Source organism: Blennius ocellaris (genome assembly GCF_963422515.1).
Source record: "Blennius ocellaris genome assembly, chromosome: 15".
Taxonomy (NCBI): domain Eukaryota; kingdom Metazoa; phylum Chordata; class Actinopteri; order Blenniiformes; family Blenniidae; genus Blennius; species Blennius ocellaris.
Window position 1 is genome coordinate 4831744 of NC_137664.1, and position 72089 is coordinate 4903832.

Genomic DNA, 72089 nt, shown 5'->3' on the forward strand with positions numbered 1-72089 from the left:
ATGATTTCAATCATTTTGGCATTTCCTTCACAGACCACAAGAGGACATTTTTATTTGATATATCAACATTTTCCAACATTGAAAATGACTATTTTCATTCTATCATAAAGGAATACATTTTTGCTGTTGTTGTTGTCGCTGGGTTTTCACACATTACATAAAGGCAATGATAGTGTTCCAACAGTGACGGGGTGCTGCAGGCTCTTCTGACCTGAGAAACCTAAAACTTCATTTCCTGTACGAAACAGTCGAATCTACATTTTATTCTTAGAATCAGTGGTTCACAAACCTTTTCCCCCCCTCAGAGTCACCCCCTGGATTGTCTCTGACAGACACTGCAGACCTCTTCTCCAATCCCTTATTTGAAAAGAAGAAAACCGTGAACCTGGAGAGAAAGCTACATCTCACACATACAAATTCAGTTTCTATACAATCTCCTGTAAATATCCTGTGTTTACAAGACCTCACATTGCAACTGGTATGAACAGCTTTAACGTGATACATTTATCATCCGCATTTTTTTTTAATGCCATTGTTGTTTTTTTGCCTCAGGTGTGTTCCAGGAATGAGCTTTAAAAATTTACTTCAACAAATATGACGGTCAAAACTAATTGTCAGGCATCTGAACGCAACAGATGACAACCAGTGCACTATAAATCTGCAAGAAGTGTTTTGTTTATTTGAAGACGTTAAGACAATATCAGCTGTCATAGTGCATCTACACCAACCACTGCCGGCTGACTTGACATATAAATACCAGTCTCCGCACAATAAAAGGAGCAAAAACGTGTTTTTAATTTCAAGGAAATAACATTTGATTATGGCCTCGCGGAGCAACCGACATCAATCATAAAAATGGCAGTGTGAACAACAAACACACACAATCGTGCCCTTCAGCTGAAGGGACGGAAAAGCAAATACTGAGAGAAGCTGTGATTTAAAAAGGCAATTGTTCTGTGACTGAAGTGCTCGGCTCTCGGCCCCCCAAGGCTATCAAATAAAGTCTGATCCCTCTTCCTCTATATCCTCCAAAATGTTTTAATGAGACCAAAGTCCTTTTAACTCGCGCCCCAACTGCCAAAGAGTTGTGGCTGTAACTATGTTTGTGCAAGCATTCGTGTTTGCAAAAGCTAGTTTTCCCTTCTTGTCATCTCCTCTTCAGGAGAAATCCCATCAAAGACATCAGAGACATGGAGAGTCAATACCAGGCCCAATAAATAGCATCTCACATGACTACCCAACAGTCTGCGAGCCATCGACCACCAAAACTCAAACGCCACTGCCTCCCAAGATTATTAAAACTGAACTGCATCTGAACTCCAAATGGTAAAAACCACTCAAAAAAACCTTTGTGTCCAACATATTGCATCTGGGAGATTTCGAGCTTTTATGTGTAAGACTCTCAAATGTGAAACTGTGACCAGCCTGTGACCAGGGTATAAAATCTAAATGAGTTTCTAATTTCAGACTTTATGAGTTTCCAGACCAGTAGACTTCATTAATAACAAGCTATTTAAGTTTCACTGCAACAATAAATTGAGCGCCAACAACTTAAGATAATTCATCCTTGGAGAAAGTCTCACCCCCCCCCCCCAAAAAAAAACCTTTTTAATGGGCGTCAGTTAACCAAAGCATGAGCGTATACACTGGAGGTACTGGTCTGTGCTTCGTTAATGAAACAAGTCTGGCTGCGCAACAAGGGAATGGTTCCCCTTTGCCACAGTCGGGGTGTGGGGTTACGTTTTCTGAGGAACTACGTCTGATTGTTGGTAATCACGCAGAGCAAGTACAAATTGAATGAGGACCTTGTAGTAACTTTTATTCTTTTATTTAACCTTGTCTTCCACCAGCAAGCAGTCCAAACTCTCAGGCGCTCCGGCTCAATACAACAGAAAAATCACTTTTAGAGCACTTAAAAGAATAGCAATTATATTCTTCTGTTGAAAAGCTCATGAAAGTAGTTTTGAATTTGCTCAGGGAGATAAAATACAGAAAAAAAAGCCTTTCTAACAAGTTTAGAGTGGATTTTGTGACCTCTGAAGATGCCTGGCGACATGAAGCAGCTCAGATAACGGGGGATTTTGCCCAACATGGCCCAGTCAATAAAATCCAAATCTACTTCTGTTGTCTCTTTAGTCTTAATCTTAAGCTATGACAGCAGAGCATAAAGTTCACAATGTTTGGTATTTAAGGCAGAGTTTTGAGATTTGATTAGCCTATATTTAGTCAGAAGAACCAAACCAAGTACGTCCTGGCAGCAGTACATAGAATAAATTTACAGTGTCAAAATAATACTCAAATGTTCTAAAATAAAAAAATAAAAAAGAGCAAAGAGACAAGCACATAAAAAACAGTAAAGAGTGATCACAGAGTAGGAGCATATGAAAGATAAAACTATAAAAGCGATCAAATAGTTAAAAATTAGTTAGTTCTAACTAATTGTATAACAACTAATTTGTATAAAAAGTGCTATATAAATAAAGATTGATTTGATTTGATCGTTAAAACAAGAACAATGTGGATTTTAATTGTATTTTTATAAAATGTAATGCACTGTGAAAGAGAGGATCCACACTGTGCAGGGAGGATGAAGCTGCATTCATGTAAATGATGTTCCCGTAATCCAGCACATTCAGAAGAGCTGTTTGTACAAGCTATATTCTCAGTCTTTAACCGTGGGTTGTTTTTTTTTTAAATGTAAAAAGGCTTTAAGTTGCAAGAACAAGCTTCTCAGATCTCCCATAATCTCTCCAGTAGTTTATAGTGTATTCATGTGTTACTGGGACAGAGGAAGATCTGACTTTGGAGTAGGAAATGCACACCTTAACGCTGTCTGACTCAGAACGTAACACTTTGTGCAGTGGGTTATTTCAGAGAGCTCCAAGAAGCGAAGGCGGTGTCGCTCAATAAAATGGCTTTTAGCTTCTTGTTTGCACTTTCACAACAAACAAATCTGTATGATTGGACGTAAATACTATTTAAAAAAATGATCCACCTGAGACGCAGACTGCTGACCCGTACACTCTGCAGTGGACAAGTTCTACTCTAATCTACTCTATTTCATCCTGGACACCGATGCTTTGCAGTGATGCTGAAAATGGAAGATATTGGCTTTGCATGCTTCATTTTATTTTGTATGTGAGACAAGCGATGACAATTTTGTCCTTTGTCTACGGAATGTGATGGTTGTTGTCGTGTGGACACTCCCAACTCAAAAATTACTGAACATTTCCTTGTTCCCAGCTCCATGTCATGTGAACTAAATGAAATTCTTCACAGGTACGTTTCCTTGTTCTGCTGAAAGTCAGTCAGCATGTACTAAATAGTTTCCAACAGCATTACTATGAGGTAGATTGGGAACTCGTTTTTAATATTAAATGAATTAAAATTTCCCAAATAATATTTAAATAAAAGTTCATTTAAACAAGGAATAACAATTTCGCAAAGGCAAAAAAAAAATAAAGTAAGAATTATTACCTGCAAACACATAAGGAATCATTTACTGCTCTTCTGGAGAAACACCAGGTCTGCATCATTAGATAAAACATGTTTTTTTTTTTTCCGGAAGTGATAAGAAAAGTAGCTGTAGGCTGTCCAGAAAATAACACGTTATTAAAGGATGCTGTCACCACATTTACATAATTTACCACGTGCATGGATTTGTACAAGACACTGTCGCTAATAATGTCTTGAATAATGAGACGATATTTACGTCATGCAGCTGATCAGCCAACAGCACCTTTGTTTATGAGCCAGTTATATGCAGTTTCCAACAACACCAGAAATAGCAGAATAGTCACTAAATACAAACACAGAAAACAAAATTGCTCATCTGGCATCGCTGAGGATGATTTCAGTCAATCTGTGTTGAATCGTGCTTGTCCTGAAGTGTTTGCACCTGAATACCACAACTACAAATGACGGCGATCCGAGACACTTTTCCAGAAATAGGAGACACGTTATCTCAACACTTTACCACTTTAGCATTCGATACAATTTATTAGAACTGTTTTGGTTCGAAATGAATCTTCCATTACTACGACGCTATAGGACAAACATTTATGGTTCCCAGAAGATGAGCGGCAGGAATTCGGTGTCAGAGCAGGACTTATGCTGGTGAGAATCCCCCCGCCTGCTTTGCTGCATGCTATAAAAAGTCAATCATCATTTATCAATTTCACAAGCGGATCGCCCGTGCCTCGGTATTTCATGAGGGAGAGAGATAGAAGTGTCATTTTACTAAACTCAACAGACTTTCTCGGAAATACAAACAACATACAAAACATCCGCTGGACACTGAACCTCTAACCTTACGTGACCAAATTATATTTAATTTTTTTTAATGTTTGCCTTGTTGCATCTACAAGATGAGGAAAACAGCAGTTTAATCTAACGGCTGGGAAGACGGGCCATTCTTAGTGTGGTTGTGCTGGCGTGATGTCCGGCATAGATAAAGAATAACAAACAAGTAAAAGTGCGGTCCTGTCGAGTGTCGCATGTGACCACAGCGCTGGATAAAAAGTCGTCAAGGTATGACGCGCATGATGATGCATTTCGGCTGCAGATGTCAGCAGCTGCTTAAAAGCCACCACACAGAGCATCAGCTCCGGCCTTCCTCTGCCCGGTCACAAAGGGGCGACGCACCGGTGACTAAGAGCAAATGACCCCTGAAAGCCAGAGTAATTGCCGGTTGCTCTGTGCGCACGGGTGGATCAAGGTGCGCGCTGACCTCGTTTTCACCCGCTTTAATGGCCGAGAGTTCATCTCGGAAGGACAAGCCCGCCGCCTGTTAAGTGCTGCCGCGAAGACGAGCATTATCAAAGAGGAGCAGAGTTAGAAAGGCCGCCGCCGAGGAGCTCATGCTCCAGTCAACAGGAGAGGAATTCTCCTTTCGGAGGAGGAAACAGGTGTTCAGATGAGCCCGAGTTGAACATTGGGACTTTTCTTACGCACGCCTTGAGGTATTACTAATGCATCGGGGAGCGGCAGCAGCACCAGTGGTCACATAATGACGGTGGTTTTAAAAACACACCCACGCATTAGACAAACTTAGTCACAATTAGAGATGGGTGCGACTAGTCCACTGAGCGATTAAAGGTCAGCTGTCTCGCTCAACAGCACCAGAAATAGTCATTAGTCCTTTATGTACAATACTTAACTGACCTCCACTAGTAGGAACTGCCGTATATAACTGTTAGCAATGTTGGAAATCGTAGGACTTTTAGGACAAACAATAGCTACTTTTCTCACTGTGGAGATGGCGAAACTTCAGTACAATGCGGGTTTTAATGATAGTGTGGCGGGAAGGTGGAGTCATGCCATCTCACAAGACCAACATGGTTTGACAGTGATTTCATTTTTGCAAAAAACATGAAAACAAAATATCATAAAGGATGTGTCTGAAAAGAAAAAGGCATGTAATCACTCCACTGGCGTTCACAGCTAGTACTTTAGTAGCGTTCAAAATCGACATGGTGGTCAAAAACTTTAAATGGCTCCTTGGACACACAAGTTTTGTGGGTAATGCTTGAAATGTTTAACTGGAAAACATGTAACCTTATGAGTGTTTTTTCTAAATGTGTTCCTTTTAATGCCAATCAACTCGTCTGATTTAAACTTTAATTTTGTCATCAAGGAACCTAATTACAAGGAACATCACACAAAACATTTAAACTTTGATAATTAATGCTTTTTAAGTCAATTAGTTGAATTTTAAATTTGATGAAAGTGAAAATATATATCATCATTTTTTGTGTCTTTCAAGAAAAAAAAAAGAATATATTAATTGTGGCTGCATCTCATTCTTGGGGAAAAAGACATCTCCTTACTTCTGTGACATTTTAAAAACCAAAAATATTCAGGAGTCAATCTACAATTAAAATAATTGTGTTGAGCTTTAAATGTCAGTTCACTCTGTTTCAGTCGCGCAATCACAACTAAACTGTACAAGGAAGACTGGTGACTAAGTGATCTCTCAATCCTTCAGCATTCAGCACAGAAATCACAGTATAGCTGTGTAATGAGGAAATCTTTAGATTGGCACATTGACAGTACATATATATGTATAAAATATTTAATATTGTTAAGAAATTTGCGCTAAATAGTTACATGGTGGTATTTTCTCAATACCTGACTTAGCAGAATCAAAAATCCAAGTGTCACATTTTCTGAACAGCCTCCTTCATAAAAGAAAAAATAAAATATATGCACTACCGTTGTGTAACTTCAGAAATGTCTTCCAGCGAGGAAGATACTGAGACCTGAAGCCAAGAATTGCCAACAAACAAGCCACTGACGACTGGATTGGAAAACATTTAACAATGATACAATGCAGAATCAATACGCCATCATCAAAACAAAGGCTGCAGTATTTAAGGGTATTGATATTTACATTACGCCTTTCAACAATGAGCTTTAACTTGTGTTTTAGATCTAATTAAGATGGTTGAAATTGTGTGTTTGTATTGTTCAAATCAGTCCCATTATTTACACAATTACCATTCAGCAATTGCACTTTGCTGCGCTGAGATATGAGCTGTAATGTGTTTTTTTATTGACTTGCAAATCTAATCTTGGCTATTTAATGTCGCGATCAGTCATGCGTTTATATTTCAAGACTTTCTCACACAAAAGTATGTGGTAACGTTCCCATCACTTATATTACGCCTCGATTACACCCTGTCTGCAACCGTTGAGTGACGACAGGTTAAGTTACATTTGGGGAATCGTTCAGGTTGCAACCCACAAAACGATCCTGCTCATCTACTGTCTGTTACCGGGTAATTCTGCGGCTTCTCGCACATGGACGTGTGTGTTCCCTATAATCTTCGAAGGACAAAGAGAGGAAAATGAGGGTCCTTTTTGAAAAGCGGGGCGGGTTGAACCTAATGAGCGAGGCAATTGTTGGGGGTGACCCCGCCGTCACGGTTACAGGATCACAGTGAACGGCTCATCTCACGAAGGAGCGTCACACGCTCATCAGCCAGCGCCCACAGGTACGCTGGGGCCCCTTCGCTGCGTATTAGTGCACTCAAGAGATCGTTTCACTTCCTCGCCGCGGCGCCAAACCACTGAGACGGCAATTAAAAGGAGGCATTTAAGAACATGTCACGATCATAAAGACAATCTCTCATTTTTTTTCCTCTTTTGCGATCGGTGTGGGCGGCAGACAGCCGATGCCCTCTGACCAAGCCACAAAAGCAGACTTCTGCTAAGCCAACACACACAAACACAAACACTTCTGCAATGCTGTTATGACAACACCATCACAGGAGCGACTGATGACGCCGATGACAGAGCGAGTGGGGCGGCGGCGACAGGACGGCGGGCGGCTGAATACACTTCTGGCGTTCGGGGTCAGAAAAGTTTCCAACAGGTGGCACAACATCCGTATCGCACTTATTTCGTCTCGTTCCTTCCGAGTCCAAAAAATATAAATAAATAAACACATATCGAAGAGCAAATCATGTGGCTTGTCACGAAAAAAATAAATCACTGCAGGTTAAAGGCGGGATGTTTCTGGCACAAAAGGGAGAAAAGTTTCATTTGATTGTGGTTTTGGAGGTGAATTTATGGGTTTGAGTTTTGTCTCTCCCCAACGTGTCTTGTTATCTTCTGTCAACTTTTAACTGTAACGGCGCCTCCCGGCTGAGACGTGGCATAAAATGGCCTCGTCAGTGTTTCTGTTCACTTGCCGAGTAAATCACAGCCACAGTCTATTTAGATCAGCAGATATCGAGTTTGTTTACCGAGACTTCAGGAGATGTGAAGAAATTGCTGATCTCACTTTTGTTCTTCTGTGGTGTGTCTTCTGTGGCTCGGTTTATGTTGTTGTTGTTGGGTTTTGCTGTAAATTTGATGTGAACCTGCTGCCTTGGTGGGTCACTCTTAAAGAAATACGATTTAATCACGGTTGGTTGGTTGGTTTGCTAAAAAGGAATATATTTAGTTAAACACGTAGCAGTGAACGCTGTTCAAAGTTTCAAAACTGTATGGAAAATGGTGACTCAACCCCCCAAAAAATATAGATGTATTATATAAATCCTAGTGGCTAAAGTTTCCCGAACAAATTATTTGGGAAGAACTGATGAATTTGCAATCTCAATAAAAGTGATACAGCCCCATTTTAGGTGGAAAAACAGAGCTACTACTGACTAAATACATAAGTAGGTTTTAATCAAAGTGCTTTATTACTCTTATGCAAAATCTCCTCTATATTTATTTTTTGAGTACTCTACCAAACTGCATAAAATATAAACTCTGCCAAGATTCAAACTGCTGGAAAACCCTTTAAAAAAAATCTATTTAAATTATAAACAGATTTACACATTCCCAAGTTAAACTGGTTCGCAAGAGTCTTTTAAGGCAGACTCGTCTGTGCGCGACACTAAACTCTCTGCAGTCTCATTTAGTCACTTCTTAGCAGGTGTCTTTTGAGGACCCATGAAAATGCTTAAAAAAAAAAAAAACCCATGTTCCACATTTATGGATATATTTTATATCCAACTATGAACATCTGCTTTGCCTGTCTATTAAAAAATCCTCTTGTTTTATATATTTATCCTTGATCTGTTTAATATCTGGGCTCAAAGTTAATTCTAACAGCATCTGCAGTCACAGTTCAAGGATAAAGAGCAGTCCTCTGTGTTGAAACCCGAGGTGCAGATTCTCACCTGCCCGCATCGTGCGGCCGTGACATCCAAGCCCTCTGATGTGCAAATGCTATAATCAGCTTTTATTTGTGGATAAATAGCGATGCGCTCCACGACCGTGACTTTAAAGAGACGTGACGAGTGAGAACGATTAAAAGTGGGGTCAAAAGCACAGATCAGAGGATGTGATTAATCTAACTAAATATAACCTGAAATATTTACATTTGACAAAACAGAAAGGGGGAAAAAAAAGCCAAGAGAAGAAATAAAAGTCCAACAAATATACATTAGGTTGTCATAGTCATAGAGTGTCCCCTCCAGGTATGCTTGTGAACAGTCTGTATATATATATATTGAGTCTGGCCTGTCACCGTATTTCACCCCAAGAGAAATCTAATAACCTGTATATATGCTGTATATTGTTCGGGTTTCTCATAAAAGCATCCCTCACTGGGATAAGCTTTAATGGCTGTTATTTATATTTGGGGCTGGGCAGGTTTATTCTGTGCGCCTACAGAAATCATTACACTTCCCCTTGGGAAAGGCTGTAGCAACGCGTGTCTCACCCTGGCAGATGACTCAGCGATAATACGCCCCCCGCCCCCCCTTTAGATCGTTTTTTTTTTTTTGTCCTTTGGTGTTATTGGTTACCTTCCAGAGGGGTCATCAAAACACAACTGGGGGGGGGGAGACAAGAGGCCACACACTGAGGTTTCTTTACAGCATAATGAGCAAAGCGCAACTTTTAATTATTGAACCCACACAGAGAAGCACTAAAAGGCCATTAACTATTTAACGCCATTTTAGTTGAAGAGCGTGCAAGGGTTTAGAGAAAGAAAATGCCACTTAAGGATGTCTCTCTTTTTGGCTTGGCAGACTTGCAGGTATATCTGACGCAGGTACTTTGGGCAGCCATGTCGGAGACAAAGTCAGCCGAGCTGGTAACAGCCAGATGGCCGATTGGCATTTATATGGCAGCAACAAGCGCCAACACCTGTCAAACACACAAAAAACAGACAGGTACGTACATATACAGGCACATCTCCACGACACGCGCACAGGAGCTTGCGGAGGGTTGAAATGCCGCCGTTTCTGTCGCGTCCCGTGGCTTTCCATCACGCTGAGGCAATTGCAGTGCAGCTTCCCTTCGGGGAGAGCTTCAAAAAACTGCAGAGGCACATAAAACATCTGGATTAAATGCATTTATGTATATGGTCCATAAAATGATTGGGGAGGGACGGGTAGGGGGTAGCCACCGCTCGCCGGAGCGTGCAAAGTGTTTCAAAACTGATTAGGGGGAAGATATTCTCCCACAAGCTCAAAATGAAGGTGATGAAAGTGAGTGTAATCTCCATTTTAACAGCACAGGTGATAAGTTTAATGGATCCTTGACAGGCCACCTGAAGTAGGAGTATGAAATATGGGTCTGAACACAACTGCGCACGCTTTCCATTACAAAAAGGTCAAAGAGAGAGAGAGAGAGAGAGAGAGAGAGAGAGAAGGGGGAGCAAGGCAGCACAAAGTGCTTATATAAGGAGCTGAAAGGCATTAAATCTGAATTTTCAAAAAGCACTGGATGGTTTGGACAAACACAAAGTTTGAACAGACCATTGGTCAAATTAATTACAGTCGCAGTGTGACTGGAATGCCAAAACAGGCCAAGATGTAGCAGAAATCCACTGTTTTAGAAGGAGTCAGATTTGGAGAATATCTCAGATTTCCTGGTAACTTGTTCCAGAGTCTGTAGTGTGAAGAAACTGAAGCCTGCTTCTCTCCCATCTTGCATCAAAACTTGGAGGGAAACAGTCTCGAGTGACCTGAAAGGCCTGGAGGGTCTGCAGCACCAGATAAATAAATAAAAAAAAGCAGCATTCTGGAGTTGTTTTTATTTATATATTTAGCACTCTGAAAAATCAATTCCTTAAAGTAAACAGTCAGGAGGAGTTGGTAGAGAAGTGAAGAGGGCAACAACTTGCTTGAAAGCACAACACAAAACGCAGTTTTACCACAGTTCAGTTGGCATAATAAAACCAAAACAGTACAGACCTGCACCCTTCATCTTGCTTGTGAGGAGCTTTTTTACTGCAACGTCCGCATTTCTCCGATTTATTGGACTGTGGCAATAAAACACCTGCTCTTCAAATTAAAAGCTGCAAACAAGAATGCACCGATATAGACGCTTTTTTTTGTTTTGTTTAAGATAAGCAGCTGTGTATTTTAGTAGACACATTAACTCAAACGACACCAGCCACAGTTGGGGAAGAATTGTGCTTGGTGCGCATGCGTGACTTTGACGCAATTTGGTGCAGCTGCGGATTTTAGCAGGTGAAACAATATAATAATAAAATTGCAGATGGTTCGATTTCGTTGTGAAATTATATCAAATGAATAGAGATGATTGTTTATCAGACTTCTAAAAACATTTCACGTCATTCTGCTAACAGCAGGAGCTGTGCAGGGGCGTTTCTAGACACTCTGGGAGCCACAGGCAAAGGACCCCCCCCCCCCCCCCCCCCCCCCCCCCCCATTCAGTAAACTTTCTTAAAATAACATTTCTTAAAAATGTAAATTAAAAAAAAGCCACCAAATATAAATATGAATCCCAAAAGCAGTTATTTCTTGACCCAGAACACTCAAAATAGCAGAATCAAAGAAACATAATATAGTATGAATGCAGAAATCTTTATAAAAATACTGATTTACTTCCCTTCAAGTTGGTGGAGCTGCTCCTTGTGTATATGTTTCTGTATGTGGCCCTCAGTGAAAAGGGTCATCGGCCCTCAATATAAATAACGGGAAACTCTATTCTACCATCAGAATTTGGTTCTTGGTGATAATGGTCTTCTTTTATTGAGATTTCCACTTATTGTGTAATATTTGAAAAGAGTGAGCAAAAGTAATGTTTGAATATAATTCAATAATTGTACTTTAATTCTCTTAAATGTACTTTTATTCCCTTAAACGTCTATCGATTCCCAAAAAATGATATGTAAATAGGTCAATACCCATTGTAGCATCATCCTGCACATTGTAGTCCTTTAATTGCTGCCGATGCAAAGTTTCTGACTATATGAAAGCAATGTTTCAGAATCAGTTCCATGCTTACTCTGTAATCCCATGATGTGATAAATGGGAAAAATATACTTAAAAAGTCCTTTATGTGGCCCAGTATTGTTATTTTGTAATTTAGCATTTTAATATATTCATCAACTGTGAAACATGTTATTTCCAGCTGTTGTATCTATTTTAAATTAGTTTTTCCTGTGTATTTCTGATTCTGCCATCCATACTTGATGTTGCTGAATTTCAATAAAAACAATCATTGATCTCGGTATTATTTTTTTTACTTTGATCGGATTTCTGCATCAGACGTTCTCAATTTCTGACATTTCTGACTTTGTAAACTTCTTAAAAAGTTAAGAATCTGCTCTATGTCTGTCTTACTGGACCGTATTCATAACATTGTACATAACAGTAAATGTATAGAGAATGGAGTAGCTCTCCAAAAATACATTTGTTACCAAGAACAGCTTGTCAACCTTGGCTTTCATTAACACTAACCTAATTAATTAGATTTGACATTGTGAGGGCCTGATTAAATAAAAATAAGGTCTAATCAAACACGACTTTAATTCTGAAACACACCAATTGAAATGGGTGATAAATAACACGATCGAGTTTCCTTTCCTAAAGTTTAAGCTCAGTAAAGCAGAAGTTGTATGAGGCAGAGAGAGAACTGGGAACTGGGGGAGGAATGGAGTGGGTGTTTATATGCGGCAGCGCGGTAAAATAATAAGGTGCATGCTGGGGGAAGAGCGCGGATCCTGTGTTGATCTCAGGCGTTTGCTGAAACCGAGACAAGCAGCAGGAACACAGGTGGAGCACGAGGAATATATTACCGCCGTCAGAGAAACACCTGACAGTCCCACTCCAGGCTTTTTAACTCCAACCATAAACAGATTTTAATTAACAGAAATCTTCTGTCCTCTTGTGTATTTTGAAGTTTTAAAAGGGAAAAGATGCCGCAGAGAATATCAAATCCAAGCAATACTGATGTGTATGTTGTTGTTGTTGTTGTTTTTCATACGAATGCTACTGAGAGGTGCAGTCAAGACAGGAAATCATTGACGTTCATAGACCTGGCCAGCCACCTGTCACTGAATGGGAAGCTCACTTCACACATCTGTTTGGAGAGACTGCAAACCAAGAACAGGAGGACGAAACACAGCTTTTGTATCCAGGTTCAACTTTATGTTTGTAGCATCGACCTTTTTCCACAACTCCCCAGTCAACGGCTGAAAAAAAAAAAAAAAAAAAAAAATGCAATCCACAGTTTGCTTTTTTTTTTTTTACACACAGACCTGAATATGTAAGAAAGCACGATCTCACAACAAGAAACACACACACGTTCATCTGTTTACCCAGTTACACTTCTATGTACAACACAACCCTTTTACAGTGCACGGAGAAACATCTTTTGTAATAAATAAATAAAAAGCACAAACATTATTTACATCGCACTGAAAACACATGAAAATACTGCCACTTCTTTAGTGTACTAACGGGAACCTACAACAGTAATTAAACCAGGTTGTTTTTTGGGTTTTTTTTTAATAGTGTTTGCAACCCGACCAGGAGACACACAAGAAGTTGGCACGTCGGGGAGTGTCTCTGCAGGAAAACAATGTAAACCTATAACATGAATATTCAAGTGTGAATAGTTCAGCTTTGAGCACAATAACATTAAGAAGGCAACTTCATTATGGTTATTTTCACCCTGTAAGGCCTGATGTGATTGCTTATGAAGCAAAAGGATTAGAATAAAACCTCCACAACCATTGTGGCCCGCTGATTTGAATGCTTTTTCCATTCAAATCAACTTTTTATAAAAAATATTAAAATAACAGTTCTAACACGTTAATATTTATCTTTTTTTCCCACTTTTTCTTCGCAGGTATTTGCTTTACTTATTCATCTGCGAAACCGCGGGGAGTCTCTCTCTGCCTTTTGAGAGGTTTTGTTCATAGATCAAAAGGCACTTGACAAATTAAATGACCTGAACAGGGAACGAGATGAAAAGTCAACAAAGATTGCCACACTAAAAGCACTTAATCTTTTTTTTCCTGAGCCGACTAATGATTTTTATTACCAAGCATCATGGCAATTGAGAACTTTGTGTTCAAAAACCATGACTGGTCTTTATATACTGTAAAAAATGTCACCACGAAATGTGAGTAAAATGCTTCAGGGTCTGTTTTCTTTTTTTCCCTGCAACTTCTCAGGTGCCCAAAAGATTTGGACTCTTCTGCTCACTTCTTTTATGAAGAAAAAAAAAATGCTCCTATATAAACGGAGATAAATTAGGACAATGCTACAATGTGTTTGACTTAAAAATAAACAACACCTGTCTGATAAATAAAAAAAAAGAAAAAAAAGAAAAGAAAAAACAGCAGTTAACTTCATGGCAACACGATCACCTGGTCGAATAATGCAGCCTGTTGTTTTACTGATAAAGGGTGTCTGCTTTTTACCCCCCCCCCCCCCCCCCCACCCTTCAGTGGCAGATTTAATACATTTGGAGCTCGAGGGACGAGATATGTGGGGCGGCGAGGGAGCGGCAGTAAGAAGGAGAGATTGGGGGAAAAGGTGAAAGTTGTCGCTGCAGGGGAGTATGCAGTCAACATGCGACCACACACACACACACACGATTCTGAAAAGTAAGAGACATTGAGCACCCGGCGGTGCCTCGAGCTTAAGGTGCACGGCAGCTTATGTGAGTCTGTTTTTTTTTTTTTATGTCTCTTTGTGATTCCAGTAATACGGAAAAAAAATAATAAATTAAAAAAAAAAAAAAAAAAAAAGGATGAAAGAAATTTAAAACAAGTGCTTTCTGAAGTCGATTCAGCTCCTTTCAAGCGCCTTATCTTCTACCCGAGTACCACTTCTTTCTTTTGTAGGTTTTCGACATTCAGAGGTACACGATGGTTTCCTCTCTGCCTTCCTCCTCTCTGCCTTCAGTCTCCAAGGAAACGAGCGCGCTGAGGTCCAGCTGACGGTCACCGGGATGCGGCGCAGGCGGGAACGGGTCAGAGCCGCTCGCTGTCGACGGCCACGTCTGACCATTGTAACTGTGATCTGGTGAAGAAAAAAAAAAAAAAAAGAGAGAGCCTGGTCAAATCCTGTGCAGTATAAATGGAAAAATCTTTATCAAGGCACGAAGAAGCATGTTGAAATGTTCCATATAACTTGGTGGTGACACACTGACACACACACACACACACACACACACACACACACACACACACACACACACACACACACACACACACACACACACACACACACACACACACACACACACACACACACACACACACACACACACACACACACACACACTTCTACTCCTCATTGACGAGATTGTTCTGTTAATTATCAAAATTAAGTTGTTGTTTTTCCCCTTCCTGTTTTTGTTTGTTTGTTTGTTTGTTTTAACATCCTTTTGTTTTTCCTTTTGTTATAATTGTTGTGATTACTTTGGTTTTTGCTCTGTTGTTGCTCAGGCTGGTTTAATCTCATGGCAGTTGGAAAATATTTAGATCACTGTGATTACTGTATTATTAAAAAGAAGAAAAGAAAAAAATGTATGTAGCACTAGCAAGGGTATTGTTTGTATCTCCCCACCTAGTCTTTCTCTGTCTTTCCTCCCCTCTCTTCTCTATCCTTTCACCCCAACCGGTCCGCAGAATGCCGCCACCTCTGAGTCTGGTTTCTGCAAAGGTTTCTCCCTGTTGGGGGGAGTTTTTCCTTTCCACAGTCGCAAACACACCTGCTTGCTCATGTGAATATGTTGGGCTTTTCTATTTTCTCTATAAAAGCAAATTGGAATGACTGTAATGTATTTAAAAATGTCTTTATTTCAATAAAAAAAAAAAACAACAACTTGGTGGTGAGACTGACCCACACGCTTCTAAATACGTCCGCTAATGTGTTGTAGCCACATCGTATATCATACTTCTCTTTAGAGAAGTAACTCGGAACTGTCATTGTGTAATCAAGCGCCAATTTTCCGTCATTTGTAAAATCCGGTTGAAAAACCCATTGACCGGGCAAGACTTCATCATTTAGTAACCAGCGATAAATAATCACACAGCCACATGTTCGGTGAGCTCAGTCTAATCGTCGAATCCGCGACGGCACACGGATCCACCCACAGCTGGCGCAGGCTCTTTGCGTCCGCTGCGTTCCTCCGGCGCCGGAGCGGCGCACATTTGTCACCGTCTCTCTACTTAAGGATGTCACTTCCACCGTTATCGCCGTCATCGCAATCAATTGTCGGGACTCGGTGGCACCTGCCTGCCTCCCCACACTTGACGGGGTGAGACGGAGAGGCATACGGGACCGGATGTGAAACAGCGGCCGTTAACGAGGATTCCAAGTCAAATGTCACACGTGTGCCAGCTTGTGACGCACCGTCGTCATTATCAGGGGTGTCCCCCCTGTCAAGGACCGTTGTTATTTAGACTAAAATAAGGTTGGAAAGAGGCCGTTCGTGTGGGTGGTACCCCGCCGAGTGCCTCCGAGCGCTTGTATTCTTACATTTGTGTGCACGGCGGGTGCCGTCTGGCATTAGTGCAGGTGTGCCGTCATGGCAACAGATGGCGCGAACTATAAATTGCCTCATTGTGTCCCTGTAGGAGAGTGTGTGCGTTTGATTAATTATACAAGAGTCTTAGAGTAGCTCTGTTAGCCGCCATATAGGCCCGCGCTCTGATAGATGACGCATCGATGTGCAGCCAGACGATACCAACGCTCGATCTCCGTCTCTGGGCTTTTAATGAAGTTTCCAGATTTTAAGCATTAAAAAATCATGTCACAGCCCACATCGAAAGAAAATACCAAAATATTAATGAGGCATAACAATTCAAGAGAACTACATTTCATAATTGCCGGAGCCCAGAGGATATAGTAATTTTAAATTGCTTAAAAAAAAAAAAAGAAAGCTGACGGTGCAGTTGTAGTTGTACTGTTTTCATAACACCGCTTTTTAGTCTCCTGGTATCTTTGTTGGAAGAATTATGTAAATCCAGCTCTATACTAGTCAATGCCAATAAAGCAGTTTTATGTGTTTATTTTTTTTTTTTACATCAGTTGTTTCATACAGAGGTTCCTCACACTGTAATCAGCCTGGAGTTATAAAAAGAGAATGCACACATATATATATATATACACACACACACACACAGTCACATGGCCTCAACACTGGTCGAAACGACATAAATTGTGGCAGAATCACAGTATTTGTCTCATTTAATAGCAGCCTTTTTTTAATTGCCTGTATAATCCACCAAGCAGCCTGGCAACCGATACTCTGCTAATACATACAGCTCGTAAAAGTGAATACGGCCTTCAGCTGTTTGCCTGGAGCACAAGTGCACCGTCAGCCGCTGAGGTTTGGAAAGTTCTCACCTTTTCGGTAGTAAAAACCTCCAAAGCCGTTAATCTCCAAAGCAGGGCTCTCTGGATCATTAAGCAATGTCACGTTTATCAGTCGTCAATGAATCACTCTAAGTATTCAAGAATACACACTGACGGTGCTCAGCCTTTTGCATATGTAAAGCAGTCTAAGTACAGGTAGAGAAACATTTTTGTATCTTACATTTATACAGTTTTCCATCATATTTAATAGGAAAGCATGATAACTTAGTAATTATACAGGTTGGGCGTGATTTTTTTGAGACTTTTTACTTGATAATTTGGCTGAACATTTATTACTGCAATTGAATTGTCATTTTTTTTTTTGAAACTGTGCAAAATGGCCACACCCGTGATGGCGGTGCCACGACTATGTTTGAGGTGGTGCATCATTGTGACATAATGTTTGCGCTAACATCTTGCAGCGGCAGAACAGAGCAAACAGACAGAGTGAAAATGAGCAAAAACAAGGCAATATATCAGTGGCAAAAGAAAATTCATCATCAAACTTGTCTGTGAGACGTCATTTTTCCCCATTATCAAGTCAATGATCATCAGTTCCAATAGTTATCCAATAGTTAAAATGGGAATCTGTTATCCAAAGGCTTGTCAATTTACATGAAAATGATATAAAATCATTTTACTACCGTATTAAAATGGCAACATAACAACATGTTTTGGTTTGAACTTAAATGAAAACATTTTCAGAAAAGTTTAACAACGTGAAAATGTGAAAAAATAAAGAGATTACAAATGCTTCGTGATGCAAAGCTGTAAAAAAACCCAAAAATAATTATCTTTATGTTGTTTTGCAGAATATTGCACCCATGTTTTCACAAATTCAAAGTATTGCTTTGGTGTTTATGGTTCTTTGATAGTTTCTAAGTTAAAACAAACAAACAAAACAACTTTTGCTGCTGCGCCATTGGCCGAGAACATCCATGTGAACAAGACTAGCAACTGTATAGAACTGTGTGGAACATGTGCAACAGTGATTGTCACAACTAATTATCATACCTGTCAAGGTAGCTGGATAAACACACTATGAGAAAATTACTGCCTCAGAAATGATGCGTCATACATAACTTCTACAAGGAAGAACTATGTTCGGCAAACATCTACGGTGTTTGACGTGACCTTCATCGCCTCCAACTTCTGCTTTTACAAATAAAGTTGTTAGGTTTACTATAGGAACTGGATTCTGTTTCGCTCTGTTTGTTTTATGAAAATCTCTCCACATCCTGCTTCTGTAAGTTTTTTTTCTGGCCAATTGTTTTTTGTTTTTTTTAAGTGTTGGTTAAGAAAACAGAATCCTGGCCAACGTGAGGCAACTCTACCGTCTTTTATCTCACAGTTTAGCAGCAACGCAGCTCCCATTGTGCATCACAAAGCCGGGCCGTGCATCACACTGCATATCACACAAGGTTGGAATTCATCTGCATACTTTAAAGTGCACCGGTTTCATCTCCCTTGTCTTCGTCGACCCACTCGCGACATTCTCGTGCTTTTGTATCTAAAAGGTGAGCAACAAAGGCCTCGACGCGACTCATCCGACGAGGCGTCACTTCAGGAAATTCCACCTCACTGGTTCACCCGAGATTATATTGTGCGGCAGCAAATTATGGGAGTTCAATGAATTAAAAAGGGTGTGTGAGAGAGAGTGTACATGAGAGAGCATTTTCACATGCTCAGGTGAGGATGTGAAGCCAAATCATATTTTGATCCTTGTGACTGGCAGCACAATGGAGAATTTGCATTTGAAAAGAGATTCCTTTTTTCCCTTCAAGAGAAAGGCCACCAGGTTCCTCCACATACCAGCCACTGTGTTATCAACTATAAGCTCACGCGGGAGAGTTGAAAAACCCCTCGACTGTACTATAAAGCACAGGAATGACTTCATATTAGACGCTCAAATCGAGGAAAAAAATAACGTGACGACGGTGACTTTTATTCACCGTCAAAGATTACGGCATCACGGGGGCATTTATGGGACCCGCTGAGGAGCGGTTAAATATGAGCCGGAGCGCACCCGGTGCAGCAGGCAAGCGGCGCGGCGGTGTCCGCCCCTGGCTTGTTAACAAGTGACTCGGGTTTCACTGGGGATTGTGCGCGCTCAATAATGAGAAAAGGTTAATAAGCTGATCAATGGGGAAGAGAGTGCGCTGCCTGCTGTGGCTGGTAAACAATACCAGGGACTCCGCATCAGCTGTGGTTAGCACTAACCTATTTTCACAAGGGGCTGAGGGGACAGGTCGAATGCGAGCTATAATTTTCCCTCGCCCATTGTGAATGTCAAGAGCCGGTGTGAATAGATTAGGGACGGGGTTGGGCTAACGTGGGAACGTGGCCGACACCTCCCCCGGGTGAAACGGATTAATTTGTGCCCGCGTCTCTCATTTCTCAGCCCCCCGCCCGCCTCCTCCGTTCAACCTGATGCGATGACAAGTCATGCTGTAATGAGTTTTGTAAAGATTTTTCGAGATCGATGTCCCAATCAGTCAACCATCGCCTGTGAACTGTGATTCACATGCTGTTGTCTGCCCTGCCAGTCGATAGATAGAGAAACCATTGATTTTTTTTTTTCCCTTTTTTTCCCCCCCTTCGGCCCCCGGATCGCTGCCGGTTGCAAGTGGAGGTGGTTTGAGAGGACACACAGAAGAGGCCACACCGGGCACACAGCCTTGAGAACACAAGAGTGTTTGTGTGTGTGTGTGTGTGTGTGTGTGTGTGTGTGTGTGTGTGTGTGTGTGTGTGTGTGTGTGTGTGTGTGTGTGTGTGTGTGTGTGTGTGTGTGTGTGTGTGTGTGTGTGTGTGTGTGTGTGTGTGTGTGTGTACAGTATGCTCTCGCTCACATACTTGGGTGAAACCAGTGCAAAGCACAAGGTTTGTTTACATTCTCACAGGTAGCGCATTTCTCGTTTGTGCTGACAGCTCGATAGCAGCACTGCTGTTGAAGTTGTGCAATGCTGCACCACTCACAAGGAAAGTTACACGCAAAACATTCAAATCAACTGGTGTGAGCAATCGACTAAACGCATACGGATTAGTGCTCAAATATCAAATTAAAGCAGGGTGAAAACACTGTTACATTGCAACTTGCACTGTATAGGTGAACTACGACCAAGTTCACATTGGTTTAAATGTGAAGCCACAGCCTGATGATTTCTAGTCAGAAATATTGGTGAGGAGTTGATCAGTCCACACAGGGCCAGTGTGGGACCATACAGGGGAAATGGTACTCAACAAAACTGAACTTTCATGGAGGTAAAAATAAGTGGTTTGGATCAGATTTCGATTTTTTTTTTAAATAATAATAAAAAATAAATAAATAAAGTAAAAAATAAATAAATAAATAAATAAAAAAAAAAAAAATTGTAATAACAATAACAATAATAATAAACTTTAAGAATCTCTATTGGTCATTTTTATTAAATGGTGATTTTAATGCAGTCTCAAATATATTAACATTAACAAAGATAACCAAACCACATCATCTTTGGTGCACCAGTGGAAGCGCCAGAGATTTGAACTGCTAAGATAACCAGGTAGATCACAACCTCACCTATGTCCACAGGAAGTGCTGCAAAAAGTCCAGAATAATAGTAAAAAGCTAGTCTTCACAGTCTAGATCACCCATACTATTGATGGGAGTATGTTTAAAAGTCATTAAAATGTTTTTTTTTTTTAGACTATCAAAGTCCTCATTACATGTTTTAAGGGATTTCAGTTTATCAATGGGTAATCTACATACTGACGCTTTCATAGATTATTCGATACATAAAATTATAATACAAGCACCTGTTCAAAAATCTGAAACTATGAAATGCACACTTTACACATGATAAATAAAAATTTCAGCTTCACTGCACCCAGTTAATGTCCAAACATACGGTATACTACAGTATAATGTGATGCATAAAACGTGCGAAACGCAAGATAGAGAACAGGCAAATATTAGGACGATGACAATGAATCCATACAAGACGTGAAGACGTAATACTAGTGGTAGTTGAAACCAAGTGTTTTCTTCATTGTATTTCTCCCTACTTCAGCTGAGGACAGAACTTTCTACAGTGTATGGACACCGGCAGCTCACAATTCCAAAAACACCTATTCTGGCAACCCGAGAATCCACCCTCCGTCTGATGTTGAGCACCTGAGGGCGTTTTGGTCGAGATATCGTCATTTTAGCAGCTGTCAGATCGGTTTTTCGGTGAAAACCAGGCTGGTGATATTCAGTTTTGAAAGTTCATTTGAGTATTGTAATGTGAACTGTAGCAGCAACTGACACAGATACTAAAGCGAATAATTCTGATGCGACGACTGAGACATCACGTTTGAGTACAAAGACAGCACAGGGGAGAGAGAGTCCATTAGCTTCAGGTGATAAAGTTTACGAGGGGGTTAAATAATGTATAAAGGTGAAATGCATCTGTTGGTGGTCATAGTTGCGAACAGCCTACGTAATGCTCGCCCCAAACACCCTTCCAGTTAAATCTCGGCTCTAGCATCTACGAAAAATGGTTTTTCTGTCTCATATCCTTCTGTCTTCTAAATATTGAGCGCTGCTGTCGCTTTGGGCCCGTTCAGACCTGGCGTCAACATGCGTTTCGGGTGATCTGATCACAAATGGCGATTCCTTAAGGCGAGTGTAAACAGGCGTTCAGTCAAAGCACCACAGGGGCTTTGTAGTGTGAACAGCAAAGTATCCCGGGACCAAAATATGTACAGATTTCATTTCAGAGAGTGCTCCGGTCTGAGTCTTTCCAATAAAACTGTGGAAAACAACATGGGCGTCCGTGCCTGAGGGTCTGTGGAAACCTGGTGCCTTGTAGCAGCCTGGCCAGAGGACACCCTGCAATCAAGAGAACACAATGCGATCTGAAGTGGTTCGCCCGAAAACGCACGATACGGACAAATGTAAACATTCTGCGTCGGTTCTCACCACATGTTATCAAATCACCCAAAGCGCGAGCTCTGAAGAGGTCCTTTGTGTGGTTTGTTGACGCCCTGATTTGTGTGGCTCACTGTAACTCTAGTTTACGTGCAGAAAAAGCAACCCAAACTGTAACTTTTGCCTTTTGCTGGACAAAATGAATGATTGAATCCAGTGAATCTCTTGTATTTTTCTGTCCTATCCTTTTTTCTCATTCTATCCCTTCAACCCCAGCCATAACAGTAGAAAGCCGCCACCCATGAACCCGGGTCTGCAAATGTTTCTTCCTATATAAACTGGAGGTTTTCCTTTCCACAGTCGCTTGTGCTTGCTCATGTGGAATTATTGAGTTTTTGTTCTGTAAAAGTGCCCTGAAATGTCTTTGTGGTATTTGGCGCTATAATAATAAAGTTGAATTCAAATTGAAACCATTGTGCTCCCCTCCTTGTATAAGTGATGCATATGTGCAGCTTTGTTTATTGTATGGATTCCACAGCAGGAAGGCACTGCTGATGGCTGCACTTTATGTTTTGTAGCTTGGAGATTATTTTTTTTAAAAATTTTAAATACAAGTATTCTGACCCAAAGTTCACCTTGAAAGTGCTTTACGACATATAGACACAAACGTGGGCGACTGGGTTCTCACCGCTGGTTGTGTGCTGCAGTCCAAACCTGCCTGCAGGGCTGTAGATGTATCCCGCCTCCTTCACCCATCCCTGGGTGTCCGAGTCCTGGCCGTGGGGGGTCTTCCCCGCAGGGGGCTGTCTGCTGCTGGATCTGGCCAGCAGAGTGTTGAGGCAATTGTGCGTGCTGGGGTCGTTTCTTTTTTGGTGGAAGTGTCGGTTGTTGATGTTGGTGCTGGTCAGCGCAGCCTCGTTCACAAACACGGAGCCGTTACCCTCGAGGTCCCTGGATTGACTGGATGTCGTGTCCTGAAGAAGGGGGGGGGGGGGGGGGGGGGGACAAAGTGTCAGTTCCATTCAGAGTGGGCCGAGATGTGTATCGGGATGAGTACAAACTGAAAAGCAAAGGAAGCTTATATTTATGCCCGTATATGAGCTTCTAAAATAAAATGTCATGTTGATGGTTGGATGAAGTCCACACCTGGGAAACTTTTCAACAATGCACCTTTCAATTGCACTCATGCATTTGCATGTGGGAACAGGAAACACATTCGACAACATAACAGACACAAAAACAATAGATGATATCTGTTATGATTCTGTCTTTAAAAAAAAAAAAAAAAGTGAACAGAACTACAAAAGTGATTCACCAAGAATCAATTATTCGATCTCTATGTCATAAATAACACTGGCTATATTCGTTCAGGTGTTGAGATATCGCTTTCCGGGACTTTAGCCTCCAGCCCAGTGTAATGGATGTGAATGAGATTTCATTTATATTGTTCACAGAACTGAAAAAAAAAACTACAGAGTGTGAATAATATGGAGACTTTACAGTGGCAAGTTTTTATAGAAACTATCACAGTGATGGAGAGCAGCTTCCATAAAAACTGAAAACTGTTCAGGGCTGTTCTCATGGATCACCCTCAGTAATGAAAAGGCCGTTTCTGAAAAGGAAATTTTGCACATGAATTTTTTAAAACTGGAAAATAATTCAAAGGTTCGACAATGAGGGGAGAAAAAAAAAATATGAATCACTGCACTGGAATAAAGGCTAAATTCTCACAGCTGCATATCTCAAAGCCCTGAATGAATGAGGAAAGTAGACAATCAGAGGAAATAAAGAAACAAGCTCAGAGTGAATTGGTTGAGTGTGATTTATGGTGAACGGTGTCAGTGCAGGTCGTTGAAGCCTCTGGCTCCTTCTGTCCTCTCCCACCACCCCACCACTCCCGTCCCATCTCCACAACAACACAGCCGTTCCTCTGCTGAGCAGAGGCAGCACTGCTAATTAGAACTGACCTGAAAACTGGTGTGTGTGTATGTGTATGTATGTGTGTGTGTGTGTGTTTGTGTGTGTGTGTCATTCGATCTGTCTCTGACCCTGTGAACTGCAGCCTCTGGCTAAAACATTAGCAAGGATACATTAGGACCTCCACTGCCTCCGCACGTCTTTGTCAGACCACCGCTATCACGTCTGACTCAAATAAATGAATGAATGGAAGGAAAGAAAAAAAAAAAAAAAAAAGGAGCCAAGAGAGCACCGCCGCTTCTTGCTGGGAAAAAAGCCCGGTGGTGGTGTGTAACTTAACGAGCGAGAGAATATCGCTTCCCAATTCCTTCTAGGTTGGAGCGTTTTCCGACTTGGTTACACCTGCTGAGCCGGGCAGCACCAACCCAGGGGAGGCTCACCTGATGTATGGCCTGCATTAGTCTTCACCATTGCTGCTTATTCGTTGAGTCGGGACTTAAAGGGCAGGGAGAACAGTGCACCCTTTATCCTCGGTGCCCTCCAGCTGCGGAGGACATTTCACTGTAATGCTCTCAAATAAAGTGCCAATAATTTAAGTCCTTTTGGACACGACTGATTGGTTTCTTGAGCCCTGCGCCTCTGGTTTTAATTATTTTGTCGGAGCTTTTATTTGCAATGGTTTAATTATCATCAATCATTGGGATGTTTATTGGTGAGTGGAGCTGCTGGAGCACTAAGACAAATGATGCTGAAATTGCTCTCATTATCGCAGGTCGTACATCAAGAGGGGATTGAGCCGCACCGTGTAAATGAGTGAACCAATGTAATTCAAGTTGATGGCAGTCTTAGAAAAGCTTATCATTTATGGTATTAGTTGAGAAATACTCCATGAGAACTGCATTATCTATATTTACACCCCTTATAGGATTAAGAGTTTGCCGAGCCGTGGGTTTTTGCCTTCAGAGTGATTTTAAAACCTACGACCACCCCAGCTTACCTGGTGCCCGTCCAGAGGGATGACCATGTGGGGAATCACGGCGGGCAGGCTGCTTTGCCGCCCGTGTTTCCAGGTCTGGAGCAGCTTCTGGTGGTTCTCCAGACGCTCACGCTCCTTCTCCACACTCCTCTGGCCTTCCCTGAGCCGCTCCAAGCTCTGCTGGTACTCCTCCAGGTGTTCGTCCAGCTCTTCCCTCTCCTGCCTCACCCTCTCCACTTCCAGCAGGCACTGCCGCTCCCTCTCCTCCAGCCGGCTCTCCAGCTCCCCCTGTTGGCTCTCCCTGGCCTGGCACTCCCGCTCCCAGCGCTCCCTGTCCTGGCGCAGTCGCTCCCGGAGCCGCACGGCCGCCGCCACCTCCTCCTTCTGCTTTTCCAGGTTGCGCTGTTTCTCCTGCTCCTGCAGCGTGTTGACCCGGACGCTGGGGAGGTGCAGGCGTTGGGCGCGAGGCAAAAGGCGCCCGCCCTCCTGGAGGAGAAGTCGCTGGACCTCGTAGCAGCTGTCCTGCATGGTCACCACCGCCTTGGAGCGACAGAGTGATGAAGTTCATGAAAATGCGTTTGGTTCAACCACTGTTTTCACCGAGCATACAAGCATCCTGGCAAGCAGGCAGTCGAGTGATTTGAAAGGCAAAATAAAGCATGACCAGGCTCAGCTGGTGGCCGGGGCTTTTTATGCGGGCACATACTCAAAGGATCCCTTTGTTCACTCCACACACACACACACACACACACACACACACACACACACACACACACACACACACACACACACACACGCACACACACACACACACACACACACACGCAAAACTTTGAATATGAAAATCACATTGTGATCAAAACCCTCGAAACCTGAGCAGCCGGGCGAGACGCGTGCCGTAGGTAAATTCATAAATATATTCTTTCCACACAAATTTACATTTTTCACCAAGGCACAGTATGTATACAAAAGAAGAGAAGACTCTCCTTTGTCCCCGAGAAGAAAAGGGATCAATGTGATGAGTTACTGTAGCTCGCTACCTTTGGCTTCAAACAGGCCTCTTCTGTTTATTGAAGCAGTCGTGCTGCAGGTATATTAAAGCCTGCCACTCATACAACGTGTACGTGCCCACACTGAGAGCAAAGGAAGCCTCATTGTTCGCAGAGGTTGACATATAGGATGGCTGAGAGATAGTTTTTTAAAACGCTTGCTGGTTGTTTTACTGAGTGACGCTCTTACCTGCAGACTGTACAGCAACTGAGTGAGGTTCTGGACACCTTGAACCACCTGTTGATGGAGAAAAATCACACGTGGAATGAACATCAATGTCTCCTATACATGATACATTCTCACTGCTGAATAATTAGCTGAAGAGGAAACTGCATTTCTTCCTGGCTTGGTAGGATGAAAAAGAAAAAGAAGAAGCAATTTCAAGTTGCATTCATGCAACATTTGTGCCCCCTTGAGGTGGCTTTTAGAGCTACAACCCTATTGAAGGTTAAACATCACAGAGAAATTGAAAAGAAAACGATCCTCACTCATTGTAGTAATTTACCTCACAGGTCACAGAGAGCTACAAACAGTGACATGGTAATTGGAATAAGTCTCCATATCCATATTTAATATCTTGAATACCTTTGGGAGGTAAATGGCCTCCCTTTATTATGAGCTTATCAATCATTCATTGCATTAAGACCGAAATGTAATCCTAATAGGCTCTGTTGAATTATTAAAACAGCTGTTGGCAATCCAGAGCCACACATCTGTAAAGACATGGAAAGAGGCAGACATGCAGCCTGTAAGAAGCTTTAATCATCCACAATACCACGAAAATACTACTGTACCTCCACCACCACAGCAACAGTAATGGAGAGAGCATTACACCATAAAGCACCATTAATATTTAACTCAAGACCAATTTCATTTACAATCACGATTTATAGCACAAATTCCAACATGAATCTTCTAGGAGCTGAACACATTTTAGACACTGGAATATTTACCTTGACCTCGATGTCACTCGTATCTGTGTTTGGTGAGCGTGTCAGGGACTGGAGGGCGAAGGCTTCGGGCCAGCTCCCCTCGCTGGCCTCAGGGTTTTCACAGTCTGGACTGACCGGACGCACAAGGTCCGTCTCCACATCCTGGCCGGGGCTCGCTGGAGAACAGGTCTTGGATGACAGCGTGGCTTTCAGCTTCTCAGCTGCGAAAAAACACAAATAACACAAGAAATAAGTTGAACTAAAATCATTGATAGAATTACCGCGTCAATCTGCCCCTGTTTCAAATGATTTAATCATGCTTTGCGCACGCTTTCGTACATACTTACATGAATTGTAAGAAAGCTGTGCACAATGATACACATTTACATTACAGTCATCAATTTCCTTGACATATATGCCTTTGGATCATTGAAATAAATTGTAGGGTTACAGTCCAGGTCAGGCCTTTCTATATGTAGTTTGTATGTTCTCCCTGTGCATGCATGGGCTTTTGAGACAAGCGAGGTTGATTCTTGACTTGAAATTATTTTACGAATTGTACGATTATGTGTACGAGTGTGTTTGATTGACTATCTGTTTTTCTTGTCCAGTGTGCATCCCGATATATGGATGGATGGATGGATATCCAAGTAAATGCATTCCATATTACTGGTAACATTTCTATTTTCATCACTGAGCTAATGTACTTTGTTTTTTAATAAAATGCTTGTTGAAATCGCTTGAAAAACACAGTTGTATTGAGCTGAAAAATATCTTCGGGGGGGTTAGAAAAGGCCGGCTAACGTTACATAACTATGCAAAGCAAAGTTTAAGTGCAATCGTTGCTTGGAGAAAAATGAAAACAGCCAAAACCTGAGCACAACAATATCTGTGTTTTCTGCAGGTTACAGTGTATGTAAAAGTCTTACCCTCTTGCAGAGCTGCCGCCAGCAGCTCGGCTGCCTGGGGCAGCTCCTCGGAGTGCGGCTGGGCCAGCAGTCGCCACTCAACCAGCGAAGTATCTGTCCTCCCACTCAGAACCGAGAGCTCTGCGTAGATCTGCAGCTTCTCCTCCAGGCTGGAGCAGACCTGCTGGTCCTGGCTCATCAAACTCTCTGAAACACGGGTTCGCCGGGTCAAGGATTGTACAGTGATGGCTCACGGGTAGTAAATAATACATTTATTCAGAGAATAAGTAAACAATGCCACAGTTCTCTGGGGGTAAAAAAAAAAAAAAAAAAAAAAGACCTTGTAACTTTTGGATCTTCTGGAAACGAGCCTCAGCAGCTCGCTTCTCCTCCTCAGATTCACTCGTGTACTCCTCTTCTTCCTCCGGACAGCTAATTGGTGGGGAGAGTAAAGTAGATGCATATCTGTGCACAATAGAATGTGAATTCCCAATCCTCTACACGGTGCAGTACACACACACACCTTTCCACGGCGTCTCGAATGAGCCTCATCCAAGTGTTTCGTTCCTCTTTGGACGAGGTGTGGACCTCGTACATTTCAGGCCCGGCTGCTGAGGCGCTGATCAAAAACATCCCTTTTTCTTCATTTGCGACCTCGCGAACAATCAGCTTCTGCAACGCAATGACTGGTGGCTTCTGGTCCTGAAAGACAGACAACATAGGCCACTGCAGGGAAAAGTCACCGAATTCTGTTTTGTTTTTTTTACTGACAAGTGACTCATATCTGACCTCTTTTGTGACCATGTGAAAGCGCCATTCTGATTTTTTCACACCAGACCCAGGTCTCGTTTATATCTGGTACCAAATTGTATATTTTTCTACATGCAGTTGCTTCGTCGTCGACATGCGACTGACGCTTTGGCAAAATGTTAACAGCTGTGCTCTCTTTTTCCCTCATTCGCCTTCTTATGTCATTCATCATGGTGTCTTGATATCGTCGGCACGTATTTAACAACCACCGGAAAATTAATCTACGGGTATCCCCCAATTGGGGAGCTAAACACTCTTACCTTCATTTATTTCGTGCATTTGTGTATTTATGGCGTGTTCTTTATTCCACATGCACTCATTTTACCGATTTAACATGATTTCTACGCAGGCTGAGATTTGGGCTGGTTTTTATTAAGTTGTGTGAGTTTTACGTTGTTTGGGCTGGAAACAGACAGTCGTATCTGGCAATCCTGGTGCTGACTGGCGTGCCATGTGTAAATAGCATGCTCAGTGCGATTTCACGTCGTCTTCTATGCGCTGGGGCCCGAAAACCTCACGTTCACACGGCAGGTCGGGTTTGAAATGATCAGGCAAAAAAAACAAAACGGAGGCCATCGGATGCCATATTGTCTTATTTGATGTGAGGGTCCTACATTGTGACGAGAAGTCAGCCACAAAAGAGCGTACAAGACAAGAACGCCTACCACAGTGGCAAATGTATACTTCTGGTCTTTCTCTTGCAGGAAGATGAGCGCGTCTGTGAGAAGCAGCGCCAGGACGTCTGTCAAGGTGAGAACAATTGTGATTAAACTTTGGCATTATTAACCTGTAAAAACATCACATTGCACGCATTACCGGGGTCTTACCCTTCAGTCGTCCGGTGGCGGTCTTCCACAGGAGCAGCCCCTGGTGTTTGAGCCTCTGTCCCGGGCCCATCATGTCCTGCTTGCGGAACGTGTGTCCGTTCTTCAGCTTGGCTGAGCTGCGGTTCTCCATGCGGTTCCACACTTCCTGCAGCCTCTGGTGACGCTCCTGTTCGCTCACCCTCAGGTCCACGGCTGCGATCACGTCTCGGATCTGGGCCAGGGCCTTGGAGAGGTCGGCATGCTCCTCCGTCCCCTCTGGTGGATGTGAAGAGAAAGACTTGAATAGTCTTAGTTTTGGCGTATTTCAACACAGTGAAGCAGCATTTTTAGCAGGAGAAGAGACGGCATGGAAGGACTTATTAAACAGGTCCCTAATTGCTGTCGTTAGAATTAGAGTTAAAAGTTAATTTAAAGAGCAAGCCTTCCATATATATTCATTGTAAAGACAATGAATTTAGAATTGTGCAATTTTTTAATAAGATCTTATTTGGATAATTTTCCAATTAGTATTGAGAAAATGTTTGGAACTTTTTAGTTCAGATGTTATGAGTGTAGAAAAGCCTTTTTTATTAGTTTTAAGAGATGCGTCTGTATTTGGTCTTCTATATGTATTTTGGTGAAGGCAGTTGTTTGTGTGTCCTGCAGGGGGCAGTAAATCCTGACCTTGCGTGTATTGCAGGATCCTCTCCAGCAGCACCGGGTACTTTGTAATCCTTTGGGTCACCAGCAAGATGCACCCTGGGATCTCCCTTCGTCGCACCAAGGAATTACTACCTTGTTGCTTCAAGACATAAAATCGAGACTTATGCTCCGGTTTTCTCAAAGTGAAATGATTTTAGAGGAGGATAAACAGTTAAAAGTACCTTCAGGAAGCTTTGAAATCTCTTGTTATGTTGCTGGAGTTCTTTGAAAAAGCTGACGGCTTCATTGTGATGGCTGCAGAATTCTCCATACACCTGCTTGGTTTTTTCACCGTTCTCATCTGAAAACTGCACGACACACCGTCAGTGAAAACCTCTCTCTCCCTCTCTCTCTCCCCCCTCCAGCCAACGGAGCTGACCTGCTGCAGGAGGACGTCCCCTATTCGCTGGATGAGGTAGTTCCTGTGCCCCGGGGGCTGGGCTGAGTTGTGCCGGCGCTCCTTCATGGCGGCGAAGAAGGCGTGATGAAAGAGCAGCAGCCGATCCAGGCAGGGGAAGACCCGCTCCACCGCCTCCGTGTCCAGCTGCACTTCCTCCTTCATGCCCCGCCTGAAGACCTCGGCCATGACGTGCAGAGTTTGCAGGTGGTGAAGCTCCGTCTGCATCAGCTCTGCAATCGGAGTCGTAACACGCATGCAAACGAAAAAGGATGAATCTATCACTATCTATCAATTACACCAATGTGGTTACAGTAAATATATAGATATATCATTTTTTTAGAAACTACTGGTGCTTAAAGACAATGACACGCGCTCACCATAGATGACATCCTGCCTCTTGACGGCTCGTTTGTCCTGCTTCTTGCAGAACTTGTGCTCCACCGTCAGACTCCACGACTCGGCCTCGTACTCCGCCGACTCAGCCGGGATGTTGCCGTGGATGAACGAGTCCACGCAGTCTGTGCAGGGGAAAGTCACATTTCACTCTTTATCTTGCCAGCGACTTTCTTCCAAATTTACACTGATGATTTTATGATTTGTATAGAATACCTGCAATAACTTCATGTTTCAAATTTCACCCTAATTCTGTCAGTACTCCTTGTAGCTAATGGAAAACAGATGCTGTACTGGGACTTGTCATACATTATCAGTATCGATCAGTCGGCTGCAGTAACATCATTTGGTTTTGGTTCTATAATAAGCAGGTTTTCTGCCCACCTAACAACCCTGCCAGTACAATACTTTACTTACTTTAGCTCCAAGGCTCATTATGGTTGCAAATACAATACAAGTGCAACTTAAAACATATGATATCATAAATAGTTATTTTTGAAAATCCATCAAAAACTTTACAACTGTATGTGCAGATGAATATCTAAATGTTTCTATTTTTTACAAATGAATCCACGTGGGTAAACCTAGTAATGCATCTTATTACACAAACATGAAATTTCTTACCTTTACAGTTAAAATGTCTTTTTTTATACATACACCTTCCCAATGTAAAATTTCCAATACTTTTGTGAGTTCAATTAAGCATTCTTATTATATTCATTCTATCCTTGCAGTAAATTACAATTGAAAAACCACACAAAGATCCCTGCAATTTTTCACTATAAACTGAACTGTTATATAATTTCTCTTGAATATTTAAAATCTCAACTCAAACTGACCTTTTTAAATGTGTATATTCACTTTAAAGCACATCTACTGCGAATGACTGAATGTTGTTCTACTGCTGCACCTTTTTTTTTTAAAACACTTGTTTTTAACATGTGTTTTGGTCATTCATTGAGTGTTTTGAAAGGTGCTGATAAATAAAATGTATTATTATTATGATTAATAATAAAAAAAAATGTAAAGACTCAACTTTATATGTTGACTGAGTTACATTCAAACCTATTTTTAGTAGTGGGGGGAACATTTGCGTTACCAATTTTCAGAGAAAGGAACCTTTTTATTTGCAATCTTTTTTTTATCCTGAATTTGTGATTAACAAATAAACAGATAAATATCAACATTAATCAAATTCACACAATATTTAAGTTTTGATAAGTTTTGTTTAACACTATAAATCGTCTTTAAGAATTATTAAACATTTTTGTCATTAATATGAAGACAAATTTCTCTTATTTTATGCAAATGCATCCACATTGAATCAAAATAAAAACTGTAGATTTTTATGACGTTTTGACTGTGGTGCACACTCAGCAGATTATTTTAGATATGATATTGTGGGTACTTTTTTTGTTTCATCTTTCACTTTCTATTCGTGGGAGAAAACAAATCCAAAGATGACCTAGTAAACTGTACTTATCAGCATTTACTCAGAGTGGAAAACCCAGACAATGCTCACGTGTACAGAGATAAAAAAACATTTTTAAATCCACGTAGAAATCAGATACTGATGTGGTTCTTTGGAGCCTTCATTCCTCTCTTACCCTCTCCGAAGGATGAGTCGGTGGAGGTGGAGGACACAGGGGTGGGCAGCAGCTCTTCTGATTGGCTCGTCGTTTTCAGGGAATCAGACTCGGTCTCTGAACTCTCACTCAGCCGCCTGCACCACAGGGAAAATCAAAAGATTGCTTGAAAAAAATAAATAATTAAATAAATATATATATATACATATATATCACCTTCAATCAAATGATTACGACATGATACATGATCCATACAACATGGAATTGGCAAAAGCGGATATTCCTGCTTAACCTGGGGACTGCATTTAATGCAAAAAAAAACACACACAAAAAAACAAAACACAACAAAACCACAAAAAACCTGTAATTATGAAAAAAAGGACTAAGTAGAAGTAATATATATATATATATATATATATATATATATATATATATATATATAGAGAGAGAGAGAGAGAGAGAGAAATTTCTAACTTATTTAAATAAAAACATTTTTTTACAATTAACTAATTCGATTATTTGCAGCAATTCTTAAATACACTTACAGTTATGCCCATTTTTTGAAACACACGGATTTCGTAAAAGACTAGAGTGAAGCCAAACTCTGCCGGTGATTAAACTCATTCTCACTAAAACACAAAAGCAGGAAATTTCAGTTTGCTTTAGATAATGAAGAATAAGTCTTACGAAGGTTTTTGTCCCAACATGGCATATAATATAAAATATTATACTTCATGATTACTATACATCATCAATGTGATAATACTGTAATTCTGATTATGAAACAACAAGCTTACATACGTATAGCATATAACAGTGTAATATGGATGAGGGGTAAGAAATTGCATATGCTCATATGGACGTGATATAAAATGCGTCTCGTTTTTGCCTCACTGACCCGTCACTGTTGGGAAAACTTCCAGAAAGCGGGCTGGACTGTATCCCGGCGTCCCTCCGCTCCTTTGGCGTCCCGACGGGAAGAGAGGTAGAGACGGGGACGACACAGTGAGGAGGACTGTCTCTCACCGTGAAGTCTGAGGGGATCGGAAACAACTGGAATTTAGCCGGCTGTTTCAAAACACAAGTTAAAAATCTGCTCAAATCTGCGTTCAGCTCACTCTGTGGGAGGGATGCTGTTCTGTTCTTCACCATGGCCACCGCGTATTTCTCCTGAAGTTTCTGAGCGACACAAAATGAGAGTGTGGTGAAGCAACGGACGAGAGTGCGACTCTCCCGCCGCGTTCCGAACGAGACTCACTTTGAAACATGGCGGGACGGACTCCTTGCAGCCCTTATGTACGATGGCGGTGCAGCCTGGGGAGGCAAGGGAAACGTCTTTAAAGTGCAAATCCGTCGCACCGACTTGTGTGCTTCCTTTCGGATGAGGGGAAACTCACCCGAGCAGTGCAGGAGGTCCTTCCCAGAAGCTGGTTTGTCGCAGACGACACAGACGGTGGGTCCCAAACAGGGGCCCGTGGAAAAGCGATGGCCATTCAGCTGCTTGTCCCTGGCTTCCCGGTCTTTCCCTTTCCCCTTTGAAAACCACGCCAGAGACATAAGTGTTAACGGAGGCAACCCCAAAAAAACAAAAAGGTAATCAAGAAGTAGTTCCTGGAAGATTTTTAACAGAGTTTCTGTTTGTGTAGTAATCTCTCCTGCATCTGGGCAAAAACGCGATTTTGGACGGAATCCCACCTCAAGTCACATGAAAAAAAAACAAAAAAACCCCCACTGACACGGAAATGAAGCTACTCTCGCAACCCGCAAACAACAAATGCCAGTCAGGGAGGGTTTTCCAGCCTCCGCGCTGACTCAGCGACTGGGGATTAATCATTAAAAGGAAGCGGCTGGACACCGTGTTTGGTCTGTCACGCCGACCTTGACACATTCCCAGAAACATTTCCTGCTTTTGTCTCCCGGCGTGTCACATGCTTCATACCTGGGAATCTCGACATGACAAAAAAAAAAGCTTCCTATGCCAGATCTCAACATAATAGGAAATCCTGCGTGTGTTTTTGAGTTTCAGAAGCAAAGTGTGTGAAGACAAAAGAGTTTTTACTTCAGTTCGGTGGCGTTAACGGCGACGGCAGCGTCCGGGTTTACCTTGCTCTTGTTGCGCGTGCTGGACATCCTGCTCTTGAGAAAGCTGAAAGTGCGGATGACTTTGTACTTCTCCGACTCCGCCTTGGTCGGGATGCTGTACTTATCCAAGTCCTCTTCTTCGATTCTGCGGGAAACGTGGAAACAAAAAAGCTTGAAATCGCCACGGAATTGGTCAGGTATTTTCTCCATGCATAAAAAAACAGGAGAGAGCGAAAAAAAAAAAAAAAGGGTTTGTTACAGTGCGGGTGGTTGGATCACACACACTCCCACACACACACATGCGCGTGTATTCTTAAACCAAACAGATTCATGTATCTTGAGGTTAGTCTGATCTTTCACTGAATGTTAAATTTAAATGATTCAAAGACATTAGGGATGTTAGACACATGCATATTGTTAAATCACATTAGAAACTTAAATATTTTTTTCTGCAGTTAGAAGGGGAAAGGTAACGCGTGGTTTTCTTGTCACTGTAAGTTTTAGTTAGTTAGTATTGATGAACCGGAGCTGAAAAACGAGGACAGCTTTCCCCCCCCACATACTCTTTGAGAAACTCAGACAGGGTGAGATGTTGGAGCGACTCGGCCAGCTCCATGCTGCCCTCGTCGTCTGCAGACTGGGCGCGCTTACGAAACCTAATGTCCCTGCAGAGAACAGCACACGGACACACACTGACGCTTTACTGCCGAGGAGCTACGATCACACAGAGGGCTGAGAGTCTGCGCAGCGACTCCACACGGAGTAAAGTAGACACTAATCTGTAGGACGGGATGAGAAAGAAAAAAAAAAAACTGTTTGGGGCTTTAGATCTTCAAGTCTTGACGTTGAACTTCAGAAAGCAGAAACTCTCATCATGAATAAATGTGCTCAAGAAATTTAATTCCATCTTAAGTTTCAGATTCTGTAACTGTTTCCCTCAATCGCACAGATTGAGGGAAACTTAAAACATTTGAACGAAGGCGAAAATCGGCATCTTCAGCTTGGCTTTAAATTTTTGTTTTAATTCTAAAATAAAAAAAAGGTCTTAAGAATTTTTTTTAATGTTTAATTTATTTTATCATTTCCTAATTTGGTTTTATTTTAACTTCTTATATATTCTATATTTCCCTCAGTGGATTTCATTGATTTATTATAATGAATAAAATATTTTTATATTTAATTTGAATATTTTATTTATGAAACTTCTAAACAAACAGTTCCCAATAAATATAATATAATATAATATAATATAATATAATATAATATAATATAATATAATATAACATAATATAATATAATGCCTATTTTTAAAACTTTAAAAAAATGTATGTTATATCTTTTGAAATCAAGAAAGCTTAATTATGCATCATGAATATTTTAAAATGTTTATTCGTGACTCAATTCTAACCACTACTCTTTGAATGGATCTTTTTCGTGTATTTGGGCGACTTGTTTCACAATGGTTTCAGGTTGGATTCTCTATCTGTCTGCATGTCGAAGTGTCCTTGAGCAAGACACTGGACCCCAAACTGCTCCTAATGGACGGACGGAGCGCCTTCAATGGCAGCCGCCTCCGTGTGTGTGAACGGGTGAATGTGATTAACATTGCAAAGGGCTTTGGGGGCTGCTCAAGCGGTGGAAAAGCGACACATCGAGGTAAAATCCATTTAGCATATTTTATCCTTGGCCTGGCATCCCCTTGTGGATCGACTGTGAAACACTTTGTAATGCAAACGAAGCATGATTGGTCGATCGTATGAGGGGATATTACTAGTTTTTATTTATGACATGATCCATTTTAGCACTCATCCATGAAAGACATGGTCATAGCTTCAAACAAGCAGTGTAAATATAAACTAAAATCATAAGAATGATAAATTATCGATAACTGGATGCTTTCTTTGTAGGAGACAAATGAAAGCATGAAAATACCTGAGAGAGCAACATTCATAAAACAAGCTCTGCATAACAAGGAGGAAAGAGTCTTCTAATAAACAACAGCAGACTGCAGAGAGGTCCACTGTCACCAAGCAACCAGGTCTTCATGGTAATCCACATATGTTGCTCCCAGCACTAATGATTACATATCTGATGGAACATACCTGGATTTTAATTAGGCACAAAAGCCCCACGGAGGCAGGCCGAGTCATTTACGGCAAGAAAATTAAGTAAATAAATAAAAAAGCTGGAAAGAAAATGGTCCTGAAAAACAACTGACGCAAATATAAAATGATGAATACCTTTTCTCGTGTGACTGATCAGAAATACTGGAGGTTCTCTGCTCTGTGAACACAGCAAAAGGGAAAAGGAAAAAAAACAGGAAGAAGTTGTTATGGCAAATTTGCAAAACATTAAAAGCACATAATTATGCATGGAAAAAAAAAATGTAAATGATGATCATCTCTGTGATGAAGGCCGGCGGCAGAAAAGATAAGATTCAATACAAATAAGGAAGCTTCATTCTAGATTTCCCACTCGTCTCCGAGTAAACATACACTCAGGTTTCATTAACATCCCCGGAGAGCTGTTTTATTGTCTGAACTGCTTTCCTATAACATCTGATTATAGCCACGATTGATATGCAAAGTGTCACAGATAATCCTTGGGATGAGCGGCAACGGTACGGATGAAAGCAGCGGACACAAAGTGCTGACCACTCCCGTCACCTTTTCACCGCAAAACCCGATTTCCTCCAGCACACCCGCTCTTATCAGCAGAGGGTAGTGTAATGATTAGGAGAGTCCATCGCGGACACACATCAAGGTTATTGTACTTCCATGATTAATGTATTGAATGAGTTTTAACTCAATTACTCCCAGCTTTCTTTAAGGTTGGGTTTCCCTCCCAGTGGTTTGTGCTTCATTAAGAGCCGCTAAAGCCTGAAGACAAACACATAGATTTCCATTTCGGCGCCAATTATTAACTTAAAAGAAGTTTTCTCGTTAGAAAACTTTTGCACTAAGATTAGTATGCTTTCGTGTTGCGGTGGGGAGAAGATTGTATGTGGAAAAACATATACATTAATGTGTGTGTGTGATGTTTATGTGTTTGTAATAGGGCGCACGGGTATTCTTGCATGTAATCTGAGTTGTGTGTGCAAAAAAACAATCTGTGTGAGTGTAATGTATTTTTTGTGTGTACATGCCTAGCCTAGCCTAGCCTAGCCTAGTATAGTATAGTATAGTATAGTAAAGTATAGTATAGTATAGTATAGCATAGCAAAGCATAGTATAGTAGAGTAGAGTAGAGTATAGCATAGTATAGTATAGTATAGCATAGCATAGCATAGTATAGTAGAGTATAGCATAGCATAGCATAGCATAGCATAGTATAGTATAGTATAGTATAGTCACGTCACTTGAACATGTCTGCTTTTCACTTCCTGTCTTGTGATTTTTCATATAAATTCATTACATAGTCCAGTTTTAAACTATTTAAAATATTAAACATGTATCCTGCACATGGCAGGATTGGGTTTTTTCCCCGACCAATTCAACAGTTGAGGTCATCATAAATTGAATTTTATTTATTGATTTATTTTTTGACTTTGTAATCACTTTAACCTTCCACACAAACAGTGACGCTGATGAACGCCGGGGCCAGAGCACGGCGCGACGGAGGCGGCTGTCCGGTACTTACTACCAGGGTGGAGCAGAGACAGAGATTTAGACAGAGAGAGGGCCTGAAGGAGAGATCGGCTGTGGCTGACACTGTGGAGCCCGGCATCTACAAGGCACAGTGGACAGAGGAGGGAGAGGAGGGAGGGGTGGGGGGGGTGGGGGGGGGGGGGGGGGGGGCTGCTCACACATCAACTATCACCATGTACAGTCGACTCCCAGCTCTACAAAGCATGCCATGTGTTAAATTCTCAAACGTTAAATTCAAATCACTGCCGTCGCCTCAAACGCGCTCGGAGTTGACTGTACAGATTATTAGTAGTGAAGTAAAATTCTAGGTTATAAGACACAACATTTTGCCTCAACCAATCCTGTGAGTTCGGCCCCGTTAGTGACAAGAGTAAAAATGACTGTTAGTCGGAAACTTTTGTTAGTTTCTCCATCGAAATTAAAGTTGTCGCTGCGTGCGACTGACCTGGGTGGGGGTCTGCGGCCTGGGGGTCTCGGGCGAGACGGGTCGGACGCAAACTGATTTTGGAAGAAGAGTAGGAGTAGGAGCGCAATCGGATGCCCTGCTCAGCCGGTTCCTACACAAAACAAATAAGAACGGCAGTGGTAAATAATAGCGATGAGTAGAAACCAGCAAATAAAATAATTAGTTATAAGGATTTTACTTTGTAATGTATCAGAATATTAAACATATAATTTCCCACAAGACATTTGGATTTCCCCCCCCCCAAAAAAAAAAAAAAAGCACAATAAGGTAAAGAGTCGCACTCGTTTTAGTTTTTGAGGGCGACTCATGCGATTTATATGAAGAAGTGGCCTTACTTGGACGAATGAGTTCACAGACAAACGTGAAAAGCGACTTGCATCTTAAAATAAGCCATCTGGGACCATGAGATGGAACATTATGACAACAGAATGTAACTTTAAAATGATCTTAATTAAAACATAAAGTGTGATGCGAGAATACAAAATATGGTCTGTTTTTTTTCCAAGGCTGTGAGCTAATGTTTCCAGATTAACTGGCAAGTTAAAAAAAAATCAGTGGGTTTAACAATAAACTATTGAAAAAAAAAAAAACAATTTAATGTATTCTTGTGAAAAAAAATGGCAGAAAAATAAACACATATTGTAACCAATTGTTAACATTGTTAGCATTTTTGACAGATTACAAATACTCAGATGCAACTAAATGTCAGATAAATCTAACATGGTAATTTTATTATTTTTCATTTATTTGCTTTTATTCAGTTGTATTGATATCTATTTGAGATTAAAAATCCATTTTGTAGCAGACTTGGCCAATAATTATATCTTAAAATGGCTAAATAAACTCACAATTGTGCTTTACAAAACTGAAATAACTTGAAATAACCCTTGTTTTTTTTATTGCTGATTGAGAGACATATTTCAACACGGTGCTGAAAAATGGTACAGTGACACTAAAAACGCGTTTTACTTCAGGGCTGGGTTCGCATGCAGACGCCGACTGGCTGCGTGTGCAGGTGAGGCCGACGGGCGGGTGAACGGATTCGCTCTTCTCCTCGCTTTTCTTCACGTCGGGCGAGAGCGGGGAAAGTGGCGCTTTTGGCTGGACGCTCTCGTCGTCGCTGTCCACTTCCAGGGCGACCAGACTGGGACTGCGGCAGATAAATCGAGCGGCCGATCATCATCATCATCATCATCATCATCATCATCACCGCCACACGTAGAAGAAGCACAGGGAGACACCAACAGGCCCGGGAGGAGGTGTCATACCTGAGATCGCAGGCGTCCGTGTCGGGACCGTCTCTCGGGTCCGCCTGCTCCGAGGCGGCGGGACGGTTCAGCCTGAAGAGGGCCTGGTCAAGAGGGGAGGAGAGCGGGGGGGAGCGGCGCGGAGAGGGAGGGTACAAGCCCTCGGAGTACGGCGGAGGAGCGTCGGTGGCGAGGAGGAGATCGTCCGGATTGACCGGGTCCCACAAATCCGTCCCCGTGCTGTCGGTCGTCACCCCGCCGACTCCGTATTCAACGTCGTCCACCTGAGGAGGTGAGAACGAGAGACAAAAGACGGCAAGTTTAGACATCCGAAACGCAGCAGAAGAAGAAATGGCAATTCGAGGCGTGAAAAAAGAGGAGAACCAACGACCTGCGTGATGATCTGGTCGCCGTTTTGATTCATGTGCTCGGTCAACTGGAGTCTGGCTGCGGTCGGCTGCTGGCGATGCCCATTTACTGTGACAAACAGAGTTTTCAAATCTCAGGACGGATTCACTGCGGTAGACAGTATTTCAAAGAGATTACCTCTTTCTGGCTCTCTCGTTCATCCCCCCCCCCCCCCCCCCCCCCCCAAGTTAGGATCTTGCGGATTTTTGATTTTACGCTGTGATTTACTGTCGCTGGTGAGAAGAGATTACCATAATTCATCCCGGCATCAGACAGATGCTCAAATGCCAAGCGAACAGATTTGAATTGAAAAAAAAAACTGATTTCACTAAACACATATCAAGTAAATATCTCAGTGGCGTGCCCCCCACCACCCAAAAGAAAAAAATTGATTACCAAACATGTCGCAATATTAGACTGTTATTTACTTTCATACTGCTTTATTCTGATTTTCCTTCCTTTTTTATTCTTGGCATAACGCATTCATCTTTTTCGGCACTTAAATGTCAAGGCTCAGAGTGAAGAGAGGAAAATGTGAGATGCTGCGTAAACTCACATTTGACCTTTAAAGGATTGTTTTCATAAGAACCTCCACATATCAACCCTCACCAGCAGGCTGTCTGCTTTTTTTCTTTTCTTTTTTTTTTTTAGAGGGGGGAAAAAGTGACTTGTGTCAACTTTTACTCTCTTTCATGTGGGATGGTGGCTCCGTGTTTATGTAGACGCCGGCCTGCGATAGTCAGAAAGACAGATTTGAACATCTGGTTCGGTTGATTCCTGATAATCTTCCGCACAGTTTTCGGGATTATTACTGCCTGAGAAGTAGTGTTTTGTGCTTATGAGAAACGCAGCAAATCAAAATGGTGAGGCTAAAAGGATTCAATTCAATTTTATTTGTATATATAACACAGGAAATCCCATTTTACATTACTTACTGTGGTAAAATTTGTCATTGTTTCAAGAAGTCTTAACTCATGAGGCAGATTTTGTGTGTATTTGTGTGTATTTAAGCAAGAAAAAGTTTTAGAATATAAGCTTTTGTACTCAATGCAAATAGCCCCTCTTTACCAAAAAAATGTCATGTTTATTTATGTTATTTCCTGATAACTTCAACTAAAAATTCTGCTTCATCATTAATGGTATCTCAACCTGTCCCAAACATCACTTTAAATTGGACTCCTTCAGCATAGTCAACTGTTTTTGGGGTTTTTATTGATTATTGTAGTAAACAAAAATAATTTATGTCCAATTTGCTTTAAAATTGAAAATGTAATTTACAATGATTTTTGTCCTAAAGGGAAAATTGTATGAATTCGCTGATCAGTGAGTGATCATGTCTTCGTTCTTTTATCTCTGCTGCATGTTTTGATTGCTTGTTTTTTCTGTTAATCCATAATTTAATACCACGTGGAATGATAAAATTGCAATTTAAATAACTCTACATGTAGAATCGCTCCGGTTTAATCATCTTGGATTGCACTATTTGAATAAAGTTGAATTAAACAGAACTGAATGTTAAAGTGCTTTCTATAAAAATAGCATGGACATTTTGAAAACTGTTCAGCTGCTCTAATATTGGAGAGATTTGTAAAAAAAAAAAAAAAAAAATGTAATAAAAAAAAAAATCAGTGTGCATATAAGTAACAGGATCAAAAGTTCTCTGGAGTCCCAGCTTCATATACGTTATTGTCATCAATATGTATTTTTAATAGTGTTGATGCTGGATTGAACTTGAAATCTTTTAAAAATGTACACAGAAATAGACAGATGTATCATATCAATTACAAACTAACTCCTCGCTTGGAACGTGTTACTTCCTGTCTGAGTGATTGTTATTCTTTTAAGATATCTGACAAATGCATTAATTTGAGGTAAAAGAAAAAGAGAAAGAAACCATTTTTTTCCTTTGAGATGTAGTTAAACACAAAGTGCAGTTGTTAGCTGGAGCACGCGGTAAATGTAGAAACTCACTGCTGTCCCTGCTGTGTGTTTATGGGAGTGGCGGACGGTATTCCGACTATAACAATGTGGAAAATTGCCTCCCTTGATGGCTGCACTTTCCACGCAGACTTTGAAGTCTGGACTGGCCGCGGCCGCACTAATGTAAAGGAAATCCTGGGCATCACAGAGGCATTTCCTCTTCGCTGCTCTCTCAAACATAGAAGTCAGACTTCTTGTATCCAATCACGACTTTTATCCTGTTTTCTTCGCACAGTTCAGTCTGCATGCCATTCCCTCTATCAAATCTGGCGCACAGACACACACACACACACACACACACACACAAAATCTGTTCTGTATTTCATTTCAAAGCTGGTGGCAGATTGAAGGAGCACCAGTCTCGGCCGGTAGACTAATCTTCTCACGGCTCCAACAATAACTGACACTGCTGAGTTATGTCGGTGAAACCAGAGAAGATCGCCCCAGCAGATCCGGGGGGGGAAAAAAAAACAACAAAAAAACAACCAATAACTCTCGATGACAATTTGGTAACGCAGCGTTCCTCGAGGCCCCGTCATCACAGCTGAAGCATTCGGCTTCAGCAGAGAGTCTGATCACTTGAGCAATAAAGAGGGAAAGTCTGCTGAAAAGGGAAAATGTTTGAGATTGTGGGCTTTCACTCAACACTCCTGCACAAAGTCACGCAATCACACAAAGTTGGTCCATTCAGTATCAGTCCAGCAGCCAACAACCAGCCCATCAGAGGGTCAAATCCAGCATATGTGACCAAACTAGTTTAAAAAAAAAAAAAAAAAAACATCAAAAAAGGAGATAAGAACAACTTTTAAATCAAATGTGGAGAAAAAAAAATCAATGCATGTTGCTTCACAGCAGTCTGTGAAAATATGCATTTTCTGGTTTTAAGAAAGTTGCATTGACAAACAGCATTACATTTATGATGGGATTATTTAAAAGTAAGGTGACATTTCAGGAGCTTTTTTTGACAGAAAGCACAGATTTTAGTCGCCTTATCTACACAGGTAGATTTTTATCAAGGTCAAAGAGCGCTGACAGAAAAGGTATAATCATCTTTGGTATTCAAACTTGACCTTGGGGCCACGTCAGGACATCTATTAAGGCTGCACAGGGGCTCAAAGGATTAGTTACCACGCATGATTTAATTTCCTTATTTTAACAAATACAATCACAAAGTCTTATACGTTTTTTCACTAAAACTGTGAATTTTTCAAAATTTTAATGTTATTACTTAACTATGCTGAGATCAAACTATAAATGAGTTTGACACCGCTGCACTAGTTTCCCTTTCTCCAACAACAAAAAGACAATTAGCATTCACAGCAACTGAGGCAACACCAAAAGCGTATACAGTTCAGTGTGTGCTCTTTAAAAACACAATTCAAGAGTTCATGTTTGTGTCGCAGCTAAAATGCCAGCTTTAATCGGTGGAGGAGAGTTTTGCTTGTTAACTTTCTTGCATCAGGTACACAGCTTCCACTGTCTGACCTGAGACGTTTGTGGGAGACGTCACCCAGTTTGAGTGGGACAAGCCGGACCCCCAAATCTTGTCTTTTGTCCCCGTGACAGGGCAGATGCCTGGACGCCTGAGCTGAGTCGTTGCGGAGGCAAGAGTGGAGTGAAGACCTGACCAGCAATGATACAGTACATGCATCTGACGCTCCTGCAGCAACTGTATTGATTTCTTATGTTGTGATTCAAAACAGAGCTTTGCAACGTGTGCCAGAAACAGAAAAGCTTCTCAACCAGCTTAATTCACAGGAGAGGAGAGGAGAGGAGAGGAGAGGAGAGGAGAGGAGAGAATTACCAGACAATGGGGATGGGTCGCCTTCGTCATTGGCGTCGTCGTCATCCAAAGACAGAACAAGCTGTTCTTCAAAGACCTTTAAACAGAGCAGAGAGCACAAAACGTGTCTCTTTGGAAAATCGAGCCACGTTGAAATAGAAGACAGACGCACTTACGGTCGCATGCAACGGCCAAGAAGCTGATCTATAAATACTGACACGGCAGTCGGGGTACTCACGTTGTCCGAACGCTCGTCCACATGGGGCTCCTTGCCGACGCCTGTGCAGAAAGAAAAGACAAAAAGTTGACGCGTGCACAATAACACTCTGCTCCTCTCTACGTCAAGGAGGGTCTGGAATCCAGGAAACAGAAAACTACACCAATGAGCCGTTGTGTTCATCCAAACCAGCAGAAGAAAAAACAAAATACAGTACACACACACACACACACACCCTACTGTGAAGTTGTTATTTTGAGAGGTCGGCTGCGAGATCAATATTGAAGAACACTTCCTGCCTCCCTTCATGAGTCAATACCGCCATCTGTCAATGCTGCGATTAACCAAATAAAAACCAGCCACAGGCTTGGTGAGTGGCACAAGAGTCGGTGGCCGACCTGAAGACCTGCGATGGGTCCGTATCAGTGTGCGGTTGCATGCCAGCCTGAGCACGTCACTCCAGAATGGGGGGGGGGAGAAAAAAAAACCATTTACAGTATGCAGTTTTCTCTTTACTCTCTGGGGAAGAACAAACACACGTGGAGGAGAGTGTGCCTTTTATGGCATCTGTGGAGAGTGTTTTTCTAGTCTCTTTAGGATGTAAGTGATGGATGTCGCACCATTCTTTGTGTTTGCTCTCGTGAATCTGCGGTGCTTCATTTTCCACTGGCCTTACAGCCAAAGCCGCTGCACTTGCATACCAGCATGCAGAGACAGACCAATATGAGCAGTTTGTGCAGGTTTGATGGCACCACAAGGGCTGCAACTGACGATTACTCTTCATTTGTATCGTCCAATTGAATAACCTTCCAGTTTTAGAGAATAATTGGAATTTTTTTTTTTTTTTATGTCTACACCGTCTTGTCATGAAGTACATTCTGAGCTGATGATGTCGAGCTGAACTGTCAAATGCAGTCGCTACTTATTCTGTTGCTTTATTTGGCAGACAACGGCGGAGAGAATGTAAAGACGCTTTTTCAGTCAGATATAAATGCGGACCAATAGTCCAAGTCTCCACAGGTGTTCGACAGATTACCAGGAGCAGGAAGGAGTTATGGGGATATTTGATTTAACCCTGTGCAAGGAAGCGGCTGCAAGTAAAGTGTGATCGACACGAAGAGGCAGTCTCCGCTCCTCCTCCCTCAAACACAACAAAATATTTTAAAAATGTTTTTATAGTACATTTCAGAACTCTTGGCAGCACATTGCTAGCACATTCTAAACCGGTGACACAAAGGGGAGCTTCTCTCCAGCTGAAGCTAAAATAGAGACGCTGCGTGTGAAGTTTGTGGTTTCACTTTGTGGTCAAAACAAATAATAGGTAACTCCTGATCTGAGCGTGTTCGACGAACCACGTGCAGGGAAGTGGCTAGAGTGATGTACCATTGTTTTGCCGCCGATTTAAGCCCGTCTTGTCCTACAGATATACGTTGGTGTGAACGAGAGCGTTTAAATTTGAGTTGATATTACAGTCGAACATGGATGGCGACTGAGAAGTTCCATTAATGTTCCCAGCATACCGATCATACCTTTACGTCAGTGGCTGCACGAAGCAGACGAGAGCGCCACCGTTTGGTCCGAAGGAGGGAAAGTTTCGCACAACCACTTCAAACTTTGAATCATATAATAGTTGTTGGACAGTTTTTTTTACGAACTTGTGTTGTTTTTTTTAAATTAATTGTTATATTATTTAACCTGCAGCTTCATGTAGCACTGTGGGATTCCATATGAACAGTGCATCACAAATAAAATGTATTATTATTCTTCACTTTCCCGCCAGTTCCGACGCTGGAGCTTCAAGGTGAACTCCTTCAGCGTGACAACTCAGCAGCAGATGAAAAAAACACGACGCTCAGTTGTATTTTAATACAAGTCTGGCGACGACCATCACTTCTCACCTCTCGCATCACTTTTAACCTGCAAGGATCTTCTGCAAGAACGAGTCCATGATGTGCAATTTTGTAGAAAACTGTATTGAAACCACTATTATTGCCGGTAAAAAAAAATAAATAAAAATTTTCCGATGTCCTCTACATGAAGGACTTTTCACTGGCTGTTGTTTTTCACAGCTCGTGTTACACAACCGGATGGTCCATGTGATAGACAGCATGTGGCACCTGAGGGACGAGCTGCACGTGTCTGCACTGAGCTCATCGATCTGTTATGTAGCAGCCGGTCTCAGTAAACCGCCTCTCCATACAGGTAAATAACTTATTGATTATCACAATTCTTCAAACCTGTGATTGTAACAGGATATTTTGAATGAAGCAAAGCTCTCATTCATTAGATGCATGTCTTTGTAGTGGGGTTTTTTTGTGACAAATTTGACTTTTGAATATAAACATCTGTACATTGTCCTTTCATTCCTTAAACAACAGTGAAAAACAAATCAACAGTTATTGATACTGAAGATGCAGAAAATGTTCGCTTTACAAGTAAACAAGTGACACAAGTGATAAATGACTGCCTCCAAAAGGCATTGTGTATCAATACAGGTTAAAAAAATTATGTTTATTGTTTTACGTTTCAGAGCCTGAATGTTTTTACTTTAAATAAAAGGTTGAACCTGTACTTTCACAAAAATCTTATTTTTCACCCCATACAAGTAGTTATACTTCTACTTAAGCAAAGAATATGACTATTCTTGTCGACTGTTGTCAGCATAAACTCTAAAGTGCCACTATAGTGCAGGCAGAATGAAAATTATTTATCTGGGGTGAATATTTGGTGTCATTTGGCAATGAGCAAGTAAGATTGTATGGTAGGAAACTGTCTTTGTTAAAGATTCAGCCTTACCTGCTCATGACCCAATGACATGACATACACATTCCACATACTTAAACTAGTTTACGTTCAGCCCTTACAACGATTGAAGAGTTATCTTACCGTCACCTGGTGGCTTCCCTTCCTGTTTTCCTCTCCTTTCCTCCTCTGTCACGCCTCTGAGGACATCAGCCTTGAAGAGAAGAGATGATTACGTTGAAAGCTGCGGTTTGCCTTGCAATTCGAATGAGAATCTGAGTTTGCATTTCAAACAGCAAATTTTATTCACAAGTTGTGCCATGGTGTGTTTACTGTTGTTTCGTGTTAAAGAGGTCATATTGTCCAGCTTTTCAACATTTTCACATTTGTTGGTCATTTATTGGTGTAAATCCTGCTTTTCCTTGATTTTCCTCTATTTAAATATTGGATCATAGGAGTTGCATTTAGAATCTGCTGCATCTGTGCGTGCTGGACTGGCTCCGCCCACACATGCCCATCTTGGGAAGAAGAGGAAGTACTTCCCTTCGTGGTGCCATGTGCCAGAGCAGAGCTGCCTGATTATCAGAGGAGTCAAAGGGAGGAGCCTACCTTGACTGGGATTGGCTAAACCCCCCCCCCGATGGCACTATATAGGGTATAATTTCTGATTGGCTGGTTGGAGCGACCCACTTTTTAAAAATCGAAACAAGCCAGGGACAGAAAGTACAGACTTTCTTCATTTCTGGGGTGTCATTCCAGGTACGGGGACGATTATTACTGTTGGAAAATCATTAGAAAATGGATATGACCTCTTTAAAGACAGAAGGAAAAAAAAAAAGCTTTTGCTACAATTTTGACCTCACCCGTTCGAGGATACTTTGGTCTTTTAGTTTTTCCCGGAGCATCGTGACGCAGTCGTGAGGGAAGCTGCTGGACGCGCGCCGCACGGTGAGTGCCAACGTGTCCGTCGCAGGACAAAACCTCAACATGCAGGAGCTGTCAGACCACATGCAGCACACGGCCGGAGCAGGATGCCCGGGACCGGAGGGGCTGCCGAGGAGAGACGCGAGAAGCAAAGGTGGACACACTCGGAATTAAAAACTGGAGCAGTGAACATTCTTATCATAAATCTTCATCAATGTATTTGTTGTCAAGGTGTATTTGTAAAAAACTTCACCTCTGCAGGTGGAAATCTGGAAGATTAATCATGTGCTACATTGATTTGTGGAACATCTTGTGCACATTGCAGCACTTTCTTTTTAAGACATTTCACAAGCTGCCAGTGTTTTTCCTCAAAGAATTGTTTTAGGGTTTTTTTTTCCCCCCAACACATGATATTATCCAGGCTATCAACAATGGTGTTTAATTATCGAGTTGATTAAATCCCAGAACTGTGTGTAACAATTAATGGACCGTAACAGATTTACTGGTGAGAGACCATTCTCGACCTCCAAAGTGTTTGGTGTTTTCAAGTGAGGTCACGTGCTCACTGAAGCTTTCCGGCAACAGCAGTAATATTTAGACCATGACTAACGGGCTCTTGGATCACGGCTCATTTCTAGCAGCTTATTAATCTAAGGAGTAACTCCATGCATAAACTTTGCTTGCAGTAGGTTCCAAGAAGCTTCCTAAATGGGTCAAAAATATTCCCCTTTAAAACGTTTTCGGGAAGCAATTAAAGGCACTTGTTCAGCTAACTGATGGGAAAACGATTATTTCATGAATGTTTTACAGTGAAATTCTCACAATTACGAGGTTAGGGTTGAATAAGAAAGTCAAAGACTTACGCTGCCAGCGCTCTCATCATCATGGTGTCCTGTTCACATTTCTGAGCCAGCTGAAGAGGCGTTTCTCCCTCCTGGTTGGGTGAGGCCAGCGTCCTCTGACCCAGCGGCTGGCGGATTAAGAAGCGAGCGAGGTGGACCAGACCCAAACGCACCGCGAGGTGAAGGAGGGTTTCTTTGGGTTGATGTTCATCAGCTAGAAAGAGAGAAGTTAACAAGTAGAAAATAAAAATTTTATGCAATTTCCCCACTTTTCTGGCTATTTGTAAGCATCAAAAAATGACGGTACATGACACGGTTACGTTCCAAACTATCTTTCAGACTTGCTTTTTTTTTTTTTTTTTTTTTTAAATAAATTAATTTATTTTGGGTGTTCCTCGGGAGAACAAAAGTTGACGTTGAATTCAATAATTATGCTCGGCGTCACTCAGAAACAATGAGTTTCATGTGCTTAAAAAATAAACTGTACATGCATACATTTTTAGTAATTCACTGACAAGCAATCATTTAAATGCAAAATAAATAATTACCACCTGAAACAATAAGTCAAAGAAGACAAACAGCACTCGTGATTTCATCACAAACAAAAATCCTGGAAAGTGCAAGTTTTCCAACTTGCTTCTGGATTGTTACGCAATGCAACTTTTTGCCACAAGATGGTGTATTGAGTCACTGAAGTCGCTGAGGGATTAGCTGCTGGTGACTTCACAGTGGTGTCTTCTACAACGCAAACAGGTTTTTAATCACTGGAAATTTTTATGATTATTTTTTTTTAAATGGGAAAAATTACACTTGCATGATTGTTAAAAGTGTTTCCGTACCAGGCCAGTAGTTTTTTTTTTTTTTTTAATACAACATAAGTGCGCCTGCAGACTCTATAGTGGTGTGTAAATGGTATTAAATGGACTCTTTATTAACAAAACAACAGTAGCTGTTGATCTACTTGCACAAAAATTTGGACTGAAAATATAGTGCACATGTGCAACTACTAAATATTTCAAAAAAGTTGCATTTGTTTTTTTTTCAAGTTCGAACTCAGATAGGGTGTTTTGGAAAACACTGTATTCTGGAAGCACTTAAAAAAAAAAAAAAAAAAGGGGTGTTTCAGGGACTCAAAATGTATTTTTCAGGTAAATGAACAGCCAAAACAAACACATTGCAAATTTATCATTTTAGGCTTGACTTGAATTTTTAAATACCTTTAAATTATAGGATAATACTGATTTATCAAAGACTTAAAGAAAAAAAGTATAACTCCACCAGGGTAAATTACTTGTTGAGTTGCGAAGGCAGCAGCCTTACACACACTCCTTCTCTGCACCATTAAAGGACCGTACATATCCATTTTATCCAGACAGCACTAACAGAGTTTTTGTTCTGCAAAATAACCCTTTTTTATCTATTTTTTATTAAAAACTTCTACATATCAAGATGAAGCATCTCCCTGCTATTTTACAGTATGATTACTTGAAGTAAACCTTCATTAGATCCTGGTCTTGCGCACGTGTTACCTCATCTACCTGCACCTGAGTGGATCATCTGCTACTTATGTGTGGAATGCATGGCAGCAGCATGGCACGCGGGAGGAGGAAAGAAAGACGCCGAGTTCTGAAAGGTTTGCAGTAGATCAACAATATGACGACCTGGACAAACAGGATGCTTCGGGGAGCAAGCACCTGCCGCGAAACAGCTGCTGTCTTTTCAGGGAGTATAACCAGAGACATCATGGATAAACATGGACATGCCACACGTCAGACTTTTGCCAAACTAATCATTGGTTTGTGTTATAACCTCAATAAAAAAAAAAAAAGTCTGCTTTAGAAAGAACGATATGTCCTCTGACTTTTTATCATTTTCCCTAAATGTGGCTGACGGTGGCTACAGTACTATCTGTCCAGCCCAGACACAATCAGCCGGAGCCATAAACTTTTACTTTTCTTTTTCGCCTTGAATTTGTCCTGAGATGAACTGAAACACACAGTCGCCCCCACAATGGTGCGACTAATTGCGACCCAGTTTCGGCAAACTAAGAGGAGCGAATAGTGAACATACCCTTCACGCAACGTGCACTCAACAAGAATGTCATTGTCAGACTGTTGTTATTACAGATTCTGCCCTGAAGATTGAGGGGGTCGACAGCTACTTTGCATTTGCACCTCGCCGGTGTTTTGCATGGGCATTTGCATGGACCACGCCCAGGAAGACAGACGGGGGGGGGGGTTGAACGGCTTCCAGCAGAACGTGATATTTGTTAGCTGTGGTTGGTCTGATTTCCTTGTTGAATATAAACAGACTGGATCTGTGAAGAGACAACAAGGTATAAAGGCTAAAACAGATCTGAGCAGAAGAAGATTGTGGGGGTTGATTTTATCGGGCAGAAAGGTCCGAAAGACAACTCAAATCTGACCAATAAGGAATAATGGCAGTAATTGCTCCGTCTTCAGAACACACTGTCCATTCCCCGGCTGGCTGGTCCTGTGCAGCATGTGATTTCAGAGGTGTGCAGTCAAATCACATTGCGTTGGAATCAACTGAATCGAATCAGCTGACCAAATCTCCATGGAAATCACACTATCCTGCAGGAAAGATCCCGTCAGTATAACAATGGGGATGGATGAATAGTCAGATGTATACTTTTTGCTCAATTTTCCTACAGCCGCAACATATATTTGGTCTTTAAGCTGATACATTTTTGCATACAATTGAGCTATGCACACAGAAGACCTTATTCATGTTCCTTATTAACTATGATTTACAATAGCAGACATTTTAGTTTTATACCTTTAAACATTTTTGTCCATCTTTAGTGAATTTGGTTTTAGCCATTTGGTCTGTTTATTTTCCTTTTTTAGCCATTTTGATGGATTTTAGACATTTCATTTGTCTTTTACATTCACCTTCTGTACTTTAAGCCGACTTAGCAACATTTATCCAATGTTCAGCTGTTTTACCTTCTTGAGCCATTTTTAGCTGTTTTAGTGATTTTAGCCTGTTCTGACACTTCCTGACAGTTTGTCTGTTTTATGTTAATAGCTTTTCTCCTGGTTTTATCTATTTCAGCCATTTTAGTTGCTCCATTTTCTCAAAGTGTTTACCTATCGTAGCCCTCTAATATAAGAGCCCTTTCTTAAAACGTGTGTCGTCTCTCTCTCCCTCGCTCTCTTTTTTTTTTTTAAGACGAAAAAAATGTTTATTCAAGTATCACTATCTGAAAGCTTCCTGGAGCCCCTGCAAAAAAAAACATATTGAAGAGCTACATGTGTTTAAGAAGATCCTACAATTACTTGCGGCACTTCTATCAGTCCTCACTGAGCATAAATTGACTAACTATTGTATATTCATCCTGTTTTGGGGCTTGTTGGATGTAATTCTCGAAGAGAACCAACTTATCGTACAATCACGCTAATTACCATGCATCTGGTCAGACACGGCAAACAAAGGCCTGCTGGAAAGTCTTGTGGTTAATCTATAGCAGCTCAAGCTTTCCCATAGAAATGAGCTCATCAGAGTATTATTAACATGACTCGTGATATATGAACGAACGAGTCAATAGCTTAGCGTCTGTGGCTAGGAGGCAATTAAAAGTCATTTTCTTTTGTTAATGTTTAATTTCATTCTGCTAATTACACGTCAACCCTCGTCTCTATCTTGTTACTTTGTCTTACGCCTGGCGTGTAATGTGTTGCCAGAGCAGGTTCATCTTTCAGTCAATCAAGCATAAAAAGGTTTATTCGTCGTATGAGTTTCGCTTCGATTTGAATCAAATCCTGTATCAGGATGCTCTCTTCAGTCAAGTCTCAGCTGGTTTACCTACATCTGAGTCTCGACAGCCTAAACTTGTTACGAAGCTGCATAAATTGTAATATTTCAGTGTGAAATTCAAATGAAGTTGACTCGAAACTCATCAGTGAACACTATTCTCTCCTACCGTCTGACCCACTTCTGCCTCTATGAATTAAAACATACTGGATCTTTCAAAAACATGGTCAAGTGTTTTTTGCGCTGAGTTAGACGAATGTGTTTTTCGGTGGGAGGAGGAACAAACCGTTGAGAAACATCTCTGTGTGAAAAAAAAAAATCCATGGGAACCTTCAGGACTTGCAGCGTTGCTGCAATTAAAGTTTTTTTTTGTTTGTTTTTTTTCTTCACATCTGCAGAGCAGAGGGGAATCCCTGACATTTGACCTCTGTGGGTCACTCAGGAAGTAGGAAAGCACAAACTGGAACATGAGAGCTCAGACCAGTTCTGGTTTTCCCGGATCTTAGGAGAAACATCCTCGATTCTTCTAAGAAACTGAAATGAGTCCACACAGACATCTTTTTGTCCCGAGTGTTCATCAAAGCTCTTTCTCAGTTTATATCCATCTTACCACACAGGATGTGTATTTTGTACTTTAGCTGTCACTGAACACACCAACGGCTGTCAGTCAGCAAGTTCAAATGTCGATAAATCTACCCCCGGCAAGTAAAAATAAGCTCATGACTTTACACTCTCGCTTCCTGTTACCTTCACTTGACTGACTGCTGGGGTTTTTCCACTCTTGAGGGTAATCCATGTTAGCCAGAGCTTGTGTGATCTCCTTATCCAGTACCCTCAGCCCCTCGTCGTCTTCTCTGACAGGAACCTCCTGCCCGCCGCAGCCTGACCGTGAGGCACCGTCCTCAGGAAGCCTCTTCAGGACCTCCAGATAGCTCTGAGGGACAAGCTGGTCTTTGTTTGCATTGAGGTACTCTGCCGCTCCCTGGGCAACGTCCCTGAGGTAATCAAGAGATGCTTCACTCCCGCATGGCACCACTTGGCCGTCAGCGTAAACGCAGGGTGTGACGGAGGCAACTTCCACAAGATCGTGGCCTGAGGGAGGAAAAGTAAAAATCATCAGGAATCCCAAACGTTAAAGAGAAAATCGTCAAATGAGGAGGAATGGATTGAAGGACTCACCCGGAACTGTGAAGCTAAGACTTAACCCGTCACCGGCTAATTTTGCGGCGGTGACGTGTGTAAGTCTGGAGCCTTGTACGACAACGTAAAATTTTGCATCTGGAGGAGCCCCAGCTTGTGACTTGACGTGGGCCTCCACTTGTCCCTAGAAAGAAAAAAAAATGTGAAATTCATCTTTACAATGCCACAAATATACATTATTCAAAGGACGGTTCAGGGCGTCTTTTGTCACTCACTTTCATTGTAAAACACCGACTCCAATAAAGTCCAACAACAAATGATTTCCTCCACAGACCACAGAGCCCGAGGCTTCGTCACAATGGAATATCCTAGAATCTAAGTTTGAAGTGAACCGCCATTGTTGTTGTGTGCAGTAGCAGTGTTTCAGGAAAGTTGCAGCTCGTCCAGTTTACATTGAGATAGAGCGTTTTCAAAACGTTAAGCACCTTAAGAGCTGTTTTTAAAAAAAAAGTTGTATTTTCAGTGCCTCCGAGCATCATTGTCACGTGAAGAGACACCCAAAACGCAATGACAGGGGCAAAGCAGAGAAGAAACACTGCTTCACTTTATTTCTGATTTACTACAAGTTTCCTGAAGCTCACAAGTACACAAGTGTGATGAATATCCAGAAGAAACTGAAGCAGCAACAACAAAGATTCCAAACTGCTTTGCTTCTAAAACACTGCTAGTATGTATACCAACGACAAGAGAAATAGCACAGTCAATTCAAAGTAAACTTACTTAGATGGCTGTGTTTATGGCAAATCAAACTATTACCTCACTACTCAACAACATTACTGGTTATTCACTGGAAATCATGCAGCAACAGCACCAAAAATTATTTTATCCAAATTTTGTAACCCCATCGTCATCATCGTTTAAACTTAGCCTCACTTTGTTATTTTTTCTGGCGTCTAACCCTCACAACTTTCAGGGTCTTGAATGCTACGAGCTGAAAGACAGAAGTTACATTGTGCCATGCCAAAAGCCAAAATTGACAAAAAACACTTTCTTTCTTAAAAGATGTTGACCTTAATAAGATTACAGTCCATGCTTGTGCAATGTCCTTATCTCCTCCTTTCGCGTGCTAAACTTTGGGGGTTTCTATCCCTTATCTCTCTTCTATTTTGATCGTTTCAGCTGATGTATCTGTCAAGTTTCATTGTAATCGTTGCTACTCCCCCAGCGTCACTTTGCACTGATAAAAGTATAACAACTTATTTTAATCCAGCGCCTCTGTCCACTATGGCCACTTTCACTCTTTATTTTTTGCTACTACGAGATCGGTTTACTCCCGATTACTCGAAGAAACGCTTCTAATGAACAAATAAATCCGCAAAACATGGGAGGTACACTATGATGATACACGATGGCTGTGTATTAAAAGCGATAAAACACCACACATTCATTTCTGTCCATCAAACGTTGAGTTTCTGAGATCCACGCAGGTGCAGAAGAGCCGCTGAACTCCTGGGTTGGTAGGCTGTTATAGTGTGTACTGCCTCGTGCTGCAGTTTCTCATCTTGCTGAGTGTGCTAAGTGGCTCGCTACAGTGCCACTTAGTGCACACGTACGTTATCGCTGATTGTTTTTCCACGTACGTAGCTGAGAGATACGATGTCGTCCTGTGGTTTTGCGCAGGTTTTCTGACCTCTTACAGGGTAAGATGGTCACTGAGACTCAAGCACTCATTCAGAGAAGCTGAAATGAGACCAAATTTATTCACATTTATTTAGCTTCCAACGCTGCCGGGACACCTTGTATAAGACACAGATGTCAATTCTAACGGTAGAACCTCTTAAATATCAATCTAGCTAGACTGATTTATCTGGTGTTATATCTGCCTCATGGCTATTTGTATTCAATTTCTATGAACAAAAAAAACAAAACAAAACAAAACAACAAAAAAAAACAAATACACCCATGTGATCTTGTCATTTTATTATCTTCAATTTTGCTTTCACTCCTCCGGGGAGATGAGTTTCCTCTTATTTGTGTCAACACAGCAGCAGCCATGAGAATATATTGGTTTATACGGGCACGATTTGATAAGACAGTTTTCTTTAACCGAACTGTACCTCCTGGGCCTCGGGGACGAGGAGGGAGGACAACTGGACTGCGATAAGACGTCAGACCGATGTGATCTATGGCCTTTCTTCCACAGGCTGATCCAGTAACAATGAAATATTCAGCACCTTGTGGCTTCCCCTCATGCCTCCCATATGGGCAGTTTTCAGTAAAAGCATAATGTAATTATGGAATATAGGAGATCGAGAGGTTAATTACATACACAGTTGCAATCCAAAAGGCATCTGTTTCTATTTTGCTGTTTAGATCAAAAACACTAAATCCAACAATAAAACCTTGTGCTGATTTTTATTATTTCCACACGCTGTTGTTCATTCATTCGAATGCGAGGGAAACTAAAACAACATCATATCTTCTGCCCGGTCTCCAGGACACCGGCAGTCATCAGCTCTGGAGTGCTTTGCCATGATCTCCGGAGTGCAACACACAGGTGACGTCAGGGGAGCGAGATCAGTGCCGCTGCAACAACAAAAACAGCTCCAATAACAGCCAGTTCTCCTCCACTGAGAAGTCCGCCTGACGTCAACATTGCACATGGCAGTACTCGAGTTGAGAAAACGACACGAAGGGACATTTGGCGTCATCGGTGAAGGAGTTGAACTTTACCCAGAACTTTGCCGTAATCCTCAAAGAATTCAAGCACAGTCACTGCGAATCATCCTAACTTGATGGTTTTTCTTTGATCGTTAAAAACAACAACAACAAAAAAACAATAGAGGGTCGACATGATTGAGGATCATTTCCACTTTCTCTGATGGTCTCATAAACATTCACGCACTGTCAAACATGAAGCGACGCATTTTGTCAAGCTTTAAAAGGTATTTAAGAAGAGTTTCAAAAGTGTCACTTCAGGGTCTTCACGAATAGGCGAACTCATGGGATTCCCGACGGTGGCAACAATGAGGACTGTGCTGCGGGCCCTTTCTCATACCGAGCTGAGACGCATACCTCTGATTTAATGTGCTGTGCAAATGAAACGCTAATAACTAGTCCACTTGTCAGAAATGGGCGGCTCGTAAAACCGGTGAGGAGCGACAAAGCATTTCACGAGTAAAGAGCTGGCACCGGACTCGTTGTTACATAACATCATCAAGCACAGAGGGGAAGAAAAAAAAGGAGAATTATTAAGACTTGTGTTGATATTATGTCTGCGGCATTTTAGAAAGTTACCGGGATAAGAGTGCACATCTGTTTCATCAAGGAAATGATTTTCTCTCTCTCTCTCTCTCTCACTGTCTCTCTCAAATGACTCAGTGTTTTTTTACTGTACCAATAAACAACAGTAAGAGTGAAGTCCTGCTGTTGGTTTGACATGTGAAAAGCAGCAGAAACACAACAGCTTTTAAAGAGCGAAAAAAGGCATAAACCAGTCAGACAGAGATACTAGATATCTCAACGAGAATTGTGATACTTCGCACGATGGAAACTGCTCTTGAAGTTGTAGAAACTCATAGATTTGTGTACTAGTGGAAAAGTAGCAGGACTGCGATGAGATAAGAGCTGCTGGAGGAGGAGGAGGACAATGTAGCCTTGCTGGTGTTTCTGTGTGGTACAGCAGCTTTCTGTCTATTGATAACACAGGAGACGAAAACAAGATCATTTTTTATTAAAAAAGAAAAAACAAATCTTGTTTGCGATCCTCTTTGGACAAACCTGTCAGCACAAGCCAGCATGTATACCTCCAGTAGTCTGTGAATCACATCAAACAAATCAAGAGACTACAACTTTATCGGTTCAACTCTCTCCTTTGTTGTTATCATTAAAAAGCTCCTCTGACTTTGACATTGAATTCTGATTTATCTGCACTAGCCAAAGCTACTTCTGCCTTTCTTGTGCGACTTCATTTGGCGGCGCGAGCGATTGCTGATAGAAAAACAGCTGGAAACTTTGGATAAAAATAACTCCACGTCAAGCTACAGCAGTAACTAAACTCTATTCTGTCTATTATAAGCTGGCAACTGCTACAAAACTATGCGACTATAGTTTTTTAATTTTTACAGCTGGTGATTTATTGATAATAATCATGATAGGGAAAGGCAGCTAGATTTCACTGTCTAGTCAAACTTTGAACTGAAAAGTCTGCATTGGTAACATGCTGACAAAGTCTGCAGGAAGAAAAAGTTTGAAAATTAAATACCATTCAGCCTGAACTACATTCCCATGGGAACCTAGTTTCAACATCATCCCACTGCAAGAAGACACAGGATTAAAGCCAGGGCCGCTGGGCGTTTAGTCTGCATGTTCTCCCTGTGCTCGCATTTACTTTTTCCCGGATACTCCTGCTCACTCGGGCGAATGCTTAATGGTTGTCAGCCTGAAACCAGTTCAGCATGGACCATCTGTCCACGTGCTTTTGACTGGGAGAAGCTCCGGGCCTGTGTGTTATCATGTCTTCAGGCTAAGATAAAGAAAGACGAATGTACAGATTCAAGGAACACAAACTTTAGAAGCGAAACCACTTAGCTTATCTGACAGGATAACATTTGTTTATCTTAAGCAGGTCCTTTATCTCCGGGAAAAATGAAACGCCTCTACGAAAAGCCTTCGTAATCCATTAAATACTTACAAGCGTCCGTTTTTCACCACTCGCAGACAAACAAATCTGCCCTGACATGAAGTCTTCTGGCACCAGTGCGCAATAAAAAAATTAAAAAAAACCTCCCTTAAACATGGGAACTCCCGACATTTGTCCGCCTGCCATTCAATGCCGCCATTTATCCACTGATGCTGCATCTGCCATGGACCTGACACTTGTGTTGCATGCGCGGCGGTGCACCATAAAACTTTACTGGGCGCGCTACAATGGCAGCCTTTATATCACAGCAGTGTGCCACACAAAGCCCGGCATTGAAATCTGGATCTCGTTGTAGAAATGAGAGTTGCTCCTGTTGAGCCATGACCTTAGAGGGTGGAGACGCCACTTCCTCTGAACGGAGAGGTGCACGTCTAAAGTGGTGGAGCGCCCATAATGATTCACATGTTTCAGACCGGTCTTCCGTCAAGGCCCAAGCGAGCGGAGGCAAGAGGTTTCAGATGGAGCCCGCCGCGCGCCCCCCCCCCCCCCCCCCCTCTCTAAAACTGGTGACACAGCAAAAACAAGCAGACACTCTGCTTACCAGAAATCTGGCAACGCTTCAGTGAACAGCCCACCCAGGCTTCCACGCACACATGCGCGAGAATAAGGGCACGAGACAAAGAGAGAGCAGGGAGCGAGTGAGAAAGAGAGAGAGAGAGAGAGAGAGAGAGAGAGAGAGAGAGAGAGAGAGGGAGATGTAAGGAAAGTAACGGCAGATGGAAGATGTGGAAGTAGTTGAGAAAAACAAAGTTCTACGGTGTCGTGCAAAAATCCAAACACACCTGCGCACCGCTGCGCTCCCAACGTACATCCGAAAGAAAAATGTGTATTTATATAATTCGCAAAAGTGGGTGGGCGCAGTCCTCAAAAAGCACCAAATGGGTATAGTATTCCACTATTCTTGCTGCCATTCTTCGAGGCTCTTGTCATTTGGTGAGCAGGTTGAGTAAGGCCTGGCTTCCCAGGGGACTGAAACCCTCCTGGCTTGGGTTTCACCTGCAACGCGAGGCTTACCAGTCAACCCGTTTACACGGGGAGAGTGAGAGAGGAAAGGGCAAAGACTAAAGTGCTTTACTTCTGGTTATAAAAAAAAAAAAAAAAAAAAAGTAGAAACAGCAGGCAGCCAACAGGCCCCTCTGTTAGACCACCAACACGTCAGACACCTAGAGAGTAAAACCTCCAGTCACTTACATATAAAGGCACCTCTCTTCTGTTCGCCTCCATTTTCTCGCCATCCACCAGGCACCTGGAGAGGAAACAAGCCGTGTTACTGCAGTGTCAGGTTATCACCAACAATGCTAACCTGTGGGTGGCTCACTGACACGGTCTCTTTCCCAATGGTACATTAAGATTATCAAATCTTTCCCCCGTACAGTCATTTGTCGCACTGATGTAACTAATCATCTATCAAGCTGAGAACGTCACTAAATCATGCAGAATCATGCTCGAGATTGTTCCAGGAGATCAGTCTCCTATGACTCAAATTCAGATCCTGTCTTGTAGTGCAGGCTTGCCTTGTTGTGTGGTCGGTGCATGTTCTCGAGGCGTGCGGGGACTCCGGATTCCTCCCACAGCCCAAAAACATGCGTTTGAAGCTTAATTGGTGACTTTAAAATTGCATGTCGGAGTCTGTCCTGTGATGGATTGGTGTCCAAGACATACCCCGCCTTCACCCATAAGGTTGGATCCTTCAGCTCGTTGGATAAAGAAAAATGGATGCATTTGAGATCGACTGACTCTGAAACTTTTAAATGTTGTACAAAGTTGTCTGAGATGATCCAAAGGGCTCTGTTACGTCAGGTTTGCCTTGCTGTAAGTTGCCATACAAAAGTAAGTATGAGGTTCTCATAAAACACGATAAGTAAAAATACTATTATGGAATAAGGGGATTTCAGAATGTCCATTCTTCCAGCAGATATGTGGTCACAAGATATGTGGCAAAAAATATCCACACATTTCTAGGAATGATTTAGTCAAATTCACTTTGAGATGTTTTCCACTGCCTTCAATACATCCAGTGCAACACAATTTACCTTCCTGATGAGTTTCAAATTGCACTAAACGTGGAACCAAGTTTAAATCTCATGGATGCAAAGATGGAATGTAAGACAACAAATGCAGCCCATTAAAAGCGGTGAGTTTTTTTCCAACAAATGTGCGAAAGCTTTAATTCTTAAGTGCTAAACAACAAATAAAACTGTAGTTTTGTAGTAAAGTCCTCCCTGGTCGGTTTGAATATTTTGTATACAGCGGCTCCATTGCAAGCCACATTTCTTCACAGATATTCAACAGTTGCAGGAGCTGCCTACAAAAGAAAAAAAAAAATCATCTCAAGGGGATAAAAAAAAAATGTCTCCTCGATTTCCACATTTTCTTTTCCATCACTAAAAACTTCGAGAGGAAGTAATAAAGCAGCTGCTGGGAATATAACGACCAACACGGTGGGCAGGAGGGGGAAGGAAGAGGTGGAGGAGGAGGAGGAGCTGTAACTGTATCATCAGCACACACCTGATCCGCTGTGACTTCACTCCCAGCCGTGAATAGTGCATGACTTCAAAGCTTCACAACAGTGTCAGCTCTGCACCTTGTCTAGACACTCATCTGCGTCGGCCGCTCCAACAAGCGGTTCCAGATCACTCCTGAGGTTATGCAGATGCTTTTTTTTTCTCTTCTTTTTTTTTTTATTGACATTTGCGTCTGCATTGTGGGGTCGTCGTTGCAACGTGCACTACGGACTATGGCGAGTTTTGTCCTTCACACCCGGGTAGCCCTTCACCACCACGGAAAAGTAATCATAGGTTATACTGAGTTAGGCTTGAAAGAGTTCCAAAACAATTAGCAGACCTCCTATTGTAAATTCCGAATCATGAATGTGATGTCTATCCAGAGGTTTCTGCTGTTAAATGGGTTTGTTTTTTTCCTTTACACTCTTGCCTATGCTTGCTCCAGTGGTTCCATTTCTCTGTGAAAGTGCCTTAAGCTGGCTACGTTGTTATTACCACTTAATAAATGAAAGTGGGTTGAATGGACTGGTTTAGCTTATAGGCGTGTCTACACCTTTTAGAAAGAGGACATTTTCATCCATTTATCAGATCAGCTTACATTTGCCGTTCACCCCAAACGTGATGGATATGGTTGCGGTCAGTACTTTATGGGATCCGGTGAACATAACTCCAACCAAACTTATCCCAGCAGGCCTTTAACGGAGTTTGTCCTCCAAGAAGCCAACCCCCCCCAAACAAATAAACCTGCTGCAGCAAACTTCACAGTTTGCCATTAGTCTCTCCTCACTTGTTTGGCTGGCAGACAGACAAGCATGACCGGTCACTCCCAAGCACTTCACCGCTCGAGCGTCCAGCACCATTACACCATTTTCATCTCACACTTGGCATCGTGCTTCATGATGTAAGACCTGTGTGCAGCTGTACAGCCATGAAAAAACTCGAGCCATGAAGCTACTTTAGCAAAAAAGAACTTTCCTCCGGCAGCACGGTGAGGTAAGTGGTTGGTGTAATCATCTGGCTATAAGGAAGTTCCTGGTTGGGAGCAAGTGGACAGAATGAGTCTTTCTGTGTGAAATTTGCATGTTATCTTGCCGTTTAACTTCCTCCCACCACCACATGTTGCTACACTAATATTCTATGATTTTACTCTACTTCCATTACACCTACAACAAATTATATTGGGGGAAAAAAAGGCAGTTTTAATGAAACGATTCATAGATTCCTAAGCAAAAATGATGATGATGCAACTGATGATGGACAAAGGACAATCAGAGGGCCAACCCAGGGATGAGAGCAGAACATAAACACACAGACATGAGTAGCAAAAAAATGCAAAAAAAATAAAAGGCAAGTGTACAAATCACTACATCCTTTGCAACACTTATTATCTTAATAAATACCTTTAAATTGGCCGTAGGTGTGTTTTCCATGTGACCGATTAGTTGCCCATCCAGGGTGTGTGTATTGCCATTAGCTGGGACGGGCATGAGCAAATGCTTTTCAAGAACCAGTGGAAAAGAGGCATGGATAGATGAACGTGTTGCAGTGGTAGAATCCTATTACTAATAAAAAAAAAAAAGTCCTGTTCGCTTTTTCGAGTGACCCATTTCTTTGAAAACATTCCAGTGAAGGTGGACTTCATGGCTCTGGGCTTGATGTTACACACTTGGTTTCACTGACAATTCAAAACTTGAATTAATTACTTAGTAGGTGCGGCCCATTACTTTTCTTTGTGTTGTTCAAGCAAAGGAAAAATAATTATCGTCGCAATTGTAGGAAGTTCTGTCTTTTTCACCTGAGTTGAACCCGAGATTAGAGTTATTTAGTGGGAAAAAATAAAGAATGTTATGACAGTAGACCTACCAAATAAATTAGAAAAACATGTTCTAACCATAAGGTTGGTCACATTATACTGTATAACACTGACTGGTGCCCTTCGGGCTTATCCAACAATAATATCACTAGTCACTTTCCAAAGGGCACTTCATCAATAGGTTTGGGTGTTTTTAATCCTATTCATATCAATGGGGTTGTCCCATTGTAATCTGGAACTAGAGACGGTTTACATGTCACCCTGTAGAATAAACATTGTCTTGAGTTCGCAGGTTGCGCCCCATTAGGTCAACACAGACCTTAATGTTTCTGTTGGCTTTTGTTTGTCAGGAGTTTCATGAAACAAGTCGAGATCCGTCCGAGTTTGAGCTCCCAAAGCTCAAAAACAATTTGACTGTCTTGTTTGTTGTAAAACGCAGACACTGTGATCATCCCGGGAGGATGAACCCTAAATCCCGTCTCTCTCTTTTTTTTTTATATTATTCCAGTGAGCAAATAAAATTGTGTCAGCCATTGTCCTCAGCTTGACTTCAGCTGCTGACATGTTCAATGTGAAGGAGAAACCTGACCTGGCCCCAGGCCATGCGCTCCGGAATAAAGAGCGTGAGAAAAGGAGATTAGACAGAAGAAGAGAACGCACGCTGTCAAAAAGCATTTGGGAAACGTCTTGACGTCCATCCAGGCAAATAGTTTGTGAGCAAGTACAGCCTGCTATCCTTAAGATTTTTTGTGTCAAGTATCCCATGACTGAATGCTCTGAGTCATCTTGGCATAGCTACTGTCATCAGCAGTGGATGAAAGTTTGAAAGGCTCATCTATAGGCAATCGTGCTTTTTGCACATGTACATCTCAAAAAGCTATTATTCCTAATGCATCTAGCAGAGGGGGCCAGGAGGAGCAATTGCACACCCTCAAAAAGTGCCTTTGCAAGTCAATGCAGTGCAAAAGTATGAAGGTTTCCCTGCAGATTATTTGAGATAGTGAAAGCATTTTTCACATGAACGCGTTACATAATAAGGTGCGTAAGAGGTTCTGCTAGATTTTAATTCATGATTTGCCTTGGGCACACAAAGAAGCAAAATAACGTGTATGTGCTCTTCACAACAATAACTGATCTTCTCTCTTTTTACTGAGAGTCATGCAAATAGAGTCAATTATCTTTAAATATTTCACAAGTAGTGGTCGGGAAAAAAAGAATCTGATTCAACATTTGAGACTATAGGCAAAAAAAAAAAATTATGCCACGTGAACGCACCATCCTTTTTTCCGATTTATCCGAAGTTTATGAATCAATGAACCGACAGGACATCTTAAAGTCTATGAAACAACATTGTGGAAAAGGTTCCAGTTTGCACATCTACAATAAACACATGTTTCACAAGAGAAGTTTTAAGAGTAAGAAGTGAATCAGCGTGCCATTACCTGCTGTCGTATCTTCTCTCCAGCGCTCGTGCTCGACCTCTCGGAAAAAAAAAAATAAACCAAAAACGTTTCTTGTTTTTTGTTGTTGTGGGCCACCGGGTGAATAATTACCCTTTAATTCGTCTTTTTATCCACCGATACGGCTTCATCCGCCCACGCTTGATTTCCCTGCTTGCTGAGACTGGGTTTGGAGTTTTGTTTTGCAGGTGTCGCCAGAGTTGGTTCTCCCCAGTCTGCAGCCTGTGGTCCAGCCCCCTGCGCGCGCGCGCACACACACACACACACACACACACACACACACACACACACACACACACACACACTCACACACACACACACGACATGACATGCTAGTATTTACAACATATCGATACATATAAATATATAATTACAACCACATGCTCTTATGTCCATTATAATGGAATTGAAAGCTGTTTAAATGTCATCCAATCAGAAGAGAGCAGCCGGCGTGACGTCACTCACACTTGCCCGAGCTTGTAATGTAAACAAAGAAACAACTGACACATTGAGACCATGGCGGTGTGGAAACACGCCTGTATTGGGAAAGAAAACACATTTAGCAACGATCCCATTTCTTCACATTGCTGTGATTACGCCCCACTGCGAGAGTCTGATGGCAGTTACAGATTACACGACTGAAAAACGCTGTGATTTCTGAATACAGGGCACGAGTTATACTTCTTGTTAAGTTTGTTTTTCATCGATGTGGCAAAATAATTGTATCACCTACAAAAACTCACACATTCTGTAGTCTTTACAGGATTTCTGAATGTTAAATTGTGAAAAAAAAAGTGCGATGTAAGGCTTTAAAAATCTTGTAACCAAACTGTAGTGTCAAAACCTTTGATTTTCCAAGTATTTCAGTGAATACCCTATAAATAAACTCATTTGACAGCTAAAGCACTAACAGAAACTAGTACATTTTGCCATATTGGTTTCTATTCATTAACTTTCTGTGAAATCTAGATTTTTTTTCCAATCCTTATTTCAAAACTTAACAGGGCACTTATTAAAATAAAAGTTTTATGGACATGTAATAAAGTTAGTTTCCCTTTAATAACTTTATGAAGTTGGTAAAAATGATAGATGTAGAAACAGAGAAAGGGGGATGACCGAGACAGAGAATATACCATTTCAGCAGAGCTTAGTGAAAGTTCATGTGATTTTCTAAAAGTGGAATGGGAAGCAAACTTTGAGCTCACGGGTTCATCTCACGGGGGAACCAGCTCCCAGTTTCAGCAAGGGAGGCTTACACAGTTCCTACATTTCAGATCAGACTTACATCCTTCCTATTTTATGGAAGTTATAGGGTCAGTTGTTGTCCCAACATTTTCTTAGTAAAGCTGCTGTAGGTTTTGACTGATCTTTACTGGACTCAGCTTATTTCCTTCAGTCACTTTCCATGCATTCATATCTCAATTGTCAATATCACTCTCTCTCTCTCTCTCTCTCTCTCTCTCTCTCTCTCTCTCTCTCTCTCTCTCTCTCTCTCTCTCTCTCTCTCTCTCTCTCTCTCTCTCATTGCTTTTAGTCTCTGTCTTATCATTTTCTTTCTTTCTGTGCCTTCTGTCCTTTACATAAGATACAAGAAGTGGCTGTAATTCTAAGATTCATCTGCTTCCAGAGTCCTCGATTGGCCTTGATCTTCCATAAATGAGAGTTTACTTCATTTTATCAAAACCCACATTATAGCAGTCAAAGTGCTGTACAGCGTGCTTCCCGGGTATATGTTCAGGAAGCGGGTCCATACAGGTTATAAGGTGACATTCTGCAGTGAAAAATTACGCTGAAAACAATGACTGATTTTTCTTTATTTACAAGGAGCAACAGTGTTTCAGTAAGATTTGCAAAAATGAATGATATTCCTTTTATTGCTCATGAACAGCATTTTCAGTTGTAACAAAACAAAAGAAATTTGCACAGTAGGAAACCATTTCACTTTTTTTTTTTCATCTGGAAGCATCATTAGCTGTGACATGATGTTGACATTGTACTTTTTTTCTGTGTGAATTTCTGTGAACATTTCTGTTTTTTGTAAAAAGATTTTTAATTAGATTTTCATAATTATTCCTTTTTTTTAACTAAAGCAAAGTGGAGACATTTGGAGTTCCGTGTTTTGTTTTGTTTTGTTTTGTTTTGTTTTGTTTTGTTTTTCTACATATTATACTTTAATTCTGAGGTCCAGCTCACTCCAGATCAATTTAAGCTGTGTGGCTCCTGAACTAAAATGAGTTCAGGGATAAATGAAGTACAGACAACTTTATTTATCCCACAAGGGGCAATACATGTGTAGCTTCCACGGATACATCGGCATCCATGCATGCATTCAGTCAATGTAATAAATGGTCAATGATCGAATCATTAATCAGTGAAGGAAATAATTTAGCATGAGAATATAGAGAGATGTCAGAACAGCAAGATAAGGCAAGATAAGATAAAGGATAAAGCCCATTAGTTTAAAAACAAGGCAGTATAAAAACAGTAAAACCATAAAAGCAGTAATAAAAATCAGAAATAGGTCAAGAAATAAGTAATATCCTCTCATAAAACTTCTTCACAGTAAGAAGACCCCAGTTTGAGGACAGAGTTTGTACCTTTTCCCTTTGCGTCACTTTACTCCTGGTGCTCTGACTTCATCCTGCAGTCCAAAAACAACATTGGAGGTTATTTGGTCACCCTAAACTTTCATGTAGGGGTGTATGTGAGTGTGTGTGATTTATGACGAGTTTAGCAAGTTAATATACCCTTAAAATGTACGTATGTCTTCATGTATCCAAATATGTAGCCAAGTGTAAGGCTGTGTCTGTCAGACAGAATGTAAACTTTATCTATCGAATAACAACATACGCATGTTTGATAATAAAAAATAAAAATAAAAAAACATTAAATGAATATAGCACAGAATGAAACAGAGACTGTACAGGAACTGGTAAGATATTAAATAGTGAATTGGGATCCTGTGGAAGGGGGCAGGATTTAATGAGCTCTGCTTCTTCCTACTCCTTTTCAGACATGATTAATGTTTGTGTGGTTTATATAGGCTGTCGCTGAAGGAATGTTTGTACAGTTATACATGGACTGTGTAAATAATCATGTGTGTATATAATTACACAGGAAAATATATGAATTAGTCATGATGTAGATTTTGAAATTCAAATTGATTCTACAGAAAATTAAGACAGTGGTTCATGAAGCTTCATTTGGCCATCACTGCTTTTCAGTCAAATATCACGTTTCTTTGACTCGATTGCATATAACACATTACAAAATGAAATAATTCAAACATTTAATGGAGCATCTAAATGTGTCAACTGTTTAATAAGCTCCATTCAGCTCCTGGGCCCTAACTAAAGCCTCATATGGTTAACCCAACCCAGGAAGTTAATTTTGGTCCTATGCTGCAGCATATTCCTTTCATTGGTTCCTAATATGTAACACCATCTACCAATTATTCCAGGATTTGAACAGTGAAAGTTTTCAAGTTCTCATGAAGTTATGTTAAATATCTCATGCACTGAGGGAAATAGGCAGCCCAGATATATGTCGGAGTTTAATTTGCACGGCGGATCCTGCACTTCCTAATGCTCCCGTTGAATAAACGTCCTTCAGTGGGACTCTAACCGTAATCCCACACAGGACAGATGTTCACACAGACACATCACGTTAATGAGAAACCGGAGTAAGATTTTCCCACCGTTCCTGCTTGCAGCTTTCATCCCACCGACTGATAATGAGCAGAAGATAAAATGAAACAAGGTCACAGCTGACAGTTACAACAACATCATCTCCCTTTTAACATTCAGCAGTGGCAGTTAATCTTTTTTTTTCTTCTGTGGCTGAAAAGAGTTGTCTCAATTAATTGGGAAGATGAAAGGATTATAGGTCATTTGGGACAGGGCCCAAAAAACAATACGGTCAAGGCTGTATGATAACTGGTGGAACTGTATTGCCATCTGTTGGCAGAACAGTGACAGTGAAGAAAAGCACAATGCTGCCCCTCTGTGGAGGATTTCCAAACTGCATTCCTCATGAATCACTTTTTAATCTAATTTCTGAAAACACATAGTAATCCAGTGAACTCTTGAATTCTCAGTGCAATAATCCATTTGTCCTCTAGATGGCGAAAACAGCCCACTGTTTTTTGGGGTTTTTTATTTTTTTATTTTATCCCATTGGCACAAGAGTTGCATGCAGCCATGAATCCCCCACAACAGGCAGCTTCATCAATGCAACTGACCTGGAAGGTTTTTATTCTCAAGACCTCCTGCTGTTCTCGGAGTAGCGTACTGAATGGGCTACAACACTCTGTGTCCTCATTATAGGCTCGGGAGAAGACAAGTACATACAGCAAAGACGGGCATATATTGTTTCCATTTGGTTCAACACAATGGGAAACCAAAACCAGAAAATAAGCGTAACATGCAAAGCACTGAGGTTAGAAAACTGGAGGTTGTTACTATCTTGGCAGAGCCGCCATCCCACTGGTTCAATGAGGCCTTCTTATCCCGGAAAAGGCATTCCTAAAACAGTCCAAGAAACAGCTTATGAATCACTGTGTGGCCATTTTTATAAGAACAAATTCACCCTTTAAATCCCCCCTTGACCTCTTAAGCACAGTAATCAAGAAATCTGTACTTTAATTTGGATGGAAGGATTTGGGTTTTGCAATATAACCAAGTAGCTAAAGCAGTGATATAATGCAGTGCAATAGTTATCTCTCATAAAGAAATTTTTTTTTTATTGTACCATACTTTATTCAACTTTATAGGGGTAGAACTACACATGGTTAACTGGCACATGTAATATATTTCCAAAGAGTAGGATACAAAGAGACAGACAAATAAAAACTATTAAATATTTTATGTAGAAGCAATGAATAGGATAAATACTCCAGGGACTACAGCACCGTTTATCCTGCAAAGCCTAATCACACTATGAGGAAATCTCTACTTTGCAAAACAAACAAAGAAAGTCACCAAACACACACACGCACACACACACACGCACACGCACACGCACACGCACACGCACACACACACACACACACACACACACACACACACACACACACACACACACACACACACACACACAAACACGCACAAGGAGGTCTGTAATACCATTGTACAAAGCATTATTTGGGGTTTTGGGTTTTGTGACGCTATTAGCTATTTACCACAGCTATGAGCAATGATCTGCCATACACACACAAACTAAGAACTTGATGTTCACTTAAAGGCTGCATTTTTGAAAAAGTGATACTATAAAATATGAAAACAAAAACAAATATCTGAATTTGTTGAATCATCCTTGAGGTTAAATGCTTGAGTGGGTGGAATTTCTCCTTTCGCTGTGTTATTAACATTCAAGAAAGTTACTATTATGTTGTTATTGGATCCGAAATGCAGCCATTATTTATGGTTGGTAGATTTCAGTCCTTTGGTTTTAAACCCATGAAATCATAATTATAATATGTTTTAGGCTTAATTAACTTCATAATGACCATTTAGGTAATAAAGCCTATGTGGTATTCTTCCAGAATTTTTTTTTAGGATTTTAAATTTTTCCTGTTTTTGACTGTAGAGCACTGGACTGTAGAGCTTGGGATATTTATTTATTTGTTTCTTAATCTGTAATCCACTGTGCTGCATTTTCCCCCTTGTGTGAAAGTGTACCGTGTAACTAAAGTATGAATCATTGTCGTTATTTTTGTTTTAATTGTATTGTTTGATTGTTTTGTGGTGCATCTTGTGATTTTTATTTTTTAAAGAAATTAGAACAAAAGGACAACGAAGCGTCATGAACAGAAAGCGGAACTCAAGAAGGGGGTTGTAAATAGAGGATGCACCTCATATCGCCACTGCGCATGCGCTGATTTTTGACCACCGACAGAAGAATGATGTTTTTATGAGGATATTCAACACAAACAATGCTCTATCGAGTAAGAAAGTGTCTTTTCTGGAGACATTCTTGTGTTGTCTTTTACGTTTGATACGCCCCCTTGTTAAACATTCCTATTTACAGAGAAAGTACGTAACTATGCAATAACAATAGCTAGCATGCTAAAGGCTGCTGCTTGTTTACTTGACATTTCAGACATACCGTTTGTGACATTTTACTCAGAACACAGTTAATAAAACGGGACTCTTGTGGATAGACATTATTGTAAATGTGCTTCTGCATTTCAGGCGTGCAGCTGTTGCACTGAGATCTCGGTGTGAGAAGTCATTGAGGATCCAGGGGATGGACAGCATGTCGGTTTCAGACGGGGCCGCCGAGGGACCACTGGGCTCGGAGGAGATGGAGGGAATCTGTGTAATGCCAGATCTGAGTGCCATAAAGACTGAGCAGTCAGTGGGTGCCAGTCCAGACAACACCGGCACCCAAAACGTGGCCATGGGCATCAAGTTCATCCTGCCCAACCGATTTGACATGAACGTTTGCTCGAGATTCGTCAAATCACTGAACGAGGAGGACAGCAAGAACATCCAGGACCAGGTCAACTCTGACCTGGAAGTGGCTTCCGTTTTATTTAAGGGTGAGGGCAAGAGTGCAGCTCTGTTTATCCGTGTTAGAAATCATGTCTTCTATGTAGGTATGTTGGTATTCATCCAAAAATCTTGTTTTTCTTTTTTCCAGCTGAGTGCAATATTCAAACTTCACCTTCACCTGGTATACAAGTACGCCATGTTTACACGCCGTCCACCACCAAACACTTCTCCCCCATCAAGCAGTCCACCACACTCACCAATAAACACAGAGGCAACGAGGTGTCGTCCACTCCTCTTCTGGTGCATTGTGAGTACAAAACTTTTTTTTTTTTTTTCCACCAAACGTATATTTTTTTAGACATTGTCAGAGAAATTTGATCTTGACCTTTGAATGTATTTTTTTCTTCTTTCTCACAGCTTTGTCCATTCATCAGCTGGCTGCCCAAGGAGAGATGGTGTTTTTGGCCAGCAGGATTGAACAAGGTAAGCAGTCTGTCGAGACTGTTGATCGATTTCTTCTCAAATATGTGATAATAGTCTTTTTTTGTGTACTGCTGTATTGTCTTCTGTTCATGACAGCCCATAATTACACCGTCCCATGTTTTCTTTTGTCAAACCAGCAGCTATAGAGCCACACATTGTGTAAATAAAAATAATGTTGGATCTTGAAAATGTACACAATCAAAAGATTGTGTTGGTGTTGGACTTTGAACAAATAAATGTATGTTTGAATGAAATTATAAAAGGAAATAACTTTTTCATTGGATACAGATAAAATACATCCAGTTTTTTTTTTTTTATGTAATTCATTTCAACTTATAATCCATAAAGTAAAGATTGCAATATCCCAAAAATGATAACATCTGATGTCTCTTCCAATATTTTAACTGGAGATGACAATAAACAATGTAGAAATAAATAGACTTTTTCCAGTAATACATTTTCAGATGTGCTTGAGTTTTTTAGTGACTTGCCTCAACATCTAATATTGTTTGCTCATGTTGTTGCTTTTTTTCACCCCCCCTTCACTTTATTAGAGACTGTAATTAATCTCCAAGACGAGGAGGGCTTCACCCCTCTGATGTGGGCGGCAGCACATGGACAAATCGCTGTTGTCGAGTTTCTGCTCCAAAATGTAAGACAATTTTCAAACTCGAATAAAGTGTTGCAAAGTGGTTTTCTTATGTCAGAATACATCTTTTCTTAAACGTATGTATCGGCTCGTTTTGGTTAACCTGCAGGGGGCCGACCCAAACCTCTTGGCGAAAGGGAGGGAAAGCGCTCTGTCGCTGGCCTGCAGCAAAGGATACACCGATATTGTGAAGATGCTGATCGACTGCGGAGTGGACGTCAACGAATAC

At 41.4% G+C, this 72089-nt stretch overlaps 2 protein-coding genes across 3 annotated transcripts in view; one reads left to right on the plus strand and one right to left on the minus strand.

Moving 5' to 3' along the window:
• Positions 1–14154: 14154 nt before the first annotated feature.
• On the minus strand, positions 14155–54036 carry arhgef28a (Rho guanine nucleotide exchange factor (GEF) 28a; the record flags this gene model as incomplete). Its single annotated transcript, XM_080509880.1, has 35 exons — positions 14155–14786; positions 22709–22994; positions 24935–25453; positions 26153–26200; positions 26917–27116; positions 27825–28010; positions 28144–28235; positions 28327–28505; positions 29279–29355; positions 29441–29695; positions 30104–30221; positions 30304–30429; positions 30501–30751; positions 30899–31039; positions 32522–32637; positions 33399–33534; positions 33619–33679; positions 33759–33814; positions 33898–34033; positions 34604–34727; positions 35146–35247; positions 36823–36865; positions 38222–38308; positions 38675–38786; positions 39665–39845; positions 39964–40226; positions 40334–40419; positions 44135–44210; positions 44352–44392; positions 47217–47286; positions 47936–48122; positions 48860–49052; positions 53363–53707; positions 53795–53939; positions 54031–54036. 35 exons carry the CDS (start codon positions 54034–54036, stop codon positions 14620–14622), a joined length of 5211 nt encoding a protein of 1736 aa, XP_080366006.1. The 3' UTR covers positions 14155–14619.
• Positions 54037–70100: 16064 nt separating this feature from the next.
• ankra2 (ankyrin repeat, family A (RFXANK-like), 2) overlaps positions 70101–72089 on the plus strand; it is a gene marked incomplete at its 5' end in the record, with an annotated part of 3781 nt that continues 1792 nt past the window's right edge. The window contains 6 exons of one of the 2 annotated variants that reach the window (XM_080510167.1): positions 70101–70178; positions 70426–70775; positions 70877–71035; positions 71146–71211; positions 71766–71863; positions 71970–72089. The exon at positions 71970–72089 is cut by the window's right edge and continues 6 nt beyond it. In XM_080510167.1, the coding sequence (XP_080366293.1) occupies positions 70481–70775; positions 70877–71035; positions 71146–71211; positions 71766–71863; positions 71970–72089 (738 nt within the window). Of the gene's footprint in view, positions 70267–70425; positions 70776–70876; positions 71036–71145; positions 71212–71765; positions 71864–71969 lie in introns of both variants that reach the window. The other variant, XM_080510166.1, reaches the window with a different exon arrangement.